At 39.1% G+C, this 72,089-nt stretch overlaps 1 protein-coding gene and 3 long non-coding RNA genes across 4 annotated transcripts; all 4 read left to right on the top strand.

Annotated features, from left to right (window-relative positions):
* Window positions 1–41,802: 41,802 nt before the first annotated feature.
* On the top strand, window positions 41,803–42,440 carry LOC122054020. The gene is made up of 3 exons (XR_006132514.1): window positions 41,803–41,981; window positions 42,180–42,245; window positions 42,422–42,440. It is a non-coding gene; the product is annotated as an uncharacterized LOC122054020 (long non-coding RNA).
* Window positions 42,441–42,560: 120 nt separating this feature from the next.
* Window positions 42,561–45,007, top strand: LOC122054019. Its single transcript, XR_006132513.1, has 3 exons — window positions 42,561–42,676; window positions 42,738–42,822; window positions 44,976–45,007. It is a non-coding gene; the product is annotated as an uncharacterized LOC122054019 (long non-coding RNA).
* A 2,835-nt stretch (window positions 45,008–47,842) lies between these two features.
* On the top strand, window positions 47,843–48,349 carry LOC122054018. Its single transcript, XR_006132512.1, has 2 exons — window positions 47,843–48,128; window positions 48,313–48,349. It is a non-coding gene; the product is annotated as an uncharacterized LOC122054018 (long non-coding RNA).
* Window positions 48,350–48,385: 36 nt separating this feature from the next.
* On the top strand, window positions 48,386–49,140 carry LOC122050654 (protein LIGHT-DEPENDENT SHORT HYPOCOTYLS 4-like). Its single transcript, XM_042611545.1, has one exon. It carries the CDS (start codon window positions 48,386–48,388, stop codon window positions 49,022–49,024), a length of 639 nt encoding a protein of 212 aa, XP_042467479.1. The 3' UTR covers window positions 49,025–49,140.
* The last annotated feature ends 22,949 nt before the right edge of the window (window positions 49,141–72,089 follow it).

Genomic DNA, 72,089 nt, shown 5'->3' with positions numbered 1-72,089 from the left:
CAGAGCACAGAGGCGCTCTAGATCGATCCGTGGATCGATCCAAAGCCTCCCCGATCGATTGGGAACATTCGAATCGATCGGGATCCGACCGTTGGCGTCGTTTATAGCTGCAGGCGTTCGATGGCTGCGGAAGAACTTCACCGATTCACTCCAGAGCTCTCGCCTACTCCTCCACAGTGCTCACAAAGCTCAGATCGCCAGTTCTTGAAGGATATTGGAAGCTCTCCAAGTCAAGAGGCGGATCAAAGGCAAGAAGAGAAGCTAGGGTTAGGGTTTTTCTGTACTCATTGTAAGCTTTGCGCTTGTATTTCGTTTCCCTTCCCTCTCTTCTTGTATTGAGTATTGTAGGGCTTCTCCGCCCTTGGTAGTTACCACAAAGGAGAGTTTTATTTAGTGGAGGGTGTGTGTGTTGGTGTGGATCCTTGGATTAGTCACCTCTTGTGAGGTGGATACCAAGTAAAACCAACCGTGTTAGCGTTGTGTGTTTGTTTCTGTATTTTCCGCTGCGCATCTTTGAAGGAACAAGCAACGCCGAGCACCGAGCGAACGCGACGAGCTATTCACCCCCCCCCCCCCTCTAGCTACTTTTGGTCCTAACAAGTGGTATCAGAGCAAGGCCGCTCTTCACCGGAATCATCGCCGGAAGGGTCAAGCATAACAAGAAAAGCTAGAGGGTGAAGAAGTTGAAGCAAATTCTTCAAGTTCAAGACTTTATCAAGCTCAACTTCAAGATGCAATTCCAAGATGGACTTGGATTTGACACAAGGGTGGCTCCACCATATTCATCTACAAGCTTCGATTCTTGGAAATCAAGAATCGAAAATTTTCTTATGATGGAGATAGAGCAATGGTTTGCTCTCATGGAAGGTTTTGAAGCTCCCACAAATTCCAAGGGCAAAGTACTCAAAAGGAGCAAGTGGAGCAAAGACCAAATCCAAAGATGTGAGGCCAATGACAAAGTGACCAAGCTTTTGGTCAATTTATTGCCAAGCAACATCTTGGAACAAATTGGAGAGTTTGAAGATGCCAAGGAGCTTTGGAGCAAATTGGCAAGAATTCATGAGATCCCCTCCACTATATCAAATCAAGAAGAATCCAAAGAGGGCGACTCATTGGATCAAGACCAAGAGGAGGACTCCGAGGTTGAGAGATACTCAACCTTCGAAGAAGAGGAAATCCAAGAAGCTTCATCCTCAAGGGAATGCACCGAAGGGAACAAGGAGGGAGCATACTCCTTGTTTCACATTCAAGATGATGAAGCCTCCACCTCTAGGATTGAGGGGGAGCAATCCTTGGTGACACCGGAGCAAGAAGAAGAAGAAGCTTCTACATCCGGGTCAAGAGAAGAAGAGGAGGAAGAAGCTTCTACCTCCACAAGTCAAGAAAAATCAAATGGAGGAGAATCAAGGTCCGATCAAGAGGAAGCTTCTACCTCCGGATCCAAAGAAAAAGATGCCACCCCTGCAAGCAAAGGTATAAATATTTCAATTAATAATAAAAATCATATAATATGTTTTGAGTGTAGGGAACATGGGCACTATAAGAGCAAGTGTCCCAACTTGGCCAAGAAGAAGGGCCAAATGGCACAAAAGGGCAAGGAGAAGCAAGCAGACACCCGGGACAAAGAAGAGCAAGGAGCACATTGTGTGCTTCTTGTGTCAACAAAAAGGGCATTACCGAAGTCAATGCCCCAAGGGGAAGAAGATGGTCAAGGCTCAAGGAGGCACTAGTCAAGGGGGAGCCTCCAAGGTAAAGAAGAAGGTAACATTCATTGAGCCTATTCCCTTGCAAAATGGTAAAAAGCATGCTAGGTCAAATTTTTATCATCTTAATGCGATTTACCATAAGAATAGGAAGCATGAGGGCTTTAAGGAAAAGCATGTGGCCCTACATGCCAAAACTACTATCCCAAAGGCTAGGAATGTAGGTAAAAACCTAGGCGATAACTCTAAGGATGTAAGATACAAGCCTAGAAACAAAAATGCTCATGGATCAAATGAAAAACCAAAAACTAAGGACTTAGTGATAGAAAATCAAGTCTTGAGATCAAGGCTTGATAAAATGGAAAAGATCCTAAAAAGGATGGAAAATATCCTATTAGGGCAAAATGAGCATAACCTAGGTTTAGGGGTACAAAAGCCATCCAATGGCCATAAAGGTTTGGGATACAAACCAAAAGCCAAGCAGGATGTGCCTAGTTATCATAGGGTTCCATATAGTTATGGAACGAACCCTAAGTCTAGAGGTCAAGTCAAGGATACAAGGGAAGATATCCCTAGAAGTATCTTTGCAACCAAAGTGACTAAGACTTCTAAGAAGTCTAAGAAAGTCACGAACAAGGTTACAAGGGAGGCTATCCCTAGAGTTGACCTAGAAAATGTGACCAAGGCCTCTAAGAAGCCCAACAAGGTCACTAGGAAGGTATCTAGGGAAGTTATCCCTAGTGAGTACCTAGAGCATCCAAGGAGCACCAATAGGTGTTGGGTTCCTAGGAGCATCTTCTCTACCCCATAGATGGGTTAGAGAGTGTCAACTCCGATTAGAAGGGTAGTTAACCCAACTTTGAGGAAATTGACACTCAAGGAGCATTTTCAAGGTTTTAGTTAACCTTTGAAAATGAAATGGACCTATTGATTACTCCTTGAAAGAGTAAAATGTGCCTAATGGTGGAAGAATTGATTTTAATCTTAAATGGCACATATTGGGAAACTCATAAGAACTATCAAGTTGGGATTTTGATATGTTCTTAGGCAATTTAAGGCAATCCGGGCCTTAAATTTAAAAGTGCTACTCTTGAGGAAAAATGGAATATGCCAACATTTGAGGACATGTTTATTTTAATTGGCATAAATTAATCAAGGGAATAAGAAATGCAAACTTAGGTTTTGGCACTCTCTTGAAGCACTTTGGGCAATCTAGGGTTTAAGTTTTAGGATTAGCTAAGATTAATGATACTTAGATAGGTAATCTAGGTATATTTTATTTATACTAAACCATGCCATGATTGTTTGCTCATAATATGCCATGACATCATATTTTATCTTATTTGGATTTTGCATTAATGACTTATCATGAAAAATACAAAAATACCATGTCATGCCATACATACATCATGTAGTTATAGAAATCTTTCTTTTGAAAGCTATTTTATTTTGATGTATGCCATAACATAATCATGCATTAAGTTTAATTCCTTGTAATTAAGGACGAATGACATTTAACGACACTTATTGACAAGTGACATCCTAGGTGGATGTCTAACATTTCTAAAATGCCTAGATAGATATGCATGATCCCTAGAATAGGGCAAAACCAAATTTTACATCTCACAAAGACCTCTAAGGTGACTTGTATGTGTTTTAGTGCATATTATATACAAGTGAGATGTTAGGATGATGAACAAAGCTCAAGATGTTGAGTTAGTGCATTCCTTTGAGTTTTAAATTCATCAAAACACATAGTTATGTGTTTTCCCATCATTGGGAAAGCTAATGTACAAGTCATGTGCATTATGCCCAAGGAACATGATGGGATATTGGTTTTGAAAATGTTTTTAAAATGTTTTTGGAAAACCTTGGTGAAGGCTATCTTTTGATAGTAATCACCATTGAATAGTTAGACACAAACTTGAAGAAAAACACTAAAGTTTTTGCAAGTTTTCAAGTTTGTGTCAATCTTTGAAAATATGATGTATTTTCATATAAAACTACTTTTCCATGATTAAGTATGCCCTAAATAATGTCTACACGAAATTTCATAATTTTTGGGTTTTTGTAGAATTTTCTAGGGGTTTCTGAAGTTGACTGAAATGGAATTTCAGCAACTATCAGAGCTCCGATCGATCCATGGATCGATTGGAGTTCCATGAATCGATCCATGGATCGATTCAAACGGCAATTCCCGCGAGCAGAAGCTCGCTGGATCGATCAGCCGATCGATCCAGGGAGTCTGAATCGATCCGTGGATCGATTCAGAAAGGTTCAATCGATTGGAACCCAACTCCAATCGATCCAAGTTGCTGATTTTGGCTGGGAAGGCCTGATTTCAGCATCTTTGAACCTCTTTGAGTCTAGGTAACCATTTCAAACCCCTTAAATACATTTGTATACATACAAAGGGTGTTTTCATGTTGAAAACAAGGATGGATTGGTTAACGAAGACTAAGTAGAAGTTTAGGTTGAGGTTGTTTCAAAATTTTGAATATTTGAACCTCAAAACTTCTAAATTTGGGTTTCCTAAAGGTTTAGGGATTCCAAGTCATTGTTGGTGCAATGACAGAAGTAACCACCATGTCTTTAGGGGGAGGGACTCTTTAAAGACATGAAAATTATTTTTCATGAACCTTGGAAGGTGGTTAACCTTCTGTTGTAAACTTGCTCAAGGTTGAGCATTTAAACTTGAAATGGGGAGAAATGGGGAGTGGATATCCTCATTATTTCAAGTGGACACTCATGTGGTAGATAATGCTCAAGGTTCGGTAGTTGTCTACATTGAGGGAGAAGTTAAGGATAAATGAAGGGTATGAGACCTTCATTATCGTGTTGATCACAACGAGTGATGTTGTGAACAACGATGAGCAACTCTTCAGGGGGAGATGGATTTGTTGAAGTGTGCCCAGAATTGGAGCATGGGTTGATGTGTGTCCAACGATGGGTTGATGTGTGCCAATAGGGAGAGAATGTATGGTTAAGCTTAGTCCTTCATTACCTATGGGAAGCTCATAGGGGGAGAATGAAAGGACTCATGAAAGGGAGTAAGTTAGGCTTTCATTACCTAGAGGGAGTTTGCCCTCTTAGGGGGAGAATGAAGAGCTTAATTTATGCTTTCATTACCCAGTGGCATGAAGAAGGAGGCTATGGGATTAGCCTAACTTACATATGAGATTGTAAGTGTTATTGTGGTATTGTCAAACATCAAAAAGGGGGAGATTGTTGGTGCAATATTCCTCAGGTCAAGGTTGACCTAGGTAACCAAGCTGAGTCTTGGTTTGGGTTTAGATGTTTGACAATAAGATATTGATTGAAGAAGAGTCAAGTAGGTCAAGGTTGACTGGATACTTGACTGGGAAGTCCTAACTGGGATGTTAGGCAAAATGAAAGTCCTGGTGAGTGAAGCCAGGCAGAAGAAAAGTCCTGGTGAGTGAAGCCAGGCAAATGGAAGTCCTAGTGAGTGAAGCTAGGCAGATGGAAATCCTGGTGAGTGAAGCCAGGTGAAAGTCCTAGTGAGTGAAGCTAGGCAGAAGAAAAGTCCTGGTGAGTGAAGCCAGGCAGAAGGAAGTCCTAGTGAGTGAAGCTAGGCAGATGGAAATCCTGGTGAGTGAAGCCAGGTGAAAGTCCTAGTGAGTGAAGCTAGGCAAATGGAAATCCTGGTGAGTGAAGCCAAGTGAAAGTCCTAGTGAGTGAAGCTAGGCAGATGGAAAACCCTGGTGAGTGAAGCCAGGTGAAAGTCCTAGTGAGTGAAGCTAGGCAGGTGGAAATCCTGGTGAGTGAAGCCAGGTGAAAGTCCTAGTGAGTAAAGCTAGGCAGATGGAAAACCCTAGTGAGTGAAGCTAGGTGAAAGTCCTGGTGAGTGAAGCCAGGCAAGGGAAAATCCAGATGGATCAAGGATGATCGGACATCCGGTCTTTGGGAAGTCCAAGTAGGTCAAAGGATTGATCGGATACTTGGCATGAAAAAAGTCCAAGTAGGTCAAAGGATTGACGGATACTTGGCACAGAGAAAAGTCAAGTGGGTCAAGGATTGACCGGACACTTGGTAAGGGAGTCCTAGCAGGTCAAGGGAGTGACTAGATGCTGGGCATGACATACCAACAGGTCAAGGTTGACCGGATGTTGGTTTGGGATATTTGGGACTTGGTTTTGGACAAAACCAAGTCGGATCGATCCGTGGATCGATCCAGGCTCTGGATCGATCGGTGGATCGATCCGACTATCCAATAAAAGCTCGGATCGATCCGTGGATCGATTCAGATGTCCCAATCGATCGGTGGATCGATTGGGACGCTGCCCAAGCGCGGGATCGATCCGTGGATCGATCCAGCGCTTTCGCATGAGAGGTCGGATCGATCCGTGGATCGATCCAAAGCCTCCCGATCGATTGGGAACATTCGAATCGATCGGGATCCGACCGTTGGCGTCGTTTATAGCTGCAGGCGTTCGATGGCTGCGGAAGAACTTCACCGATTCACTCCAGAGCTCTCGCCTACTCCTCCACAGTGCTCACAAAGCTCAGATCGCCAGTTCTTGAAGGATCTTGGAAGCTCTCCAAGTCAAGAGGCGGATCAAAGGCAAGAAGAGAAGCTAGGGTTAGGGTTTTTCTGTACTCATTGTAAGCTTTGCGCTTGTATTTCGTTTCCCTTCCCTCTCTTCTTGTATTGAGTATTGTAGGGCTTCTCCGCCCTTGGTAGTTACCACAAAGGAGAGTTTTATTTAGTGGAGGGTGTGTGTGTTGGTGTGGATCCTTGGATTAGTCACCTCTTGTGAGGTGGATACCAAGTAAAACCAACCGTGTTAGCGTTGTGTGTTTGTTTCTGTATTTTCCGCTGCGCATCTTTGAAGGAACAAGCAACGCCGAGCACCGAGCGAACGCGACGAGCTATTCCCCCCCCCCCCCCCCCTCTAGCTACTTTTGGTCCTAACAGTAGGGAGTTGATGACTGTTTGTTGTCGGGCGATCGTGTCTTGCTTGTTGTCGAGATACTAACGAAGGAGAGACAGCTCCGTTTCATGCTCTTGTTTCAAGCGTTCCTGAAGGCTGAGTTGGCGCTGCAGGCTAGCCTGGCATTCCTCTTTCCTCGCCTTCTCAGAATGCACGCAAGACTTCGTGACACGATACTGGGCTTCCATGGAGCGCAGGGCAGCTAGCTGACGAGCTCGATCCTAGGACATGCGTTCCAGTTCACGCTCTTTCTCGGCAAGTTGTAAGGTGAGCTGATCTATTCGCGTTTGGGAAGGTGGTTGATCAACTTCCTCAGAAAAAGGAGAATGCATCGCGGGGAAGAAGGTGGTGTAACGCGGGTTAGCAAGAGAAAGTGGGAAGGCGTGGCAGGAGAAGATAGAATAAAGAAACGAGCGTAAGGCTCTTTATAAAGAGGATGGATGGCCAAGTCAAAGCAACTGTGTGGACACGGTACCCCAATCGACTGGCAAAGCAATAAAGGAGGCATGGTATTCCAGGCGACGCGACACAAAGGTAGATGCGTAAGGCAAGAAGCAGAGCGCACAGAGATAGGCTGAGGTCACAGAGATATGCTGAGGTAGCGACACAGAGATAGGCTGAGGTCACAGAGATATGCTGAGATCTTAGAGATGTGTTGAGGTCTAGTCAGTCAGACTTTCGTCCTCCTTCGACTAGACTTGTGAGGGAGGCTTGTGATACGGTTAGCATTGGAGGGGCCCAAGAGGAAAGGGTGAGAAAGCTCACGGCCATATAGCGGTCAACATTCAAGAGGAAGTGGCGGTCAATAGTCAAGCTGACTAGGCAGTCAAAAGGCTAGCCTATGGAATAGGCAGGGGTTAGGCAGACTGGTTGTTCAAGCAGGCGAGGCCGTGGGAAAACAAAGGAAGTCGGCGAGCGGAACCTGGGGTACAGGTCGGGATCGGCAAAGCTGGGCAGAGGCAGCACAAGCTGCAGGCCTATGGTCGAGGGACAGGACACAAATCAAAGGTCGGAAGCGGCAGGGCTGTGCAGAGACGGCTCGGTCTGCAGGTCTGTGACTCGAAGATCCGGAAGTGCAAGCCACAAATCAAAGGTCGGAAGCGGCAGGGCTGTGCAGAGACGGCTCGGTCCGCAGGTCTGCGACTCGAAGGCCCGGAAGTGCAAGCCACAAATCAAAGGTCGGAAGCGGCAGGGCTGTGCAGAGACGGCTCGGTCCGCAGGTCTGCGACTCGAAAGCCCGGAAGTGCAAGCCACAAATCAAAGGTCGGAAGCGGCAGGGCTGTGTAGAGACGGCTCGGTATGCAGGTCTGCGACTCGAAGATCCAGAAGTGCAAGTCACCAGTCACAGGTCGGAAGCGACAGGGCTGTGTGAAGACAGCCCGATCTACGGGCTTACAGTCGGGGGTCGGCAAATACAGGGTACAGAATACAGACCGTGATCGACAGGGTTGTTCAGGGTTAGCCCGACTAACAAGTAACGCATAGAGGCGAGATCTGGTCGAGGGGTGTGAGGTAGATGCAGACCGCGATAAATAGGACGAGCTAAGCTGTGCAGGAGTAGGAGGATCACAACTGTTCGTCAAGGGTAATCATTGCATACCAGGGAGATGTGCGGAGGCGGGGGTTCCTAAGCGAGAGGATGCTCTCATAACCAATGGCAGCCTGACAGATGTCCTTCACTACGAGACAAAACCCCTGTGTAAAGGCGAAGGTTCCTAAACAAGAAGATGCCTTCACGACTAATGGCAGCACGACAGGTGTCGGGGATGTACGACAAAGCCCAGCGTCTAACGTTTTCTGACAGGTTGGCAGGTTCTGGAAGCAAGGCGGGTGCATAAAAAGGAGGAGATTCCTCGTACGCGGGTACGCACTCTCTCGTCATTTTTTCCACAACTTTTCATTTTTAGTCTCTTTGCTTCTTTTGGGGAAAAAGGACCTGACTTGAGCGTCGGAGGGCCTGATCCGGGGACTTTTTCCCTGGGTTCTGGTCTCTAACGTAAGGGAGGGAGATCGTCTGAGTGTGTGCAGGGTCCTGCAGCAGCGTCAGCCGCCCGTGGGAGCTGAATCGCCCACGACTTTCCGTCAACAACCAGGCCACCGCGACCAGCCTCCGTCCGACTCAGCCTTCGGACAGGATCAGTGGTAGACATACTTCATTGCTCCTCATTTTCTTAGAGATCATAAAAAAAATTCGTCTTTCATGTTTGAACCACTAAAATTTCTAGGTGATCGTGTGGATTGTCATTTGTATTTCAAAATTTATTTTAATGATCGATGAATATATATATATATATATATATATATATTATTGAATTGGATAAATAAAGCTTAATTAAATCAATTTTTATTTCATTAAATAAATAAGCAAAACAAAATGATCAAATTCGGCCATACAAGACATAAATATTCATATGAACTTTAATAATAAATTCGTATTTTTATTTAAACATAAATTTAAGTTTTTCAGTTTAATTTGGTTTTATGAACATGAATTGAGATTGAATTTATTTTCTTTAACATTTATATTAATTCAAATCAAACGAAATTAACTATTAATCGTGTTTGAAAGCAGGAGAGATAATGCATTGGCTAGGGGTGACGTTGAGGTGGCTTGTATGTTAATTGTGAGAAAACTCTGAGCTGGAAGAAGATGACACTAAATGATCCTAAAACTAAAAGCTGTGGACCTACGCACACCACAGACAGCGTCAAATTTGATCATATCCTAAAGCAGGAGAAATGGTGCGTTGGCTAGGGGTGGTGTCAAGGTGGCTTCTATGTTGACGGAAAGAAGACTCTAAGCTGGAAGAAAATTGTGCTAAGAGATCCTAGAGCTAAGAGCTATGGACCTGCGCACATCACAAACAGAGCCAACAGGAACATTAGAGCGAGAACCAAGGAAGGGTCCCTGACGCAGGCACTCCGACGTTCAAGTCAAAGCAGTAGCCGAGCAAAATGGAGAATACGATGAATAGTAAAAAATAGTATAAATGTGCGAGGTGTGGATGCATATGCATTTCTGTGCATATATGGTCAACGGAGAGGATCCCCCTGTTTATACCACCTCTTAAAACCTCTATATTATTGAGATGGCAGAGAATGTCTAGTGTCAGAGTATGTCAGGTGGTGGAGTATGTATGACAGCCTTCCTATAGATGGAGGAAGGCTTCCTTGCATGCATATGTCAGAGTAATGGCATATTACCTGACAGGTTGTTATGATTTTCTGATAATGATATCTCCTAGAGAGACTCCAACTAGCTTTGGGTCGACCGGTTATAGACTAGGAGCCATTCTCATGTGGGAAACTAGGCCTCGGTTGTCCGACTAGCACTAGGGCAGGGCAGATGTAAATTGAGAGTCTTGTATTTAGAGAAGTGGGAAGCTGATCCCCTAAGGTCCGACAGACATTTGGGCTAACCGGGTTTATATTAGGGATTCAAACTTCGCTCGAATAATATGTTTGGTCAAACTTTATGTCGGGGGTTCATTTTACGATCGACCGCTATACTTGAATATAAAGTTCGGTCCATCCGAGCGATGTGCCTAGCGTGTCTGATCAGCCAAAGCACTCGACAGTGACACTGGACTTATTTCGACATAGCATCTATACGATCTGAGAGTTTACCTCATCTTGATATTGATTGCCACATCAGTCAACTTTCTTGACATTGAACCCAACTTCGAGGGTCTCATCTTACTCACCGTATCACTAGTCATTAAAGTCTATTCGAAGGAGCCTGCTAGCCCAACTAACTTGACACTTGTGTCCTTTAGTGTCTTTGGCTTGGACGCCCGGTCCTATTTTTGCTGTTCGAGTTTTATGATGGGAGCATTGCCCATTCGAATAGTTCATAGTTGTGGTAAGAGTTGAGAATGTGAGAGTGCCCACTTATACTCGGCCAAGTGACATGAGAGTTTGGAACATAGGTGCGAGGGCATGATTGCTTATAACTCATCCGGATGGCGTGACGATCTAGAGCACAAGAGTGAGAGCAGACACTCATATAACTCAGCTATTCATCACGAGAGTCTAGAATATAGGTGTAAGAGCAGTCTCACTTATAACTCGGTCAGATTGTATGAGAGTCTGAAATAAGGGTGTGAGGGTAGACTTGTTTATAACTAGGCCAAAAGACATAAGAGTTTGAATATAGGTGCAAGGGAAGGCTCGCTTATAACTCGATCGAATGACACAAAAGTCTGGGGCATAGGTGTGAGGGCATGTTTACTTATAACACGACCGAAAGGCACAAGAGTCTGGGACAAGCACGAAGGCAAACTCGCTTATAACTCGATAGAGTGGCATAAGAGCCTAGAATATAGGTGCGAGGGTAAGCTCACTTATAACTTGGTCGGACGGTACAAGAGTCTAGAATATAGGTGTGAGGGCATACTCTCTTATACTTAATCTAACTACACAAGAGTCTGAGACATAGGCGCAAAGGCATGCTTGCTTATAGCTTGGCCAGGCATCATGAGAGTATGGGATATAGGTGTGAGGGTATGCTCACTTATAACTAGACTGAACAGTATGAGAGTCTGGGACTGGCAGGAAGGTAAACTCACTTATAACTCAGTCGGAGGAATGAGAGTCTAGGACATACGCATGAGGGCATACTCACTTATAACTCGGGCAAACGACATGAGAGTCTAGGATAGGTGCAAGGGCAAGCTCGCTTATAACTTGGTTGCATGACATGAGTGTCTAGGACAGGTGCGAGTGTAGACTCACTTATAACTCGGTTGGATGAACAAGAGTCTGGGACAGGTGCGAAGATAAGCTCGCTTATAACTCGGTAGAATGGTACGAAAGTCTAGGACAGGCATGAAGACATGATCTCTCATAACTTATCCGATAAGCATGAGATTTTGGGGCATAGGTGCGAGGGCATGCACTCTTATAACTTGGTTGAGTGACACGAGAGTCTAGGGAAGATGAGAGAGTAGACTCACTTATAACTCGGTCAATTGGCACAAGAGTCTGGGATAGGCACGAGGGTAGGCTCGTTTATAACTTGGGTGAGCAGCACAAGAGTCTGGGACAGGCGCGAGGGCAGGCTAGCTTATAACTTGACCGACCGGCATGAGAATCTAGAATATAGGTGTGAGGGCAGGCTCATTTATAACTCAATCTGATGGAAAGAGTCTGGGACATATGCATGAGGGCAAGATCGCTTATAACTCGATCGGTCGACACGAGAGTCTAGGATAGGTGCGAGGGTAGGCTCGCTTATAACTTAGTCGTTCAACACGATAGTCTAGAATATAAGCATGAGGGAAGGCTCACTTATAACTTGGTCAGTCGGTACGAGAGGCATGGAGGCATGGTGTATAACCTAGATGTCTTAGAAAGGAAAGGCATGGTGTATGACTCGAGTATCTTAGAGCTTAGATGCACAGTATATGACCTGAATGTCTTGGAACGTGGGCGTAAGGCATGCTTATTTATAATTCAACCGATCAGCACAAGAGTTTGGGAGGCATAGTGTATGACCCAAATGTCTTCAAGAGTGGAAGCACAGTGTATGACCTGGAAGCCTTGGAGAGTGGAGGCATGGTGTGCCTTGGAGCTTGGGGCACAGTGTATGACCTGAAAGCCTTGGAACATTTGCATGAGGGTAGGCTCGTTTATAACTCGGTCGATTGGCACGATAGTCTGGGGGTTTTGCATTTCTAGACATAGAGATATATTTCTAACTTTAAAATATAACATCTAAATTTTAGACTTATCTGTCGAACTGGATTGAGAGGATAATCTCAAGCTACCGCATAGAGATGGATGAGCCACTTAATATGACCAAAATGTTGATTGAATTTGCTGCTCAGATTTTAATTGCCAATTGGATCCTACTTGGGGATGTCGATCAGAGTTTATGTACAGATGTTGATTGGATGTCTAATCCTAGCATCTACTAGGCCCTACCTACTATGTTCTTGAAGGAAATCATTGGAAGGAATGTGAGGATGATCCTTTTTTCTCTTCTCCTTACTTAGTCATTCAATGGAGCCTCTTGGCATATTGATGGCATTTACTGATAGCATGATGAGGAGATTGATGGTAGTCACAAAAATGTTTGTGCCTTTTAGGCAATGACTGATCCACTTCCCGCACTACTCTTTCTTCATGGACTGGCGGAAGATTCAGGCGGGTGTTTATAGGGCATTTTGGAGGTGGTGGTGGTTTCTGATTGAATTGACCGATTGGAGCTAAGATAGTCACCTCCTTCTGGGTGGTCTAGGATTCCTCAATATTAATGTATTTGACAGCTTTCCCCAGTAGTTCATTAAAGTACTTTGGGGGCTTTCTGACTAGGGCTCAAAAAAATTCACCTTCGAAAAAGTTTTGAGAGAAAGCACTTATTAATATCTCGAAAGTGGCGGACGGAACATCTAGTGTCACTTGGTTGAATCGCTTGATGTATGCTCACAGGGATTCTTTAACCCGTTGCTTGATCATGAACGAACTCATGCTAGTCTTTTGATACCTCCTACTATTGGCAAAGTGGTGGAAGAAGGGTTTACAAAAATCTTTGAAGCAACAAATGAACTTAGCCGGGAGCCGCCAAAACCATCATTGTGCCGAGCTGAAAAGGGTGGTAAAGAACACTTAGCACTTAACGACATCTGTGTATTGATGAAGGATGACTGCATTTTCAAATTTAAGTAGATGATCTTCTAAGTCGGTTGCTCCTCCATATTTTCCGATCATCAAAGGGTGGAAGTAACTTAGCAGTCTATCTTCCAAAATTTCTTGAGAGAACGATACACTTATCCGCTCAGGGGAAATACTGGCCATTGGCGCTTTCTTCTTTCGAAGGTCTTGAGTTGCTACATCTCCAGAAGATGATATTTGAGGTCTTTCCTCTTATCTCATATCATCAAATGGGGTGCAGAATAGTACCCTATGATACGCAATCAAGGAGGGTGGTATAGGCGACAAGCAGATCGGTTACGCGAGTGCTTGCATGAAGCCTACCCGAGGAGGAGGAATTGGTTGGAACCCTATTGGGACTTCTATTCAGGTCCCTCATTCAATGTGAGGGCCTGACATTGACACAGCAAAGTTGTCCTATAAAGGACATCCAACTATTGCCTATTGCATATTGTTGTTGCACTAACTGTTGGTTCCTTGCGGCCGGCAAGAGAGGGGTGAATTGCCCTGCACAAATAAACTCAAACCTTTCTCGATCTTATAGCTTGATTAAAACTAACACTTGCATAAAAAGAATTAACAAACTAAATAAAAATAGAAAGAGGCACCAAGGATTACTTGGTTTTCAATTAGGGGATTGCTAATCCAAGACGTTGAAAGCTTATTCAATCTCCTTCAGGTGGAGAAGCCTCTTACAACAGTTGAAGCACTTAGTTACAAAGCTAAACAAAAAAAGAATCATTTGCAAGTGTTGTGTTTAGCTACTGGGATCATGGCTATATTTATATCCCTGATCAGGGTGCTGGAAGGATTCTAGGCGCTTGGACGTGGATAGAATTTTATCCACATCGCACGAGATCACAACAAGTGGCTTTGCGATAAACTTTCTAGTCCGGGCACCTAGAAGTGTTCCGAGTGCCCGGACGGTGTCAATACTGTCCCCCCCCCCCCCCCCACCCACCCACGGGTCGAGCCGCCTAGACTTGGTCTAGGCGCCCCAGCCAGTCAACCTTTTGTTAGTTATTCGGTTTCTCCCCGATCCAGCTTCGTTTGCTTGGGTGATTTTAGCCATCTAGAATAGCGCTCATCCGAACTAATTTTCCGACCTTCTCGAGCAATCTTCTACTCTAGCTTCTTGTCCCTCGAAACTGCCGCGCGCTTCCTTCTCATCCGCCAGTGTACTCTTCCACAGCGCCTAGTCCCTCAAACGCACTGAGCCCGTCAACTATCTCCCGTGTCGTCCTTGTCACTAGTTGCATCTTTCACTCGACCTCCTATGTTGTTAAGTTTATGCATACTTAGACACAGGACATCAAAACATAACAGAACCTAACTCTGATTTAGTTGATCACATCAAAATTATCACAAGGTACTTGCAATCTCCCCCTTTTTGATGTGAATAATTCAAGTTAAGTTAGGGTAAACTAAAAACAAATAATAGGAAAATAACAAGTATAAATTTTGTATTTAAGAAAAAATGTGCAAAAATTAAAACTGTATCCTTCCCTTAGACTTAACCTCTAAGTCTTCAGTTCAGATCCTCTGTCCCCAAATTTCTCTGTCCCTGTGTCCCCTGTCGATCGGACGGACCAGATTACATCTCAAGGCATTATGACATCTTTAAGATGTGTGCAGTATCCTCGTGATGCGCAAGACATTCTTGAGATGTAATCTGTGTTAGTTAGAGCCCTAGAGCCAATCATTTGATGATTGTATTATGGACTTGTTGTATCATATTTTTATATAAATAAAGGCATTTGTTTTGGTTATTATACTTACTTGTATTGGTGTCAAATAACTAAGTATAATAGCGTCCTAGAGTAGAGGGTTCTTACCTATATCAATCGGTTAGTTGAACCGATAGTGAGATGATATAGGGAACACTACTCTTAATCATTCCTAGTCGAGTATTAACGTTCAGGGACAATGTTAATGCGACAAGACTAGCATGTAGGTCAACTCGATAACTTGATCTCACAAGTCATGGATATAGAGATATCAAGTTGACACATGAGTATGCATTAGAGAATGTATACTGAATGACTCGCCATGAGAAAGTATCATGGATTGTTATATGAGTGTCATATACTTTCTCATGTGGCTATTAGTATGACTATTAGTCCTTGGACCTGAAGTCACCATGGTCCCTACATAAGGAGTTACGTACTTTGGTTTTGTCAAACATCACCCGTAACTTGGTGGACTATAAAGGCGATTACTGGGTATGTAATAAATTATGTGGAGGGATGTGAGTGATGTAGATGGGATCTATCCCTCCTATATGATGGGAGTGACATCAATATTCTTGATAGAGTGAGACCACGAAGTGCATGATCATTCCCAAATGAGTCAATATGAGATATTGAGCTCATTTGATTTAGTGAGTCTACTTGGAGTTCAAGATTTAGATTGGTCAGAGGATGACACGGTCTATGCCTCACATTGATCAATCTAGATGTCTAGGATAGAAGGACACTTGTCATATATTGTGAGGAGTCACAATTAGTAGTCACAATGTGATGTTGGATCTCAACATTCTTGTAACTTGGGTAGTAATGATGTGTTGCTAGATACCGCTCATTACTTGTGCTCCTAAATGGGTTTAGGGGCATTGCCAACGTTACAAGAACCTATAGGGTCACACACTAAGGACAATTAGATGGAGATTAGGTTCATATGATGAACTAAGAGGATTAGGTTCATGTATTGAACCAAATTGGATTAAGAGTAATCCAAGTTAGGCTAATTGAGTTGGACTCAAGTTGATTCATGTGTTCAATGAGTCTAATTTAGATTATGACTCATTGAATCAATTTAATTAAATGAATTAGATTCATTATATTAAGTTGGTTTGAATCAAATGGTTAGATTAGATCAACTATGAGAGAGATTTGGTTAAGTTTGATTTGACTTGAGAAGGAAGATGAAAGGTCAAGTTTGACTTGACCATTTGCCACCTCATTTGTGAGTTGACAATAGGAGGACTAATGATGATGTGCCACATCATCAAAGGAAGCACATGTGTGTGCCACATCATGGAGGTTACAAACCCCTTGTCATTTAATGTGGCCAGCCACATTAATTGTAAGGGAGTTACAATTGTGGCCGGCCACTCAAAATGAATGAGAATGAATTTTTTTATTCAAGGCATTCATTCTATCTTCTTCCTCCTTGAGCTCTTTCTTCTCTCCCTCTCATCCTACCTTGGCCGAACCCTACTAAGGTGCTAGCACACTTTAGTTTGGTTTTCTCCCGCTTTTGTTCGTGTGGATACGTGTAGAAGATTGTCTACTTTGACAATCTTGAGATCCGGCACCTTGGACGAGCGGGATTCGCGAAGGGTGCGCATCAATGGTAAAAACTCTTAACCATCTAGAACTCTAATGTAGATCTAGAGTTAGTAAACTCGTACTCGAAGGTTTTTCAAAATTTTATTCTTCGCATGGATCCGGTGACGAGGGTTTCGGGGTTTCCGCGACTCGAAAAAGCGGTTTTCACGGCCCGAATATCCCAACAGTGGTATCAGAGCCACGTGCGAAGTCTTGTACGAGTTTTTTTTGTATTTTTATAAAAATAGCAGGTCTATAATATTCTGTGAATTTCCTATTTTTATAGTTTTTATGGGTATTTTTCTCATAGAAGCGAAGCACAAGTGTTTCGACACTTGTAAGCTTCGACTACCGAGAAAATTTTTCCGAAACGGCAAGGTTTCGCCCCAAATCTTCTTGGGACAGCGGGCTAAGGCGCTGTAGGATCGCTAAGGAACACTCGTGATGGTTAGATCGCGAGTAGGGGCGCTGCCCCTGGCCCCGCAAGGGGATTCGTTCCGCGATTGCGCCCGAAAACCCGCTAAACGGAACCGCCGGGAATTTTACTCATAAAAATTATAAAAATTATAGTAAAAATTACAGAAAATTATAGAAAATACATAATTTAGAATTATGTATCATTTTGGGATAGTCATGGCCCCAAAAGACCCAATTTTATTGGAAATGTGTTGTAATTCATAATACGGTCTGCGTGTCGTCATGTGATGTGCGTGTTGTACATTTGATTCGTGACCTACGCGTCATGCCTTTCTCTATTTAATATTCTTGTTATAAATTAGTTTAGACTCGAATGTAACTTGAGTTTTAAAAATTGTAATGTACAAAATTGGAGCGGTGGAAGGTCCACTCGAGACGGAGTTACGAGGAGGGCGCGTGCAACACAAGGTGGTCAAAGGGAGGAGCTTGAGAAGTTGTTGACCTTAGGTTGACCATCTGATCTTCTCATTGGCTTGAGAAGATCATAGTAGGGCCATGACTAATCACAAATAATTTAATTTATTTCTTGAGTGTATGTGATGCATAATTAGCAATTAATTAGTGCCTAATGATTAGATTAGATCTAAATCGTGTACAAGATGCATTCTCTCGATTAGATTAGATCTCAATCGCGTCAACTCAAATGCCTACCGTGCCATGATACCTATCACTACCTCAATCACATGTGTTGTTGAATCTACCAAAGCAGAGCAACACATATTATCTTGGTAGGGTACGGAGGGACAATCTCGGTCCCGCTTATCAACGCATGGGTGAGTACAACTCAATTAGATTGAGTAACTAGTTAACTCAATTGGATCGAGTTTAACTATAGGCATTTTCTAATGGTTGGTAGATAGGTCAAAATCACATTTATATTAATTCTTGGGCATATTAGCCAAAGCTAACTCGAGTTTTAATATAAATATAGATCTTGATCCTATAAACAAGAGTTGCATAGAGATGTAATTGGTAAATTGTTACCTAGCGATCATACTAAGTCTTGGGTGATTTAGCCAAAGCTAACTCAAGGCGTAGTATGATGTGGATCTTGTTCCACATGAATTATAGAATTCAGTGGGAGCATCATTTAGTTAAAGGCCTAATTAAATGATTTAAAAGAATATGATATTTATTTTCTGTATTTTTCTGTTGTAGATAACCATGACGTCGAATACGAACTCTTTCTCCCTGCGTTCTGTCCTTGAGAAGGACAAGCTCAACGGAGTAAATTTCCTGGATTGGTACAGGAACTTGAGAATAGTTCTCACTCAGGAACGTAAACTGTACGTTCTGGAGCAGCCCATTCCGGAGGCTCCTCCTGCCACTGCCATGCGAGCTGACCGAGATGCTTACAAGAAGCATCAAGATGACGCATTAGATGTGTCCTGTCTCATGCTCGCGACCATGAACTCTGAGCTTCAGAAGCAACATGAGTTGATGGGCGCTTACGATATGATTGAACATCTTCGTCAACTGTATCAAGGACAAACGAGGCACGAGAGATTCGAGATCTCTAAGGTACTATTTCAGTGCAAGATGTCAGATGGGGTTCCCGTAGGCCCATATGTACTTAAAATGATTGGGTACATAGAAAACCTACATATGTTGGGATTCCCACTTGGCCAAGAGCTGGCCACTGACTTGATCTTGCAATCGTTGCCGGATAGCTATAGTCAATTTGTTCTAAATTACAACATGAACGAAATTGACAAGCCACTGCCCGAGCTGCTTAGCATGTTAAGAACTGCTGAGCTGAACCTTAAGAAAGTTAAGCCCAACTCTATTCTGATAGTTCAGAAACACAATGGCAAGGGCAAGCCCAAAGGCAAAGGAAAGTCCCAAGCCAAGGGAAAAGGCAAGGCACTGAAGACTAAAGGAGAGGTCGCCAAGGATGCTACCTGTTTCCACTGCGGTCAGACCAGGCATTGGAAGAGGAACTGCAAGGTGTACCTGGAAGATCTTAAGAAGAATCGAAGTGAGACTTCCACTACAGGTATATATGTTATAGAAGTCAATCTTCCTATTTCTTCATCATGGGAATTAGATATCGGATGTGCTTCTCACATTTGTACTAATGTGCAGGCGCTGAGAAATAACAGGGCATTGGCAAAGGGCGAGGTGGACCTATGCGTAGGCAATGGAGCACGGGTTGCTGCTGTTGCTGTAGGGATTTATTTTCTATCTCTGCCCTCTGGGCTTGTATTAGAATTAGATGAATATTGTTATACGCCTGCTTTTGTTGGTTAAACCTAGGAAAACGTACCGGTTCCACTGTACAAAAATTTTTGTACAAGTGTCGAACCTTTCCTTAAATAACCTATTGTGTTCTTTAGAAGTTAAATAAGGAATCGCAGACGGAACTTAACATCATTGATTCCAAATTTAACTTATCTGTTCTTAATAGTTTAGATTTGAATCGCAAGCGGAACTTAACACTATTGATTCAAATCTACCTAAGTTATTAATTCCATAAATATTAATTTCCAAAATTGGCTTCCAGGACTACATAACGAGGCACATGGCCTTCTTGGATATGGGAGCAACTACCACCGCCTAGGCAAAACCTTTTAAGGAAAGCTAATATTTATTTCCTTAAATAACTCTAGGTTAACCAAAAGGAACAATCGAATCACAAATTCGAAAAAGAAGAAAACACAAAATCGAAAAAAAAATTCGATAAACTAGATCTAATTGCCTCTTGTATTTAGAATTCTTACAAAGAGAAAAACTAGCATGATGCGGAAAATAATTGCTAATTATACCTTCTCTTTGTATGCTAATGACCTCGAGATCTTCTGCTGTATTCCTCGCCTCGCCTTGGACGTCGTGTGGGCGACGATCCTCCAAGATGAACACCACCCAAAAGAATCTTTCCTCTTCCTCTAGAATTCGGCCACCACCACCACCAAGGAGAAAAGAGCAAAGGGAGAGGAAGAAGGGAGAGGGTCGGCCACACCAAGAGATCACCCATGCAAAAGAATAAGAGTTGTGTCTCATGAAGCCCCCTCATCCCTTCTTTTATATTACTTGCCCAAGGCAAATAAGGAAAAACCTTTTACAAAAAATAAAATCATCCAAGAGTTTTTCCTTTTCCCTTTTTATTTTTCCTTTTCTTTCCTCTTGATTGAATCAATCACCAATCAATGGTTATGATCAATCCTATTTGGTTTAGGATTGAATTTGGTTTAATCCTATTGGTCGGCCCTTGCTCGGGCACCAAGCAAGGTGGTCAGCCACAATTAAAAGGAAAGGAAAAATAATTTTTTAAAAATTTTACAAGAAGAAATCCTCTTATAAAATTTACAAGCTCTCTTTCCTAAAGTAGGAGTTAAAAAAGGAAAGTTTCTAAAAATTAAAACCATGTTTTAAATTTAAAAACTCTCTTATAAAATTTCCTTTTTTAACATGGTAATAGAAAATTTAAATTTTAAAACTTCTTTTCCCTTTTTTTCTTAAACCATGAGGATGGTTAAAAAAGGAAAGTTTTAAAATCTTTTAAACTCTCTATTTAAACATGTGGCCTAATTCAAATAAGGAAAGTTTTTAAAAAATTAAAATCTCTCTTTTAAAACTTATAGTTTTCTACAAAGAGAAGATTTTAAAAATTCAAAACAACCCTCCCCTTTTGAATTATTATGGCCGACCCCTACAAATTTGGTCACCAAGCTATAGGGTCGGCCCCAATAAGAGGATGTGGCCAGCCATTGCTTAGTCACCAAGAAATGGTCCGGCCCTCTTCTTGGACACCAAGAAGAGCCTTACATTTGGATGGACTTGAGGCTATAATGAGGCTACGACAGGGACCTAGAGGAGAAATTGGTTTTGACCTTTTGATGAGCTTGAGTATCCCATGCTCGCCCCGAACACACAACTCAAGATCATCGATAACAACTCATTCCACTAGAGAGTTATTACCGCACTACCGCACCAATCCCAAATTACATTATGGGCTCCTTCTTATCATGAGTGTGTTAGTCTCCCTGTGTTTAAGATTATGAATGTCCACTAATTAAGTAAGTTACTGACAACTCACTTAATTAATATCTAGCTCCAAGAGTAGTACCACTCAACTTTATTGTCATGTTGGACTAGGTCCACCTGCAAGGTTTAACATGGCAATCCTTATGAGCTCCTCTTGGGGACATTCTCAACCTAGATAACTAGGACACAGATTCCTTCCATAATAAACAACACACACTATAAGTAATATCATTTCCCAACTTATCGGGCATATTGATTTATCGAGCTAAACCTCACCCTTTGATAAATCAAAGAAATAAATATTAAATATATGTGCTTGTTGTTATATTAGGATTAAGAGCACACACTTCCATAATAACTAAGGTTTAGTTCTTTTACTAAGTCAGTACAAAAAGAACATACTTAAATGATCCTACTCAATACACTTAAAGTGTATTAGTGTAATTTATTAGTCAAGATAAACTAATACTTAATTACACTACGACTATATTGATAGTTTGTTTCTTTCTATCTTAGTCGCGAGCAACTGTTTATAATTTATAGAGAACTGACAACATGATCTTCTGAGTGTGACACCACACTCCATGTTGTCTACTATATAAATTAATTGAACAATTACATTTAATAAATAAATACAGATATTGACCAATGTGATTCTTTTACTTAAACAAATAAATGTTTACAAAAGCTAGGCTTTTAGTATACACTCTAACAATCTCCCACTTATACTAAAAGTCTAAGCTGTCATATCTGTTGCCTTACATCTGATTCTCATCCCCTCCACATGCCGATCAAAAGCTTTCGCCGGAAGGGCCTTTGTGAAAGGATCTGCCAGGTTATCTTCTGATGCAATCTTGACGACGACAACTTCTCCTCGCTTGACGATGTCTCGTATCAGGTGGTACTTGCGCTCTATATGTTTACTTGCTTTATGGGCTCGTGGTTCCTTCGAGTTTGCAACTGCACCGCTATTATCACAATAGATTGTGATGATCTTGGGCAAACCAGGAATCACATCTAAGTCCATTAGAAAGTTCCTGAGCCATACAACTTCTTTTGCTGCCTCAGAGGCTGCAACATACTCAGGTTCCATGGTTGAGTCCGAGACGCATTTCTGCTTAACACTCCTCCATGCAATCGCTCAACCTCCTATAGTAAACACATAGCCTGATGTTGACTTACTATTGTCCCTATCTGATTGGAAGTCCGAATCCGTGTAACCCACAGGGAGCAACTCGTCTGCTTGGTAAACTAGCATATAATCTCAAGTCCTTCTCAGATACTTCAATATATGCTTTACCGCAGTCCAATGTCCTTGTCCAGGGTTACTCTGATATTTGCTGACCATGCTCATGGCAAAACAGATATCAGGTCTCGTACACAGCATTACATACATAAGACTTCCTACAGCTGAAGCATAAGGAACTGTCTTCATGTCCTCAATCTCCTTTGATGTCTTCGGAGACATCTCTTTAGATAAGGCTACTCCATGCCTAAAAGGTAAGAAACCTTTCTTGGAGTTTTGCATGCTAAAACGAGCAAGGACTGTATCTATATATGAAGCTTGGGATAGACACAACATTCTTTTCTTGCGGTCCCTTATAACTTTGATCCCAAGAATGTGTGCACATTCTCCTAAGTCCTTCATATCAAATTGTTTGGACAACCATACCCTTACGTCTGATAATACCTTGACATTGTTGCCAATTAACAAAATATCATCTACGTATAGTACAAGAAATACCACCATGTTTCTGTTACACTTCTTGTATACACAAGACTCATCCAGACACTGAATAAATCCATATGACTGGATTACTTTGTTAAATCGAATGTTCCAAGATCTTGAAGCTTGTTTCAATCCGTAAATGGACCGATTAAGCTTGCACACTAGATGCTCTTTGCCTTTTTCAATGAACCCTTCTGGTTGCTTCATATGGATGTTTTTTTCAAGACTTCCATTAAGGAAAGCTGTCTTGACATCCATTTTCCAAATCTCATAATTCATATGAGCAGCAATGGATAAGTGTATCCGGTTAGACTTAAGCATGGCTACCGGCGAAAAAGTCTCCTCATAGTCGATTCCCTCTTTCTGAGCATACCCTTTCGCAACAAGCCTTGCTTTGAAGGTTTCTACCTTCCCATCTGTCCCACTTTTTCTTTTGTAGATCCACTTGCATCCAACGACTTTTACACCATCAGGTGGTTCTACAAGCTCCCAGACCTTATTAAAGTACATAGACTCTATTTCAGAATTCATTGTCTTTTGCCAAGATACTGCATCTATATCTTGGAGTGCTTCATCATATGTCCGGGGATCAGGTTCATGTTTACCCGGGATCAAGTCCGAAGACTCTCCCAAAAACATGAATCTCTCAGGTTGCCTTACAACCCTCCCACTACGACGAGGCACCGTCTGTTGTTGTGTATCATGTGCAACACGTGTTGCAGTCTCTTGTGGTACTTCATCTTGTACTATTGGTACTGAACTAGACGTGTCCTCTCTAATTTCTTCTAGAACTATTTCACTCATGGGCTTATGGTTTATTACATAATCTTCTTCTAAAAACGAGCATTGGTGCTAACAAAGATCTTCTGATTTTTAGGATTATAAAACAAACCACCTTTCGTTCCCTTAGGATATCCAACAAACAGACAAACTTCTGTACGTGATTCAAACTTGTTAGTATCTCCCTTCAGCACATGTGTTGGACTTCCCCATATCCGGATATGATTCAGACTAGGCTTACGCCCATTCCATAATTCTATGGGAGTAGAAGGAACTGTTTTAGAAGGTACCATATTCAGAATGTACACTGTTGTTTCTAAAGCATATCCCCAAAACGAATTCGGTAATTCTGAATAACTCATCATTGATCTAACCATTTCCATAAGAGTCCTATTCCTTCGTTCTGCCACACCATTCTGCTAGGGTGTACCAGGTGCAGACAATTGGGATTGAATCCCGACTTCTGATAATTAATTCCTAAACTCTCCAAAGAGGTATTCGCCACTACAGTCAGACCGTAGTGTCTTGATACTTTTACCAAGACGTTTCTCCACATCAGCCCTATATTCTTTGAATTTGTCAAAGCATTCAGACTTGCGGCACATCAGGTAAATGTATCCGTATCTTGAATAATCGTCTATAAAGGAGACGAAGTATTCATAACCACCTCTTGCCTGGATAGACATAGGACCACATAAATCAGAATGGACCAATTCTAATGCATCTTTGGCTCTATACCCCTTGGCCTTGAAAGGTCTCTTGGTCATTTTACCTTCCAAGCAGGATTCACATGTTGGAAAATTTTCCAACTCTAATGAACCCAATAGTCCATCGGCTACAAGCCTTTGAATCCTACTTAAGTTAATATGTCCAAGCCTTAGATGCCAAAGATATGTTTGGTTCATTTTCGAATGTTCTTTTCTCTTATTAGAGTTAGAAGATGTGTTATTAATTTCCATATTTTGCTTTGTGGGAGAAATTGGATTTAAAGTGTATAAATTGCCAACCAATGCACCAGAACAGATAATCACCTTATTTCTCTTTATAACGACATTGTTACTAAAGGAAACTGAATATCCATCCATATACAGTTTAGAAACTGAAATTAAATTCTTTCTAAAACTGGGTACATAAAGACAATTTCTTAAAATCAAATTTCTATTCCCATCAAAAGATAAGTAGACGTCTCCCACTGCAACAACCGCCACCTTAGTAGCATTGCCCATGTAGACAGTTATCTCTCCATCAAATAGTCGTCGGGTTTCCTGGAACCCCTGCAAAGAATTGCAGACATGATCAGTGGCTCCCGTATCTACACACCAGGTGCTGGTAGATAACACCGTTAAACATATTTCAACTACTAGAGTATGAGATATACCTTTATTGTTCTGGTTCCTACGAGGACAGTCCGCTTTCCATTGTCCAGACTGCTTGCAGATGAAGCACTTGCCCTTCGGCTTCTTCATTCCAGCTTTCTGTCCTGTACTCTGAGGTTTATTCACCTTCTTTGCTGAAAAGACTTGTTTCTTCTTCTTCTTGCCTTTCGACTTAGAAGTAGAACTATTTTCAGCATAGTGAATCTGAGAACTGTGACGAAATATTCCTTCTGCTGCCTGTAGTTCTGTCAGAAGTTCCGTCAACGTATACTCTCTTTTGTTCATGTTATAGTTCAGGCGGAACTGCTCAAAACTTCTGGGTAGCGTTTGGAGAATTATATCGACCTGGGTTTCCCCATCGATTTCTCCTCCAAGGACTTGTATTTCATTCAGATAAGCCATCGTTTTGAGGATATGATCCCTTATAGGTGTCCCCTCATACATGGTGGCTGTCATTAACTTCCTCATTGCCTCTTGCCTAGCAGTCCGACTCTGGTGCCCAAAGAGTTCTTTGAGATTGTTCATTATATCATAAGCTGTTGGTAAATCTTGATGCTGATGTTGTAATACATTTGACATTGATGCCAAAATGTAACACCGCGTCATTTCATCAGCTTTTACCCATTTCTTATGATACTCAATCTCCTCTGGGGTAGAGTCACCGTCAGGTGCATCAGGGCAAGCCTTAGTCAGTACAAACTTATAGCTTTCAGCAGTAAGAACTATGTCCAGGTTTCTTTTCCAATCAATATAGTTGGGACCAGTAAGTTTGTTCTCTTTCAGTATAATGGCTAGTGGGTTGAAAGTCATCCTAAGAATCACAAAAGTAAACTTTGGTCAAGACTCTAAATTTAGAATAATATTGATTCCTCAAACAATACTATTTTTAATTAACCAACACCTCAAATCACCGTGAATATTGCATGCCACATTAGTGTGGACGTATACAAATTCATGATTTGTAAGAGGGTGTGACCCATTAATTTTATTATCTTGTCATCCTAACTTTATGACAAATAAAATTAATAGTTGGTTTCACTTTGGTCACACAAGACAATAACAGTGACTCCATTGGGGAGGATACTATTGAATGCGTCTAAGTGTATACCATTACTTGATACTAAGCCCATTAAATAGGATTGTGCCCCTTCAGTTGGAGAAGATCACACACTTCTAAATAATTTCCTTTAACCATCCATAAAAGGAAGTTTGATCTAGTGATCCGCAACAAACCCATCCGTTGTGGAGGGAGGCACTCAGAGCCAACACACAAGCTTGTTGCATCACTTACAAACCAGTAATGGAGACCATGGGATTTATTAAAATCCCTCTCCCACTTAGTTATTTAGAAATGAGGATTTTAACCTATGCTAGCATTCATCACATGCATATAAACATCACAGTAAATAAAAGCAATAAATTTGGAAATTAATTTTCCAACTATTATGACATTTTCCATCACTGTCTTCAGTATGATCCAACCCTAGTTGCTGCCATCTTTAGCCACCACTATCGGGTCGAGTTGTCGCATCCTTCTTGCTTCTTATTCCGCTGCGCCTCTGGTGCTCCTAAAGTACCTCGCCTCGCAAGAATCTGATCCGCGACAAAAATAAAATTTTACATATATCGATCCTATATTCCACGAGGGAATGTACATGTATTCTAGATCGAAAATAAAATTCTAAAAATAATACAGCTCCTGCTATATTTTATACATACAATCATGCACACAAATAATGCCCTTGACATGTCCAAGGGTCCAATCACACACAATATCACTAAGCCATAATAGTTGGAGCCTGCAACCAAAGAGTTAGCACATCCTACTATTTTCATGCCTAAATTATGTATGACATGTGCATAACCTATATGAATTCTAAAAATACACAAAGGCAAACCCTAGCTCTGATACCAATTGTTGGTTAAACCTAGGAAAACGTACCAGTTCCTCTGTACAAAAATTTTTGTACAAGTGTCGAACCTTTCTTTAAATAACCTATTGTGTTCTTTAGAAGTTAAATAAGGAATCGCAGACGGAACTTAACATCATTGATTCCAAATTTAACTTATCTGTTCTTAATGGTTTAGATTTGAATCGCAAGCCGAACTTAACACTATTGATTCAAATCTACCTAGGTTATTAATTCCATAAATATTAATTTCCAAAATTGGTTTCCAGGACTGCATGGCAAGGTACATGGCCTTCTTGGATATGGGAGCAACCACCACCGCCTAGGAAAAGCCTTTTAAGGAAAGCTAATATTTATTTCTTTAAATAACTCTAGGTTAACCAAAAGGAACAATCGAATCACAAATTCGAAAAAGAAAAAAACACAAAATCGAAAAATAAATTCGATAAACTAGATCTAATTACCTCTTGTATTTAGAATTCTTACAAAGAGAAAAACTAGCATGATGCGGAAAATAATTGCTAATTATACCTTCTCTTTGTATGCTAATGGCCTCGAGATCTTCTGCCGTATTCCTCGCCTCGCCTTGGACGTCGTGTGGGCGACGATCCTCCAAGATGAACACCACCCAAAAGAATCCTTCCTCTTCCTCTAGAATTCGGCCACCACCACCACCAAGGAGAAGAGAGCAAAGGGAGAGGAAGAAGGGAGAGGGTCGACCACACCAAGAGATCACCCATGCAAAAGAATAAGAGTTGTGTCTCATGAAGCCCCCTCACCCCTTCTTTTACATTACTTGCCCAAGGCAAATAAGAAAAAACCTTTTACAAAAAATAAAATCATCCAAGAGTTTTTCCTTTTTCCTTTTTATTTTTCCTTTTCTTTCCTCTTGATTGAATCAATCACCAATCAATGGTTATGATCAATCCTATTTGGTTTAGGATTGAATTTGGTTTAATCCTATTGGTCGGCCATTGCTTGGGCACCAATCAAGGTGGCCGGCCATAATTAAAAGGAAGGGAAAAATAATTTTTTAAAAATTTTACAAGAAGAAATCCTCTTATAAAATTTACAAGCTCTCTTTCCTAAAGTAGGAGTTAAAAAAGGAAAGTTTCTAAAAATTAAAACCATGTTTTAAATTTAAAAACTCTCTTATAAAATTTCCTTTTTTAACATGGTAATAGAAAATTTAAATTTTAAAACTTCTTTTCCCTTTTTTTCTTAAACCATGAGGATGGTTAAAAAAAAAAGTTTTAAAATCTTTTAAACTCTCTATTTAAACATGTGGCCTAATTCAAATAAGGAAAGTTTTTAAAAAATTAAAATCTCTCTTTTAAAACTTATAGTTTTCTACAAAGAGAAGATTTTAAAAATTCAAAACAACCCTCCCCTTTTGAATTATTGTGGCCGACCCCTATAAGTTTGGTCACCAAGCTATAGGGCCGGCCCCTATAAGAGGATGTGGCCGGCCATTGATTGGTCACCAAGCAATGGTCCGGCCCCCTTCTTGGACACCAAGAAGAGCCTTACATTTGGATGGACTTGAGGCTATAATGAGGCTACGACAGGGACCTAGAGGAGAAATTGGTTTTGGCCTTCTGATGAGCTTGAGTATCTCGTGCTCACCCCGAACACACAACTCAAGATCATCGATAACAACTCATTCCACTAGAGAGTTATTACTGCACTACCACACTAATCCCAAATTATATTATGGGCTCCTTCTTATCATGAGTGTGTTAGTCTCCCTATGTTTAAGATTATGAATGTCCACTAATTAAGTAAGTTACTGACAACTCACTTAATTAATATCTAGCTCCAAGAATAGTACCACTCAACTTTATTGTCATGTTGGACTAGGTCCACCTACAGGGTTTAACATGGCAATCCTTATGAGCTCCTCTTGGGGACATTCTCAATCTAGATAAGTAGGACACAGATTCCTTCTATAATCAACAACACATACTATAAATAATATCATTTCCCAACTTATCGGGCATATTGATTTATCGAGCTAAACCTCACCCTTTGATAAATCAAAGAAATAAATATTAAATATATGTACTTGTTATTATATTAGGATTAAGAGCACACACTTCCATAATAACTAAGGTTTAGTTCTTTTACTAAGTCAGTACAAAAAGAACATACCTAAATGATCCTACTCAATACACTTAAAGTGTATTAGTGTAATTTATTAGTCAAGATAAACTAATACTTAATTACACTACGACTATACTCATAGTTTGTTCCTTTCTATCTTAGTCGCGAGCAACTGTTTATAATTTATAGAGAACCGACAACATGATCTTCTGAGTGTGACACCACGCTCCATGTTGTCTACTATATAAATTAATTGAACAATTACATTTAATAAATAAATGCAGATATTGACCAATGTGATTCTTTTACTTTAACAAATAAATGTTTACAAAAGCTAGGCTTTTAGTATACACTCTAACAGCTTTAACTAAGAACATAATTTCAGTTTCTTGTTTGGACAAGAAAGGTTTCTCTTTTATAATAAAGGATAAATGTTGTTCTATTTATTTAAAAGATATGTTCTATTGTAGTGCACCTCTGATGAACGGCTACATACATTCTAGACCTTGAAAGCCCTATCTATAACATAAATACCAAAAGGTTCAAGTCAAATGACATGAACCAAACCTATCTCTGGCACTGTCGCTTAGGTCATATAAATGACAAGCGCTTATCCCAGCTCCATATGGATGGTTTGCTGGACTCATTTGATTTTGAATCTTATGAGACGTGCGAGTCATGCCTACTAGGCAAGATGACCAACACTCCCTTTAGTGGGCACAGCGAAAGAGTGACTGATTTGTTAGGACTTATACATAGTGATGTATGTGGCCCTTTCAATGTCGCTGCTAGAGGTGGTTATAGGTACTTCATCACATTTACTGATGACTTCAGTAGATATGGTTATGTGTACTTGATGACACATAAGTCTAAATCCTTTGAAAAGTTCAAAGAATTAAAGAATGAAGTACAGAACCAGCTTGGCAAGAGTATTAAGATACTTCGATTAGATCGAGGTCGAGAATACCTTAGCCATGAGTTTCGTGACTATCTAGCTGAGTGTGGGATTCTATCCCAACTCACTCCTCCTGGAACACCACAGTGGAATGGTGTATCTGAAAGGAGAAATCGTACCCTATTAGATATGGTACGATCTATGATGAGTCACACAGATCTTCTGACATTCCTTTGGGGCTATGCTCTAGACACGATAGCTTTTATACTCAACTGAGTTCCATCCAAGGTCGTGATAAAGACACCATATAGGATATAAACTGGGAGAGATGCCCAGGTGTCTTTTATGAGGATTTGATGTTTTGAGGCTTACATTCGACGTCAAGTCTCAAACAAGTTAGGACCCAAATCTGAAAAGTGCTACTTTATTGGATATCCCAAGGAAACTAAGGGATATTACTTCTACATTCCTAGTCAGCACAAGGTAGTTCTGGCAAAGACTAGGGTCTTTCTAGAAAGGGACTTTGCTTCTAGAAAGACTAGTGGGAGTACGTTCGATCTTGAAGAAGTTCAAGATGCGGACCATAGCACTGAAGCCTCGATGGAAGTTGAACTGGAACCACAAAGTGTTGTGGATGATGTTGTTCCACAAGGAGTTGAGGAACAAGAACCAGTTTAAGTAGACATACCTCTTCGCAGGTCTGATAGGATACGTCGTCGGCCTGAGAGATACTCATTTCTCTTATCTAACCATGATGGCATTGTGCTCATAGAGGATGAGCCTACCACCTATCAGGAAGCTGTGATGAGACCAGATTCTGAGAAATGGCTAGAGGGCATGAGATCCGAAATGGAATCCATGTACACCAACCAAGTATGGACTTTGGTTGATCCACCTGAAGGGGTAAAACCCATTGGGTGTAAGTGGGTCTTTAAGAGAAAGACTGATATGGATGGACTTATCTATAAGGGTCGCTTGGTATCTAAAGGTTTCAAGCAAATTCATGGTATTGACTATGATGAAACCTTTTCTCCAGTAGCGATGTTTAAGTCCATTCGGATCATGCTTGCTAGTGCAGCATACCATGACTATGAGATATGGCAGATGGATGTCAAAACCATGTTTTTGACTGGAAACCTGCTCGAGGATGTGTACATGACACAACCTGAGGGTTTTGTAGATCTACAGCATACTAGCAGAGTATGCAAGCTGCATAGGTCCATTTATGGACTAAAGCAAGCTTCTCGAAGCTAGAATCTTCGATTCGATGATGCAATCAAACAGTTTGGTTTCATCAAGAATGAAGATGAACCTTGTGTCTACAAGAAGGTTGTAGGGGATATAGTTATCTTCCTCATATTGTATGTGGATGGCATACTACTCATTGGGAAAGACATCCCTTTGCTACAGTCTGTCAAGACTTGGCTAGGGACTTGTTTCTCAATGAAGGACTTAGGTGAGGCATCCCGCATTCTAGGCATACAGATCTATAGAGATAGATCTAAGAGATTGCTTGACCTAAGTCAGATATATACATTGACAAGGTACTCCTTCGGTTTGCCATGCAGAACTCCAAGAAGGGATTTCTGCCGATGTCACATGGCGTGAGTCTTTCGAAGACTCAAGGTCCCTCTTCTAGAGAGGAGAGAGACCGCATGGATCAGATCCCATATGCCTCAGCCATAGGATCTATCATGTACGCCATGCTATGTACTCGTCCTGACGTCTCGTATGCTTTGAGCATGACGAGCAAATACCAGCTAGATCCAGGTGAAAGTCACTGGATAGCGGTCAAGAATATTCTTAAGTACTTAAGAAGAACTAAAGAATATTTCTTGATATATGGAGCTGATGATGAGCTAGCTGTAAAGGGTTACAGTGATGTTAGCTTCCAGACCGACCAGGACGATTATCGATCGCAGTCAGGGTTCGTGTTTTGTATAAATGGTGGTGCTGTGAGCTGGAAGAGTTCGAAGCAGGACACAATAGTTGATTCTACAATAGAGGCCGAGTATATTGCTACATTAGAAGCAGCAAAGGAGGCAGCTTGGATCCGCAAGTTCATCATTGAACTTGGGGTGGTTCCTAGCATTGCTGACCCTATTGAGCTCTATTGTGACAACAATGGAGCTATAGCACAGGCGAAGGAACCTCGCTCACACCAGCGGACCAAACACATACTACGGCGCTTCCATCTCATTCGAGAGATTATCGAGAGAGGAGATGTGAAGATTTGCAGAGTACCCACAGAGGCTAACATCGCAGATCCCTTGACCAAGGTTTTGGCACAGAGAAAGCATGATGGTCACACTATGTCATTGGGGCTTAGAGCCTACACTGATTGGCACTAGTGCTAGTGGGAGATTGTTAGTTAGAGCCCTAGAGCCAATCATTTGATGATTGTATTATGGACTGTTGTATCATATTCTTATATAAATAAAAGTATTTATTTTGGTTATTATATTTACTTGTATTGGTGTCAAATAACTATGTATAATAGCGTCCTTGAGTAGAGGGTTCTTACCTATATCAATCGGTTAGTTGAACCGATAATGAGATGATATAGGAAACACTACTCTTAATCATTCCTAGTTGAGTATTAACATTCAGGGACAATGTTAATGCGACGAGACTAGCATGTAGGTCAACTCGATAACTTGATCTCACAAGTCATGGATATAGAGATATCAAGTTGACACATGAGTATGCATTGGAGAATGTATACTGAATGACCCACCATGAGAAAGTATCATGGATCGTTATATGAGTGTCATATACTTTCTCATGTGGCTATTAGTATGACTATTAGTCCTTGGACCTGAAGTCACCATGGTTCCTACATAAGGAGTTACGTACTTTGGTTTCGTCAAATGTCACCCGTAATTGGGTGGACTATAAAGGTAATTACTGGGTATGTAACAAATTATGCGGAGGGATGTGAGTGATGTAGATGGGATCCTATATGACGGGAGTGACATCGATATTCTTGATAAAGTGACAAAACGAAGTGCATGGTCATTCCCAAATGAATCAATATGAGATATTGAGCTCATTTGATTTAGTAAGTCTACTTGGAGTTCAAGATTTAGATTGGTCAGAGGATGACATGGTCTGTGCCTCACATTGATCAATCTAGATGTCTAGGATAGAAGGACACTTGTCATATATTGTGAGGAGTCATAATTAGTAGTCACAAGGTGATGTTGGATCTCAACATTCTTGTAACTTGGGTAGTAATGATGTGTTGCTAGATATCGCTCATTACTTATGCTCCTAAATGGGTTTAGGGGCATTGCCAACGTTACAAGAACCTATAGGTCACACACTAAGGATAATTAGATGGAGATTAGGTTCATATGATGAACCAAGAGGATTAGGTTCATGTATTGAACCAAATTGGATTAAGAGTAATCCAAGTTAGGCTAATTAAGTTGGACTCAAGTTGATTCATGTGTTCAATGAGTCTAATTTAGATTATGACTCATTGAATCAATTTAATTAAATGAATCAGATTCATTATATTAAGTTGGTTTGAATCAAATGGTTAGATTAGATCAACTATGAGAGAGATTTGGTCAAGTTTGACTTGACTTGAGAAGGAAGATGAAAGGTCAAGTTTGACTTGACCATTTGCCACCTCATTTGTGAGTTGGCAATAGGAGGACTAATGATGATGTGCCACATCATCAAAGTAAGCACATTTGTGTGCCACATCATGGAGGTTACAAACCCCTTTCCATTTAATGTGGCCGGCCACATTAATTGTAAGGGAGTTACAATTATGGCCGGCCACTCAAAATGAATGAGAATGAATTTTTTTATTCAAGGCATTCATTTTATCTTCTTCCTCCTTGAGCTCTTTCTTCTCTCCCTCTCATCCTACCTTGGTCGAACCCTACTAAGGTGCTAGCACACTTTAGTTTGGTTTTCTCCCTCTTTTGTTCATGTGGATACGTGTAGAGGATTGTCTACTTTGACAATCTTGAGATTCGGCACCTTGGACGAGCGGGATTCGCGAAGGGCGCGCATCAATGGTAAAAACTCTTAACCATCTAGAACTCTAATGTAGATCTAGAGTTAGTAAACTCATACTCGAAGGTTTTTCGAAATTTTATTCTTCGCATGAATCCGGTGACGGGGGTTTCGGGGTTTCCGCGAACCGAAAAAGTGATTTTCGCGGCCCGAAAAGTCCAACAATCTAGTCCGTCCGATCGGCAAGGGGACACAGGGACAGAGAAATTTGGGGACAGAGGATCCGAACTCCTAAGTCTCCTCCTTTAATCACATTAAAAATAGGGGTAAGCTCTGAATAGAACTCGAAATAAATTTAAATAAGGGATAATACTACAGTGACTATCACAAAAAAAAACATTCTAAAAATCTAGATTTTTACAAATTATAAACCAATTTAATAAAAAAATTTGAGAAATATTTCTCTTTATAGAAAAATTCTAAAAATTATTATAGGGGTAAAATAAACATAATTAAAGCTATATAAATTTCATGAAATTATGAAATTGTTTTTCACATAAATAAAATATTTTCTAAAAAAGTTGGTTTTGTAAAAAAATATTTAAAAATAGTTTTTAAGCTAAAAAAAATCATGAAAATTTTTCTGAAAATATAATAGAGCATGCATATTTTAAAAAACATTTTTTTAAAAAAAATTAATATTAAAATTTTACATTTGGACAAATAATTCATATAAAATTCTCCAATGGTCAAAAAAAAATTAAAAAAAAAAATCCTTAGATAGAGAAAATGATAGGGTTTCACAAAAAAAAATAAGTTTTGCAAAGATAATCCTATGACATAGTGTTTAAATGAAAAATATAAATTTTGTTAAAAAATTTCATAGAAATATAATACAATTGTCAAAAAATTTGAAATTTTTTCTATAGATGAGTATTGAATTCCTCTTTTTTAAAAAAATTAGGATCAAATTTATTTAAACATAAATTATACAAAAAAAATTATTTTGTTAATTCTAAATAAAAAATATTAAAACAATTCAAATGTAAGACATCCATAAAAATTCAATCCAAGCATGATTTTGGAACCTAAAATAGGTCCTTTTCTATTGGATTAGTCAAAAATTTTCTAAGGATATATTTTATTGATAATTTTATAATTTGGTCTTTATGAAATCTAAGATGTCAATTAAGTCCTAAATTATTTCTAATATTTGAAAGAATAAAAGTTGAACATGCATAATTTTTAAAATTTTGTATTTGTTCTTTTAAATTTTCATTTTCTATTTTTAATTTGTTGAAATCTTCCAATCAATAAGATATTGCTAGGGTTCCTTTTAAATCATTATTTTCTTTTAATTATTTTTTATTCTCAATTTCTAATTTACAGGAAGTTTTAAACAGGATTTTTATAAATTTAAATAACTTATCAGGCGGTAGAGATTGCACCTAACTTACGTTGTCGATCTCATCATTTGAGACTCCCCTTGTAGAGCTACTCTCTTATGACATTGCTCCCCCTTCATTGATGCTCTCAATGCTCATTGCAGAAGAACTTGCTTCATCTTCTTCTTCTTGGTGACTTGCCATCAGCGCAAGTCTGGCGTAGGCTTCGATTTCTGATTCTGATAAAGTTTCATCCCACATCGCCTTTAGGTTCTTGTGTCTTTTCTATGTTGGTCTCTTGTCTTTGCTTTTGTCCTTATCCTTATCCTTGTTCTTTAGTTTTGGGCAATTATCTTTCACGTGTCTTTCTCCATTGTAGTGATAGCATCTTACTCTTCTTTTCCTTCTTTTTCCCTACACTTGATTAAACTTATTAGTTTTAAATAACTTTTTATATTTCCTTACCATGAACATCGTTTCGTCATCATCAAGGGATGTTTTAGACTCTTATTCGTCAATTTTTACCTTAAGGGTAATGTTCTGCGTTGTCTTCGTTCTCAGACCTGTATTTCTAGATTCATGAATCTTAAATGTTGAAAATAACTCTTCTAAATCACTTACCTCTAAGTCTCTAGAGATGAAATATGCATCTACTGGGGTTGACCATTCCGAAGTCCTAGGAAATGTGTCAAGCGCTTACCTTACTGAATTTTGGTTGGTTACCTTTTCTTTGAGATTTGTGAGTCCGGTGATGAGCTCCTTGATTCTTGAGTGGAAGTGTGCAATGGTTTCACCTTCTTCTAATCGGAGGTTGCAGATCTGGTTCCGAAGCATGTCTCATCTTACGAGTTTGTCTTCAAACGTACCTTCATGTAGCTCTAGGAACTTCTCCTAAAGTTCCTTTGCTGATTCGTAGGTGTCGATTCTATTGACTTCTTGCGAAGGTAGTACACTCAGTAGATAGAATTTGGTTCGTCCATTTGCTACGAAGTCTGTTGCTCCTTCTTGGTCGATTGACATTTTTCTTTGTCCTTTGGTGCTACAAAATCATATTTCAATATTAGTAATAACTCAAAATCTGTTTTGAAGAATACCTCGATCTTTCTTTTCTACATCGCGAACTCCCCCTCGAACTTAGGTGGGTAGATGCTTGGTCCGGCCATCTCTTGTGCTTCAGTCGGTGGTTAGTCCTTCTGAAAAGTCCTTACTCTGATACCACTTGTTGGTTCTTTACGGTCGCAAGAGGGGGGGGGTGAATTACCCTGCACAAATAAACTCAAACATTTCTCGATCTTTACATCTTGATTAAAACTAACACTTGCATAAAAAGAATTAAAAAACTAAATAAAAAAAAGAGGCACCAAGGATTATTAGTTTGCAATCAGGGGATTATTAATCTAAGACGTTGAAAGCTCACTTTTCAATCTCCTTCAGGTGGAAAAGCCTCTTATAGCAGTTGAAGTACTCAGTTACAAAGCTAAACAAGAAAAGAATCATTTGCAAGTGTTGTATTTACCTACTGGGATCAGGGCTGTATTTATAGCCCTGGTCCCCTCATCAGGGGACCTGGAAGGGTTCCAAGTACCTGAACATGGATAGAAATTTATCCAAATCGTACCGGATAACAACGGGTGGCTTTGCGATAAACTTTCTGGTTTGGGTGCCCAGACGGTGTCGATACAACCCCCCCCCCCTGGGGTGAGGCACCCTGGGGGCGCCTAGACTTGGTCGAGGCACCCCGAGCAGTCAACCTTTTGTTGGTTGTCCAATTTTTCTTTGATTTAGCTTCGTTCGCTTGGATGATTTTGGCCATCCGGAATAGGGCTCATCCGAACTCATTTTTCTACCTTCTCGAGCAACCTTCCGCTCTAGCTTCTCGTCCCTTGGAATCGTCGCACGCTTCCTTCTCATTCGTCAGTGTACTCTTCCGCAACGCCTCGTCCCTCGAATGCACTGAGCTCATCGACTCTCTCCCGTGTCATCCTTCTCGCTAGCTGCGTCTTTCGCTTAACCTCCTGTGCTCCTATGTTCCTGCATACTTAGACACAAGGTGTCAAAATATAACATGACATATCTCTAACTTGGTTGATCACATCAAAATTATCACAGGGTACTTATACTAACTTCTATGCTCGGACAGCTATTAGTAGCTCCAAGTCTTCTTGTGACAAGGTAGTGAGTCCTCCAGCCTCTTCCATCTTCACGTTTCAGATTCAGGTGAAGTTCCCACCAACGAAAACAAATTTGATCATGTATGAAAGCGAGGGAGATGACGCACTGGCTAAGGGTGGCATCGAGGTGGCTTGTATGTTGACTGGGAGAAGACTCTGAGCTGGAAGAAGATAGTGCTAAGCAATCCTGGAGCTAAGAGCTGCGGACATGTTCACACCATAGACGGTGTCAAATTTAATCCTGTTTAAAAGCAAGGGAGATGGTGCATGGCTAGGGGTGGCGTCAAGGTGGCTTGTATGTTGATTGGTAGAAGACTCTGAGCTGGAAGAAGATGACACTAAGTAATCCTGGAGCTAAGAGATACCAACCTATGCACACCATAGATAGAGCCAATAGGAATGTTAAAGTGAGAACCAAGAAGGGGTCCATAAAGTAGGCACTCCGACGCTCAAGTCAAAATAGGCGCCAAGCGAAATGGAGAAGACGATGAATAGTAGAACAATAATGTAAATATGTGAGTGTGAGGATGTGTATGCATTCCTGCGCATACCTGACCAATGGAGAGAATCCACTTTTTATATCACCTCTCATAACCTCTGCATTAATGAGACGGCAAAGAATGTCTGTTGTCAGATGGTAGAGTTTATACAACAACCTTCTTATAAGCGGAGGAAGACATCATTGCATGCATATGTCAAAGTAATGGTATATTCCCTTATAGGTTGTTACGATTCTCTAATAATAATGTCTCCTAGAGAGAGTACGACCAGTTCTAGGTCGACTGGCTATAGATTCAGAGCCATGCTCATGTGGGGAATTGAGCCTCAGCTATCCGACCTATGCTGGGGCCAGATGGATGTAAGCTAAGGGTCATGCTCACGAGTGGGGGAGCTAAGCCTCGTATATCCAACTAGCGCTGGGGCCGAGCGGATGTAAACTAAGAGTCTTACATTTGGAGAACTGGGGAGCTAAGCCCCTAATGTCTGACCGGCCTTTAGGCCGACCGGGTTTATGTTAGTGATTCATAATCCGCTCGGACAATATGTCCCAACGGATTTTATGTTGGGGGTTCATTTTTGTGCTCGGCACCTATACTTGAATATAGAGTTTGGTCCAACTGAGTGATGTGCTAGCATGTCCGATTGGCCTTTTAGTCCAATCAGTCAGAGTACTCGGTGGTGATATTGGATTTATTTCAGCATGACATCGATACGACCCGAGAGTTGACCCCGTCTTGACTTTGAACGACATATCAGTCGACTTTCTTGACATTGAACCCAATTTCCACTACAACAAAAACTGCAAACAACAACACCCCTACGACAACGGTTTTAAGAGAAAGTGTTGCGTATTTGCTCAAAGACAATGATTTTTGCCAAAACCGTTGTCTTTGAACTCCCCATTAAATATAAAAGACAACGGTTTTGGCAAAATTGTTGTCATTGAGCAATATTTTTTTAAAACGACAACACTTTTTACAACGGTTTTATAAACCGTTGTCTTTATCCGCCTTTTTAGCATCTACGACAACAGTTTTGAAAAAACCGTTGTAATTGAATTTGGTCATTTTCCCCCCTCGCTGTTTTCCTTTCCCTCGCTGTTTTCTTTTCGGCGCCGTGTTTTTCCTTCACGCTCCCAAACCTAAGGCAATTTTCTTTCCCTATCCTCATACAATCCCTTCACGCCATCCCGTCGACCACTGGATCTTCCTCCACAATGGTGTGCTCTCCTCTCTCTCTCATTCTCACCCTCACTCTTGATTTATCTACCTTTGCCTCCTAAAGGTTTGAGATAAGCCATGTCCTTGGTGCGCTCCTTGCATCTTCCCCTCTTCTGGCACAAGCCTGGACCAGCTGCCTGCGTGCCAATGCAGGTAGCGCCAACTTCATCATTGATAGGAGCGACGATGCGGTCTTCATCACCTTCTCCGAGACGCAAGCCGTCGCTTCGTCGTCTGGCCTTGGTAGAGGGTTCTTCGAACCTGTTTCCCTATATAGCAACACACACGACATCTTCGCACCGCTGGGAAGAGGCGAGGAGGATGATGACGGGAAGCCGCAGCCCATGCTCCTCCAGGCCAGTGCCCTCCGCTTGTTTATGAGCTTGTACCACAACTCCGAGTTCCAGGTCTGCGCTCGATCTTTTTTTCCTTCAATTAGGGTTTCCTCTGCTTCAGATTCAATCGAATTAGGGTCATTTTTTAAAAAATAATTCACCAAATCGTCTTAATCGTATCATTAATTGAATATGGCGATCATTTTCCACGAGATTTGTTCCTCTAGTTTTTCTTAATGACTTCTTAGATCAGAGAAGAACATGAAAACATACGTCTGTTTCGCATGTAAGCAAGCTTCTTCTGCAGGGTCTATAGCAGACTGCAAAGGCATCAGGATTTTAGCCATGGCATCCTTGTTTATTGTTGTTTCTGTTCATGTCTATAGAACTACAGCAGAGTCGGAGATGCATATTTCTACATTATATGCTCCAAGAAGACTACCCATTTTCTAACAAAGAGAGTCAACAAGTTTCAGTCAAAATAGGCTAATTTTTCCATGCCTGGAGAAGGCAGCAGAATCTTTGATGTCCAAGTAAGTTTGATCTACTTTCCATCATAAAATTAGCATGTGACCTCTTCTATACTCCTTTTGTTGTTTAGTTAGTATAAAGATAAGAAGTTCTGATTTTAAATCATTAATTAGTATTAGGATGGCGCCTAAGCCGCTGGACTACAAGTTGCTGAATGAGAATGTGAAGAAAGTTGCATATGCTATCAAAGGGGAGCTTTACCTGCGGGCTTCGGAGTTGCAGAAGGAGGGGAAGAAGGTTATGATGCTTTCTCATACACAATTTTTGTTGATTGTGCCACAACATGATTTGAGTTAAATAGAATAAATTTTATTGAAAGAGACTCTTATTTCGATTCCTGAAAAGATCTGACTTCGATTGTTTTTTTTTCCATTCTTGTTATCTGGTTGAAGATATCTTCTTGGGTTATTTAGCACTGTATATGTTTGCTTTATTGCTTGTATCAAGATATGAAGTGCACATATGCCTTTGATTCTTTTTATTGTTAGCTTGTTGGGATGCCACTTGTGAGATAAAATTTGAGGTTATAATACTGCACTCCCCTTGCAATTTATTCTTAAGAAACAAGATACAAGTTGGACTTACTTTCCATGAGATTGTTTTTTTTTTGTTGTTTGCAGATTATTTTCACAAATGTCGGGAACCCTCATGCTCTCGGATAGAAGCCATTAACATTTCCCCGTGAGGTTTCCATTTTCTCTTTATTCTTTCTTAAAAACTACTTGTATCAAAGTGTTGATCATTCTTCTCTATTGCTTGACTTAAGGAACTCAGTGAGAAAAAATCATCTTCACAAGTCAAAAATTCCTTGTACATGCAGCAATTTCTCCTTCTCTGTGCTCCCTGAGATAAAGAGACATTTTCCATTAGATTTCTCTTTTTAATTGTGTAATTTTTTACTTATACTATTCTCCAGGTGGTAGAATTGTGCCAAGCTCCATTTCTATTGGATGACCCTAATGTCGGGCTTTTATTCCCAGCAGATGTCATTGCAAGAGCTAAACATTATCTTTCATTGAATTCAGGTGGTTTAGGTATTCACATATTCCTACAATTTTCAACTCGCAGTCTGCTTAAACCTTTTCCTTTTTAATGCAGTCTGTTTCTCAAGCTAAACTACTTTGCAACTTGTTTCCTCTTGTTAACGGTGATCTGGAAAAGAAATGTATTCTGTACTTGTTTGTGCATTTGTAACCCAAGCAATTTTTATGTTGGCCTTTTCATAACATTTGTGTCATATTCCAGTTTTTAGTTGTATCTTTATATGTAACAAACCCAAAACATCATCTGCAGGCCTTGTTATTTTTTTCATGTTGATGAGCAAATATTGTTTTAGTCATTCTGATAAGAATCTCAACTTTCTTTCGAGCAATCAGGTGCATATAGTGATTCTCGAGGACTTCCTGGAATTAGGAAAGAATTTGCAGAGTTCTTTGAAAAATCTATGCATGAGTTGGACTTTTTTATTTCTTCTTCTAACTCTTGACATTTTATATGGTCGATAAGTCATTTGCAAGGGATGTTCAATCGAACTATCAGATTATTAGAAGCAGGTATCGAGCCAGTGTAAGTCCATTTGCATGTCTAAATATCATTTTGTTTATCATTCAGCCACCATATTTTATTATCATCTTTTTTATGCCAGATATGTATTTGACGGTCAACCTCCAGAGCTGAAGAAACAAGAACTTGCCAAAAGACTAATCTTTACAGTTTTGTCATTGTCCCCCTCCTTTTTTTTTTGTTGCAAGATAATGATAATCTTTAAGCTTATTTGATTCTTTAGATATTTAAAGAGGAAAGATGCAACTAACGATCTGAACACAACAATTGAGGTCATTGCTTGTGCATAACAAGTACCTTTATTGGGACTCTTTAGTGTGCTAGAATTTCTTTTGCTGTCTTGGTTACATTTGTTGTTTGCAGACTGGTGATTTGGAGGGAATTGAAAAGTACAGCAAAAGGACTGTCAAGGTAATATTTGATATTGCTATTTTATTGGAAATTACCATGAGGATCTTATTGATTATGATGCAATCAACATAAAGTTAGCATGCTGATTATCTGTTTTCTTCATATGTAACATAGAGTTTCTTTAAATATATTTTGAACTTTCAAATTACTTTCTTGAAGAATTTGATTCCAGTAGATGACTGTAGAGTTTTTTCACAGGTAACCAAGCAACATAATGAAGATTGTAAACGTCTCTTAAGACTAATGGGTGTGCCTACTATTGAGGTAAACTAGTCCACTTTCACTTATTGAATTCTTTATCCTTGCTACAAGAATTTCAACTAGCAATGACACAATTTTACTTTCTCTTGCAAACATTTCCTAAAGCTGCATGTAATTGCTTAATATACAAGTATTGTATCTCTAGTTTTAGAAGCTAAACTCATCTTTCTGATCTAAAGGCACCCTGTGAAGCAGAAGATCAATCCGCAGCTCTTTGCAAAAGTGACAAGGTAAAATGATGCAATGTAACACATTCTATTTTATTTTTTTTAACTTTAATATCCTAAACGTATTTGTTTGTTATCAATCTCTAGGTGTTTGTGGTTGCCTCAGAAAACATGGATACTTTAACTTTTGGGGTACCAAGGTTTCTCCATCATTTAATGGATCCTAGTTCCAAAAAAATCTCTGTGATGGAATTTGACGTTTCAAAGGTATATTTATTCTGTTATTGTTAATTGAATTACTGTATTTATTCTCATCCTTATTTTTCAGGTTCTTGAAGAGCTAAGACTCACTATGGATCAGTTCATTGATTTGTGTATTCTCTCTGGATGTGATTATTGTGATAACATTAAAGGTAAACTTTCTTATGAGATATTGTACATTCAACAAGTTTAACATACAAGGCTAGTACTCTACTGCTTACTGTTTACGAAATTTGATAACTAATGTTCATTCAAATCTCTAGTATGATAATGCTTGTGTGGTTGAATATGGTGTCAGTGCTACAACTGTTCCATGTCTATGTTACTTGGACTTGATATAGTTCAACATGAGTATGATCGCAATCTCTAACATGGCTATTTTTACAAATTGTACATGTGTTCAATAGGATTAGTGATTGTTCACTCTTAGTGTCACTGTTTGAGTGTCATTATCCAAGTATCTATATCCAACGCAGATTTGGGCAGTTATGTCATGCTTTGGAAATTTCCATTTTTTTTTAAATGTTTGGTTGAAGGAAAAAAAACTCTGTTTCTACATTTGATGTTCCATGAAATAAATTATACACATACTGTTGGAACCCCAAGGTTGTTTTGGTGTGATCAACAAGTTAAGTTAGGTCCTGTGTGTTTCTAACCTTGTGTCTAAGTGTGCAGGAGCTTAGGAACACAGGTAGTCGAGCGGAAGACGCAGCTAGCGAGAAGGACGACAGTCCGAGGGACGAGGTGCTGCGGAAGAGTACCCCAGTGGACGAGAAGGAAGCGTGCGGTGGTTCCGAGGGACGAAAGCCGGAGCGGAAGATTGCTCGGGGAGCAAGAGACGCAGCTAGCGAGAAGGACGGCACGCGGTGCGTCTGAGGGACGAAGACTGTGGATGAGTACGCCGGCGGACGAGAAGGAAACACGCGGCGTTTCCGAGGGACGAGAAGCCGGAGGGAAGCCCGCTCGAGAAGACCAGAAGTTGGGTTCGGGTGAGCCCTTTTTCGGATGGCAGAGATCACCCAAGTGAGCGGATCCAGAGGAGAAGAACCGGACCGAGACGGGACAAAACCAGAGAAGAGGTCCCGGACGAAATAGTCAACGGCTGTTGACTTTGGGCTCCGGGGCGCCCGGAACAGTCCGGGGCGCCCGGAGCAGCCCGGGGCGCCCGGAACCCTTCCGGGCGCCCGGACCCAGTATTTTCACTAGATCAAGTCAAAACTCGATCTGAACGTTGGGAGATAAAATTTATCCCCCCCAGGGCGCCCGGAACCCTTCTAGGCGCCCCGACCAAGGCTATAAATATAGCCTTGGTTCAAAAGCTTTTCATCAATTCAGAACTCACGCATTTCTTTCAAACACTTGTACGCTTTCTGTAGTTAGCTTCTGTTGTGCGCTTCAACTTTGTAAGAGGCTTCTCCGCCTGAAGGAGAAATTCTAGTGCGATCATCTTTCTTGGATTAACAACCTCCCCGGTTGTAACCAAGTCAAAACCTGGTGCCTCGTTTTCTGTTCTGATCTTAGTTTATTGCTTTGATTATTTTACAAGTGTCAGTTTAAGAGTTCGAGAAGGGTTGGTTTGTATTTTGATTTTTGCAGGGCTATTCAACCTCCCTTTCTAGCCGGCCTAACGGTCCTACACATACCTTTGCCCAATACCTCATTCTAACATTTGAGGTTACATGACGCTTATTTAGTTGTTTCTGCATTATGCAAGGACTGACGGTTAAATTATATTTTGTGAATACCAGAGTTCTTTTCCTTTCAGACACAGCCTTGATATTCCTCTTCCAATGTGTTACTCATGAATGCAACTGATTGAGAGAGGATTTATTATTATTATTATTAGAACCATATTTTGATAAGGCTCCTTGAGTCACATGGAGTACCTTAGTTGGAAGAGTTTCTCCATTTCTTCTAGCAGTGGCTAACAGTTCCGCAACATGTACAAATAGACACTCAAAGATTATGTTCAAGGGTAGTCATAAGTTTGAGTCAATGTAAAACTTGATGAAGTTGCAAAAAATCCTCTTTAAACCAGTCATTAGTTGAAAACGTAAGAGAAGGAGGAAAATTTGCAATTGTCTATTTTTTTCCCTAACTGGATAAAAGTAGTTTTTTAGTTGCTCTTATTCTTTGGTAGTCATATTTATACTAATTTTGACTATAACCACCTCAAACATGCAACTTCGAGTATAAAATGGTATGTTTCCTTGTATTGCTCATTTTCCAAGAATTCATGTTGTCATGTAGACTATAATCTGGAATTATGGAATTTTATAAGTTTTGTTGAATTTTTCTTTTACAGGTCGGGCAATTCGTGAGGCTTGAGTTTTTTTGATGCAAGAAGTGAACTTTGTTAGCATGTAGCTTGCCTTGCTAATTTGTAAATTAAAAGCGTGCCATATGGAGAACAACAAATGGAAAACATGTGATTTAATGTATATGGAGAACAGTAATGGAAAACATGTGTATTTTGATGAGTAACAACTCATTTTGTATATTTTTGTATATGTGTGGCTACAAGATGAATTATATATGGATGTTTATTTTGGATTTAATGTAGTAAATATTTAGTTTTGTATTGGTGGTTTGCTTATAGTAAAATAAGATTGGTTGTTTGGTATTAATGAACATTAAAGACAACAGTTAAAAATGTTGTAAAAACTATATAAACCACAACGATTTTTTTTGAAAAAAGTGATAAAAGACAACGGTTTTATCCGTTGTAAAATATATTAAAACTGTTGTAAAAAAAAGCAAAACGAGTAAATATTATCTACCACAACAGTTTATATCTGTTGTAAAAAGAGTCTACTACAACGGTTTATTTCTGTTGTTGAAATTAGCTACCACAACGGTTTTAAACCGTTGTTGTATCCTTCGTAGCTAAATTTTGAGCATATATACAACAATGAATAAAAACCGTTGTCAAATGTCTACAAAGACAACGGATTCAAAATCGTTGTCGTAGGGCAATACATTCTACAACACCCTCAGTTACAATGGTTTTTTGACCCTACGACAACGGATAATATCCGTTGTCGTTTGCAGTTTTTGTTGTAGTGTTCAGAGGTCCCACCTTACTCGCCATATTAACTATAGTTAGGGTTGTAAACGAGTCAAGCCACTCGTGAGCTATTTGGATCTTGGCTCGAAAAAAAAGTTTGTTCGAGTGAGTTCTATTACGTTAACGAGTCGAGTTCAAGCCTGATTTTGAGCTGGAAAACATTATCGAGCCGAGCTTGCGCTTAACAGTATTTGGTTCATGAGCTCATGAATATATTCATTTAGAGGCTCACGAATGTGTCCGTTAAGAAGATTACGAACATGTTCATTAAGAAGCTCATTTATCTTTTATAGATAAACAAGCTCAAACTAAGCTCGTTTAATTTTTAAACCAGCTTTGAAAGCTCAAGCTGAAATCGAGCTATTTAATTTTATTACGAGTCAAGCTCGAGTTTAAGAACTAAAGTTTGAATCGAACTCAAGCCAAAGCTCAAGCTTAGGGATAAGGAGCCGAGCCTGAAATTGAGTCTCTTACTGTTCGACTCAGTTCGGCTCATTTACCGCCCTAACTATAGTTATATAAATAATGGAATTAATATCAAACTCAGGATCACTAATTTAATAAATTTATTCAAAAATTTATAAATTTAATTAGAAAATACAAAGGTAAAAAATATTTTGAGATAGTCCGATATAAACAGATGTAAAGAAGATACAAAATTGAAATTAAATAATTAAAGATTTTCAAACTTTCTTGGATGTATGTACTACTATGGCAGGTTAAATATTATGATAAATTATCTCCTTATCTTAAAATTTAATTTTTTAAATATGCAATCCATGAATCAACTTTAATATTATTATAAAAATTTAAACTTTTTGACTTTCAGTCAAAAATTATGTGAGCAAGTTACTCAAACCCAGGGCTAACTTTCTTTACTAGTCAAACTGTCTACCCAAGTTTCAGATTTATTTAAATACATATTATTTTTCAGTAACAACCGGCTGCTATATGGGCAGGGTATGTCCTAATTTTCTATCCTCTCTCGTCCACTATCAAAAACTTGTAATTGTAAGAAGGGTAATAAATTTAATTTAAAAGATGTCTCAAACTTAATACTATCTCAATTTAAGTTATGTAAATCTGAGAATCATTTCAAATTAGAATCATTACATTTTTGAAAGTTTTCTTATTATAAATATGCCCTCAAATTTAGATATCACATCCGAGTTTTAGATTTTTTTAAATCTTTACCATCTTAAGAAAATTTAATACAAACTTATTAATAAGTATATGTCTGTCATTCTCACTCACTAATATCACCAAAGAGTTCATAAAAGACTCCCCTAATTCAAATTATATCAAGATTTTAAAATTCTAGATATTGTAGGTCCATAAATAAATTTTAATTAAAACTCAATGATGATCTTAGACATCTCAAAAATACTTTAAATTAAATTCATTGTACTCATTGCATCTACTTGAATATACACATGCTCTCAAATATGGAACCGACAACTTAAGTCACAAGAATTGTGAGTTTTTAAAATATTTACAATTGTAAGATTGGCAATCCTCACTAGAATATTTAATCCTTTCATACTCATTCACCAACATTATAAAAGAGTTCTTAAAACTTTTTTTATTTATATCATATCAAACTTTTGAAATTCTTGACATTGTAGGTCTATCGATAAGTTTTTGACTAAAACTATTAATGACGGTAGATATCTCATAAATACTTCAAATTAAATTTGTTGTATTTCTTGTACTTCCGGAGCGTAATTATACTCTTAGCTTTGGATTTATATTGAGAGTTGTAAAATTTTAAAATCTTTACAATTTTAAGATAATTTGATAAAAATTCATTAGATACCTAATGGTTAAGTGTTTAAGGAAGATCAAACGGAGTGACGAAGGGTATAATAGAAAATACATATATATTTTAATAAATATATATTTTGAAAATATAATTTAAATATTAGAGAAAGTTGGGTAGGCTATATAATAAAATACTATTATATTAATCTAAGGACTAAATCAAAGGATCAAATCTAGTTTTTTACAACTACAAAACAAGGGAGAAGAGAGGAATCAAAAACTTTTTTTTGATTGCATACCTATTTGTTTGAAATAAATAGTTAGCTTTTTTCCATGTCACATCACCTTTCATCTCTCTGTCAAACTTGTCTCCATTGACACAAAAGCCCTAGCTGTGCTCACAGGCCACTCTCTCCCTCTTTCTCTCTCTGTTTTTTTTTTTTTTTGCCCTCTCAATTCATCCGTCATTGGTGAACAATACAAAAAGGCCAGATCCCTGAACCAGAAGATGGTGATAATATGAAGGAATTCCCTCTTCGCACACCATCACCATCTCCTTCAACCTTAAGTACCCCAAGCACGCTTTCCCAAACTCTCACTTGTTTTCCTCCGGCGACGAAGCAAACTGCAGTAAGTTCCCCAATCAATCTCTCTCTCTATTTCTCTGTCTCTATAGCTTACTTATCGCATTCCATTCGGTTGTATAGCTTTAGCAATAGTTGATGAGGTTGCAGGGATAATTTTGAGATCCATTTATCAGATCATGATCATGATCATATAATTATTTACTGTCCGTTCTGATATTGATCTACAGGTTGATCGATTAAGCTTGGACGATTGGGAAGCATGGATAGATATTGAGAGGCAAGTACAAGATCTGCGTTGATATGGGTTCTCCGACCCAGATAGCCGTCAACAATAGCGGCGGTGGCGGCGGCGGCGGCGGAGGAGGAGGTGGTGGCGGTGGCCCTGTGAACTTGGTGACAGTGGTCGCGGCCTCTTCCTCCTCCTTGGTCTCGGTGGCAGCTGTCGGCGCGTCGTCGTCGTCGTCTTCCCCTCCCTCGCTGAGCCGCTACGAGTCGCAGAAGCGGCGGGACTGGAACACGTTCGGGCAGTACCTGCGGAACCACCGGCCGCCGCTGTCGCTTTCGCACTGCAGCAGCGCGCACGTACTTGAGTTCCTGCGGTACCTGGACCAGTTCGGGAAGACGAAGATCCACACCCACGTGTGCCCCTTCTTCGGCCACCCCAACCCGCCGGCACCCTGCCCCTGCCCGCTCCGCCAAGCCTGGGGCAGCCTCGACGCCCTCATCGGCCGCCTCCGCGCCGCCTACGAGGAGAACGGCGGCAAGCCGGAGACCAACCCCTTCGCCGCCCGCGCCGTCCGCCTCTACCTCCGCGAAGTCCGCGAGCTCCAGTCCCGTGCCCGCGGAATCAGCTACGAGAAGAAGAAACGCAAGAAACAACAGCAGCAGCAGCAGCATCAAGACCCTCCGCCGCCGCCCCCTGCGCCGGCAGCTGCCTGATCGATCGCCAATCTACGCTAAGACGACTCCCCTGAATTCATCCTATTAATTAAATATTCAAGTAGCTTGTGTGTGACCTTGAATCACTTAATTATCATTAGTTTATGTTCTCTTTCCTCCCTTGTTTCCTTCCTTCAGCTCGTAATCCATTAAACACATGATGAGCAAGCATGCATGAAACTAAAGGCCTTCAACCTAAAGCTCGAAGCCATAATGGCTCTTCCTTATCTTTACTCTACGTGCTTTTCTCTTCAGTTTAGCATCATATCATCGATCAGTAAGCAGTTGGAAGGCTTGGCTTTCAATTATATGAGTCGATAAGTACATGTGCACAGCTACAATGATGCTGCAGCGACCGAGACATCCAGGACGAGATCAACATACGAATGGTACACATTAATAATAATGAAAGAGGTGCGTTCACTGTTGTAATTTTGACTGACCTATGTCTCACTGCTATCCACGGGTGTCCCTGGAATTTATGGTACAACTTCACATATCAACTTCAATGCATCACAGGCTAGAGGAAACTTTGCCTCTTAAGGCATCTAAAGTGGCCTGTGTGCTACGGTGACCTTGCAGTGAGTGAGTTGTACCGTGCACTGCCATGCCATTTTCTTCACTACTCTGATCTTCTGTGTATACTTTTGGAACTGGGGAGGAGTCCTCAGTCAGTGGTGCAATTCTGCAGCAACTTTTCTTCAGTTACTTTGCCATTCTAATACATGCGATCTACTCATCAGTTCTCTCAGAGAATATAGTGATTCCTTTCATTTTAAAGTAAGCTGACACCTGCAATCTTCATTCTTGCCATGCTGATTCATTTACATGTATGAAAAAGGTAATAAGTAGCTTATTATCATCACAAATAACTTGAAAGCATTTTGGAAAAAGTGGAGTGTGTATATTTAGATGGAAGAGTACAAAAGGCACAAAAGCTAGTGAAATATATCTAATAGCTAGGATCATATCATTAATATATATATATATATATATATATATCTATATATATATTTGCCCACCACCTAAATTATGAGTTAATAGTGTTTTGCTATGATTGGTTGGCATCATGGCTTTATGTACTGTTTTTTGGGAAATGGCAGTCCTTTTATTCCTGGCTTGCCACTTTAACAATCCTTATTATCATTAATTTAACATGTATAGTAGATGCTTTTTGTGACGATCATTAGTTGAGAAGCCATTTTAAATACCACACTATTAATGGTTCTATATATATATATATATATATATAGTTTATTTAAAGAGTTGGTTGCTTTGTAACTTCTTGATGTTTAGGGAAGGCTTGCGATATTTGTGGTAGTTTGTTAACTATCCATGTTGTTGATGAGAATTGAGCCTCTCTTATACTTAGCATTTAATATATTTTTCCACTTAAGCTTTCTTGTTCATTTGGAAAATCTTAAAGAGTTTGTAGATTTCATCTATTTATTTAACTTTACAGATAAAAAGGTTCCTGTTAATTTCATAATTAAGCTATTAGACAATATGTCACAACATATTTTATCTCAATGCACCAAAATAACATAGAAAACTTGAAAGGAGGAGAATTTGCAGTTTATTTTTAAATTTGTGTTCATTTCTTTGATTTAAAATTGTGTTCTTTAATAATCATGCATTTTAAAGATGGTTAGTTTCAAATATTTAAATAGTCTTGCCTGAGTTTTTATTTCTCTATCTTTAAAGTATCTTCCTGCTCTATATATATACACACACCTACAAATGATGCGCTCCACATGGTACGTGACTGTGGTGCAAAATATTTTTTTAAAAATATTTTTGGGTTTGGGGTTTATTCATTTAGGATTTCTTTAGTATTTAGGGATTGAATTATATTATTAAGTAAAAAAAAAAATTTGAGGTGCTCCCGGGTGTGCGGCGTAAGGTGTGCAGCATAACCTTTTATACTGCACACTCCGCGAGTATATAAATTTTTTTTTTTTGCTTAATATTATAACTCAATGCATAAACTCTCAAAGTAAAATCTGATTATGTAACCGAGAGTTAAAAAAATAAATAAAAAATAAAAAAGTCTAATGATACATTGGGCGTGCACAACGCTGATGCCCAACGTGTCATTGTTGTATATATACACCAAAAAAAATCTATTTAATTTTTTTTTTCTAATACTATATATAATCTCTAAATTTTAAAGGAAAAAGCTTATTGACATAATCAAGTATATATATATATATATATATAATATCATTTCGGTAGCTATGAGAGACGCTCATAGCTGCCACCCATAGCTGCCGCCCATACTATAAAAACAAATATATATATACTAAACAAAATCTTAAGGCATAAGTACAAAAACTATAATAATAAATGTACAATCTCTAAAATATTCATCTTGGTAAAACACTTGGTAGTGACATGGCCAAAAACATAAATAACATGACATTGAAATCAACTAGCTCTCTATAGGGATGATAATGAATCGGATTCGGGTTAGATTTTATATCCTTTGTCTCTATACCTATCGGATATCGAATATTCATCCTTATACATATATCTATTAAAGAATCAGATATTTTTATACTAATAATTTTTTTTTCATTCAACTATCATCATTTAACAAAAATATATTAGAATTAACATCATATTAAAAATATATATAATTAAAAAAATATATTAAACATCTATATAACCTACTTCTAACATCAACAAAAATAGTTAGTGAGTTTGGGAAAAAATTCTTTAACTTATATTTATATTATTTAATTAAGTATTCGGGTCGGATATTGAATATTAGATATTGATAGTCTCTCCATATTCTCCTCTATTCGGATCGGATATCAAATTCTCCATTGAATTTAGAGAAAATTATCATCCCTAGCTGTGTAATGTAAATATCTTAGCAAATCATTTGAAGTCAACAATAATATAAAAAAGAAGAGATAAGGCTTTAAAGGTATCAAAACCAAGTGATACATAAAAACAAGGTAAACTAAGATTCTTTGTAAGATTCAATATACCAAGACCAAATCTATAAGAACATTGAGTTAATCTTGACACATTTAGCAAATTCATCCAACGAGTTAGCCGTATAATCAAACTATAATATCTTGCAACCTCTCCTGAACTAAGCTTAAACCAATAATTCGCTACTATCAATGGTGATAATGGCCACATATGTGCACCTTCTTAATTACTAAATTCAGTACTACAATCATAACACTTAACTAGATTGATCAAAACATGCATATGATGACCCAACACGGCACACCTATTCATTCATCTAGGCAAACATACTATCACCGGCCTACCTACGCTAAGACTCACAAGATTATCAATTTTTTTATAATCCAGATAATTCAACTAATATAATCACTCTATAGCTCACCACATAACATTCTTATTGCAACACCATTCCATTACAAGGTTTCACCTTTGTCAACAACTTTTTGCTCATAAATTGCACTGCTAAAAGGTATTGGTTTTTTTTTGGAAACTTATGGTTATAAAAAAATTAACTAAAAAAGACTGATATAATTATATTGTCAAATTTGCTAATATATATTTTAAATTTCAAAACAAAGAGTTGTTTCTAGTCCATGCTTTTAGTGAGAAATATCCATTTTTTGTTAAATATAATAGAATACTTGAGATTGTCATAGTTGCATTAACATTTTCTTTTGCAAGTGAAAGTAAGGAAAAATTCCACATTATAATCATAATTTGTTTTCTCCCTTAAAGTAAATGTCAATATAAATCAACATTTCTTGTGCCCATGCATGTATTGATGTCTAAGCCTTAAAATGTTTTTTCTTAGTGAAAATAGTCTCTATTTATGAACTTGCATTTAAATCCTTCTCCATCGCATCAATGGAGAAATCTTCAATCAACTGAAGTCTAATTTGAGCATGTTTTGAATTATAATGCACCACCTGTTTTTGTTGTGCAATATCATATTACTTGATTAATCAATTTAGTTGTCAAAAATAGAAATGAACAAAAAGAGATAATATAAGCCAATTTTTAAAATAAAAGATGCTTTATTTGAAAAATATAAATAACTATTATATTATTCAGGACACTGTTAGCTAGCTAGCCCAGCTAACAAATAGGGTGAGTAAAAAATAATATATGTAAAGTGAACACAATCAAACGGGCCTATCCCAAAAAAATGAGAGTTTGGGTTTTTTTTTTTTTTTTTTGCATTTTGTATTTGGGATGAGTTTTTAGTTTTTATATAAAATCCAAAAAGATCTCAACTGGAACCGATATAATATCATATATTTCATATTAATTAAATTAAATTAAATTAAATTTTATTTAGTTAATTAATAGTGACATATTTTATATGTTTTATGTTATTAAATATCAATTGTCTACATGATTAATTAATACTCTAGTCATTTCATGAGATCAATTCGATTATGCTTGATTTACTGTTTTTTTTTATTCATGCTTAGATTTAGATAGATAAGGACTTAGACTTGATCGATACTTGATTAATTAGATCAAGGATTTTAAAAAGAAAATTAAATATTTAATTTCTTTAAAAGACTTTGTCTAGAAGTGATTGTTGCTTCAATAACCAAGAAGGCCTAGTGCCTTGCCATAACTTGAAAGTTAATTATTGAAATGAATGTTTAATTGACTAAATGTTAAATCTTAGTCTAACTCAAATGTCAATCAATCCTTAGAATTTTATCTAAATTGAAGATAAAATTAACCGTCTCACAAAATAAATAAAGTTCTCAGATTGATAATCCAAAAAAGATGTGAGATGGATTTAGACTTAAAATTAGTTAATCAAATGTAACTAAACTTAAATTTAATCAAACCTAGTTAAACTTAAATTCAATCAAACTTAACCAAATATAAACCAATCTTCAAAACTTAATTACAAATATTAATTAATTTTCAAATCATAATTAAATTTTAATAAAGTTTAAAATTCAAATTTAATTATTCAAATTAATATTTTCAGAATTCAAATTTAATTATTCAAACTAAATTTTTCAAAATTTAAATTTAATTAAACTTGAATATTTTGAAGTTCAAAATTATTTTTTAAATACTTTTTTTAATTCAAAAATGATGTTCTCAAACTTAAAATCAACTTTATAATTAATATTAACTCTATCTCATATAAACTCATAAGCTTAACATGTGTGATAACTTAGAAAGGGTGAGAAGGAAAATTAGGAAAATAAATGATTATTTTAAAGATGTTTTTAATCCTATTTTTTTCTCTCATGCTGGGACTCCAAGATCCTCAACTTAAATAATTTACTTTAAGTTTTTTGGGATTAATCAGTTTAACTATTTTTGGAAAACAACCTTAAATATTTTTTTAAAAAAAGCAAGCTTAAATATTTTTGAAAAAGAAAGTTTAAATATTTTTATATCCAATATATATATGTGTGTATGTGTGTGTGTGAAAGTATTTTTAACTAAGTTTTTTTAATCTTTTTAAACACTAAGCACTTAACTAGTAATCTTTTCAAAAAGCTAAGTACTTAACTAAATTTTTTTTAAGGATTTTTTTAAAAAGCTAAGTACTTGACAAAGTATTTTTTTTCAAAGCAAAGTGTTTAGCTAAGTTTTTTAAAGAAACTCTTTCAAAGCTAAACAATTTTTTTTTTTTTTTTAAAAAAAGAAAGTTAAGTGACCCATTCAGGGGAAGCCTAAGGGAAAAGAGATTAAAAGTTATCTTATCAAATTTAAAGTTTTTTAATAGCTTTTTCTCTCTCTACGTAGTATATATGTCAAAAGGGGACAGAAAGGTTAAACTTAAGTTAACTTAAGTCAAAACATAATCTTTTGTTAAGGGGGAGCATTTTTTTTAAAGTTATTAGATTGTTTTACTTTTGCTCATGCTCAAATTCCTTATATTACATTAATTTTTTTGTTATGCTCTAACTTTGAACCAAGTTATCATAATAAAAAAGGGAAAGATTGTTGGTGCAGGGAACACTAGATGATCGAACCTGTATTTTGATTATGACAAAGGGTTTAAAGTTAAGTTGTCTTGTGATCTAAAAAGTGTGACTGAGCTTGCAAGAAAGTCTTAACTGATCTTAGGCAAAGGAACATCCTAGCAGTTGTTAGGCAACGAAGTCCTAGTCCGGGATTAAACGAAGTCTTGGTAGGTCGAGGACTTTGGGTGAAATTCTAGAGTCGAGGACTGATAACCATGATTTAGCTATATTATTTTAATTCATAATGCATGCTTTTGATGATTTATTCATAGCCTAATCTCACATTTACATTACATTTCATAAATTACATGTGATCTTGGACTTAATTGCAATTTAGCTAATTATCATGGTATTTGATGCTAATCTTTGATTATTATTTTGTAGGCATCAAAAGGGTCATGGACCCGATCAAATCAGACTGTATTTGAGCTCAAATCAAGGGCTTAATGAGGCGATCATACCTGGGAGTATTATGGATCGTTCGTTGAAGATCAGAAAGATCTGAGCCATCCGTTGAGAATCTGGTCCATCCGACCTAATGAAGAGCAGATCTCGTCCATTGATGAATATCCAGAAGTTTTAATCCAGATCTGAACTCATCCAGCCGTTGATCAAGCCTCGAATTGTTCTGGACCGTCCAATTTAATCTGAGGAGGATTTAAAAGCTTCGTGAGAAGCTACAGTGCGATCGAGCTCGGCGTTCGCGATTTCTTCCACTGTAGCAGCTTCTCCTCCGCCGCAACGCCGCAGCCTCCCATTCCTCGATCCAGATCCGTGAGCTAGATTTCTTCGACGACGACGATCATCAGCTGCCGGCGTTCATCTTCCGGTGATCAGAGAGTGTTGAGAGAGGTTTCTCGGACGCGACTCAGGTTCTGCTCACTGCCGCGATTCCGATTGTGGAGGTCTCCCAATCGGCGATCTTCGCATCCACCAGAGCTTAGAGGGAGGTCTCCTGAGAGCTACTGGACCTTTTCCGATTTTCATTACGCAGCAAAGCTGGGTCGATTTGGCCGATCGATCTGATTTGCGACTCAACAGAACTTGAGCTCTGTTTCTTCGGCTGGTGAGGTTATCCAAATGATGAGCGGAAGGAGGTTTCCAAGATGCTAGGATCGTTCCCTGGTAATAGCTGGAAGCTCAGAGATTGTTGTTGAATGCTTATAGGGGTTCCGAGAGCATTTCTGTTGGTTTTACAGCAGATTAGAGAAGTTTGCTACGGGATTTGAATTAAGGAATGTTTAGGGTTTTGTTTTCTTTATCCTTGTCTTTTAGATTTATTTTGAACTTGCTCAGATCATCAGATCTGATTTATCTTCCTTATCATTGCTTCTTGTTTCAATTTATTGCAATTCCTTTCTGAATTTCTTGCTGCAAAACCCAATCCTGATGTTCTTACTTGCAATTCTGAATTCGTTGAACTTTTGCAATCTGAATGTTATTAAGCTAACCAATTAGTGTGTAATTTAGTTTTAGTTTGGAATTAGAGGTTTGAATTAATATAAGTTTTCTAGTTTCGGTAATTTAGTTAGCTAATCTTTATTTTCTGCATTCAATTTGTGAAACTGAGATGGAGCTTATTGTTGAATGATTAACTTGATATTCGGATTATTTACCTCAGTTATATGTTGCTGATCATATGTGAGATTGGATAATTCGTTAGTGGAAGAATTCGATTCATTGATACTAAAGTGATCCTAATGTGTTGAGATGAAGTGGAAAATGTTTGGATAAGAAACACATTTCTTTGAGTCATTTTAAATTGTTCTAGTGTACTTTTGGGGTTTAGTTGTATTCAAGTTAAATTAGATTTTTGATTGGAACCAAATCTAGAATGCACACACATATTAGTTATCCTTGGAAAAATACGACTTGGGACTCCTTACTACACGCATTTTCTTTAGCTTAAATGGGTTCCAATTTTTATTAATTTGGAGCGCCTTGTGACATGCAAAAAGGCTGACACCAAATTTTGGCACCGTTGCCGGGGAAGCAACTAACTAGTAGTGTGTATAATTTTAGATTGTGTATTGATTGATTTTATTTGTTAGCATGTTGATTGATTTGATTGCTTATTTCTCTTTTGTATTTTCATGTTGGGTTGTTCTTGAATTATTAATTGCTTTTACTGTTCATGTTTTCATGAGATTGAAACTTTATGCTCTAGAATCTTCTAACATTGATTTGTAGTGTTGTTTTGAAAGAACAAGAGATTTCTTTAGCATGGATCCATATTTTCAGAATTTTGGAGGTGGAATGGAGAGTTATCAGTGTTTTCAACCTGAGTATCAATATTACCCAAACATGGATCAACAAAATAGGTATGAGTCATTTTCAAATGGTTTTAATTCTAATTGGGTGGATAATTCATGTTTCAGGTATGAAAGTGCACAAGGACCATTCATTGAGCCATATCTAGCTTACCAGAGTTCATATGGGTTCCAAGAAGTTTCAACAAATTTTATGCCAAATTCTTTTCAACAAAACGATCTTCAGATGGATGAGTCAACATGGAAACTCAAGGAGATGATGCAACAAATGATCGAACATCAAGAGCAACAATTTTTAAGGATACAGAACATACAGATTCAATTAGATCAGATTACATCATCTATTAATCAGCCGCAAGCACAAAACTCTAATGGAGAGATGGGAAGTAGCAATTCTGTCAGGCCTGACCCTACTTCCATTAATTCACATGATTTTTCTAGTAATTTTTGTGATGATTATGTGATTATGCAAATTTCTGATCCTAACGATTTTATTGTTGAAGATGTTGTTAGTGAATCAGGTTCTGAACATGTTTTTGAAGATGATTTAAGTGTAGGGGAATGCTTACTGGAAGCATTACCTCAAGAATCACCAAGAGTTGAAGATGTAAGTGTAGGGACTTGTGCTATAGAGCCAAGCACCCAAGAATCACTACATGAGGATGAACATTCACTAGAGCAAGAGCTTGAGCCATATCATGATGAAAAGGGGATAACAATCACCACTCCAGGTACCTTTCAACACAACGAGGTGAGTATTTCTTGTGATTTTTCAGAAAATTCAATAGAGTTACCATTAGTTGATTTTATTAGTTGTGATTCATTTCTTGACAAATTTTCTATCCACACTAATATTCTCCTATTTTCTTTTTACCCCACATGCGTGTGGAAGGGGTTTCTTTTTATTGATGTTGTAGGAGAATACAAGCTTCCGGAGTGGATGCTTGAACTGAATCGCCTCAGACCTCCGGAAAGAATTTGGAAAAGAAAAATGAAGAATAAAAAGAATTCGAGTGTAACAACGATTACTCCATTTCCGGTGTGGATCTTGTTGCTTAATCTTCTTCGACCACCGGAATTTAAGGGGAGTTGGTTCTAATTTTGCTTTATCTTGCATTTTAACTCATGCTTTGTTAATAAATTCTTTTTATGCATTTCTTTAGTTACATACTTTGCATTCTGCATTTTACTTTTATACTTTGCTTTCATAATTTGCATTTTGTTACTACATAGCATTTTTATTTTGAATAAAAGTCTCCATGGGAATTTTCTAAGTAATATCTTTAAGATGGTAAAAGCTTCTTAAATTTGACCATCAATTTTAGGTCATTTAACATGATTGGATGCTTTACTTACATGATATTGGTTAAATTGGTGGTGAAACTCTCCACCTTCTGTTTCTGCTAATCCTTGCTTGATTTTCTGAATTTCAGGATCTTGTTCCTGAGTTGTCTGGATGTCACCAAGCAAGGTCGACTCTAAGGTCATAGTAGAGAGCTTCCCAACTATGAGTTCGAGACCAAAATCTGTGATCTCTTTCTGTAGGGGTGGTGACATGGTTGCTAGAGATAATAAGGTAGCACTGGACTTCCTGCTAAGTGCATCTGCTACCCTATTGGCTTTCCCTGGGTGGTAGAGGATGTCTATGTCATAGTCTTTGACCAGTTCTAGCCATCTGCGCTGTCGCATATTCAGATCCTTCTGAGTGAAGAAATACTTCAGACTCTAATGATCTGTATACACCCTGCACTGAGCTCCATACAAGTAATGTCTCCAAATCTTGAGAGCAAACACTACTGCTGCAAGCTCAAGGTCATGGGCAGGATAATTCCTCTCATAATCCTTGAGTTGTCTGGAGGCATAGGTGATCACCTTGCCATCTTGCATCAGCACTGCTCCTAGTCCCAACTTCGAGGCATCACTATATATGTCAAAGCTATCTGCGTTCTCTGGCAGAGTCAGAATAGGTGCACTGGTCAATCTCCTTTTCAGCTCGCTGAAGCTGTTCTCGCAGTCCTCTGTCCACTGAAATTTTCTGTTCTTCCTGGTAAGAGCTGTCAGTGGGGAGGCTATCCTGGAGAAGTCCTCTACGAATTTCCTGTAGTAACCTGCTAATCCCAGAAAGCTTCTGATCTCACTGGTGTTCTTGGGTCTTTTCCAGTTGCTCACAGCTTCTATCTTACTGGGGTCTACCATGATACCATCCTTTGAGATGATGTGACCCAGGAAGGACACCTGATCTAGCCAAAATTCACATTTGGTGAACTTGGCGTACAGCTGATTTTGCTGAAGGGTCTGCAATACTGTTTTCATGTGCTCTACGTGTTCTTCCTAAGTTCTGGAATAGATAAGGATGTCATCGATGAACACGATAACGAACCTATCTAAATATTCTCTGAATACCCTGTTCATAAGGTCCATGAAAGTAGCTGGAGCATTTGTCACACCAAAGGGCATGACTACGAACTCGTAATGTCCGTATCTAGTCCTGAATGCTGTCTTGGGTATGTCCCCTTCTTTAACCTTCACCTGATGATAACCTGATCTGAGGTCTATTTTAGAGAACACTGCTGCTCCCTTTAGCTGATCAAACAGGTCATCTATTCTGGGAAGAGGATACCTGTTCTTGATTGTGACTTGGTTCATGCTCTGTAGTCTATACACAGCCGCATTCCCGTCTTTCTTCTTCACGAACAATACAGTGCTCCCATGGTGAGTGACTAGGACGGATGAAGTCCTTGTCAAGCAGCTCCTGTAGTTGCTCATGAAGTTCCTTCAGTTCTGCTGGAGCCATGCGGTAAGGTGCTTTGGAGATAGGATTTGTACCGGGAATGAGCTCTATCTCAAATTCGATCTCCCTGTCTGGTGCTAGGCCTGGTAACTCTTCAGGGAAGACTGCTGGGTAGTCACATACGACTCGGACCTCTGCTAGCTGTTGGTCCTTGTCCTAACTGGTGCTGACTATGTGTGCTAAGAACCCCGTACATCCTGAATCCATCAACCTCTGTGCCTTCATAGCTGAGAGAAACTTCTTGGCCTTTCTCCTGGGTTCTCCGACGAATTCGAACTGTGCTTCCGCTTCAGGTTGGAATATGACTTTCTGTTTACGGCACTCGATGGAGGCACCGTATTTGATCAAGAAGTCCATCCCGAAGATGACGTCGTAGTCGGTCATATTAATCACTATCAGATCGCAAAAGAGCTCTCTGTCTGCTATAGTGACCGGCACTGCTCTGAGCCAGTGCGTAGACGCCATGATTTCTCCTGAGGGTAACGTCGTAAGGAGCTGGCTACTGAGTACCTCTGGAGGTTCTACTAACTTCTCAGCAAATGCCCTGGATATGTATGAATGGGTTGCCCCAGTATCGAATAAGACAGTTGTATTTTGCTGTAAAATCCTAATCTGACCTGTAACAACTGTCGAGGCATTTGCTGCGTCCTCTCTGGTGAGTGAGTAGATCCTCGCATTGGTCGTAGCTGGAGGGGCTTCTAATCTGCCCTGGCTGATATGTGGACCATCTAAAGCGGCCTGCATCTGATGTAACTGAGCTGGCTGGCCTCCATACTGAATCGGCTGTGGCTGGTCTTGTTTGGACACTGCTTGGTCATATGCCCTTCCTGTCCGCATTCAAAGCATCCTCGTGTGCCCTTACGACAAACTCCCGGATGGAATTTCCCACAAGTAGCACACTTTGGATAACTGGGTTGCTTGCTGGTTGGCCCTCCTTTTGGGTAACTCCCTGGTTTGCGCTTGTTGCTGGAGTTCCCTTTCCAGTTAGAGCCATGGGAGCTGTGGCCCTGCTGTTTCTGAGTGTCTGAGCCTCCTTGACCTTTATCTTCTGAGAGGACTTGCTTCTGCTGCTTGATGCTATTCTGGTAATGCTCAGTGATTAGAGCACTGCTCACTAATTCTTCTGTGGTTTGTGGCCTATGAACGCCACCAGCCACGTTCATTACTATTTCCGGCCTCAGCATCTTGAGCATCAACCGGATTCGTTCCCTTTCTGTGCTGACTAATTCAGGGCATAGACGAGCCAACCTGTTGAATTTCTTCACATCTTCCTCAACTGATAGGTTGCCCTGATGAAACTCAGTGAACTCGTCGTAGTGACGGTTGGTGACCCGCACGTGAAAGAACTCCTCAAAGAATTCCTTCTCGAAGTCAGCCCATGTCATCTGGTTCACTGGGCGCTTCGCTCTGATTCTCTCCCACCACATACGTGCATCTCCTGTCAGACAGAAGGAGACGCACTTCACCTTCTCATGTTTTGGCCAGTCCAGAAGCTCCATCGTACTTTCCAGTGTTTTGAACCATGCCTGAGCATCCCATGGTTCATTGCTGCCTGAGAAATTCTCTGGCTTGACTCTCTGCGTTCCTGCTGCTGGGGCTACTGGTGTCGTAGGCTGGACTGGTGGAACCTCTAAGACCACTGGTGTCACTAAGTTAGGCTCAGGGGTGACAGTGGGAGTGTTCTGCTGACTAGCCTTTAAGGTGGATATTTCCTGTTGATGTTCAGCTAGCTGCTGCTGTAACTGAGCCACTAGTGCTGTAAGGTCTGGGGGAGGCACTGAACTGCCTGCCTCATGCTGGGGCTTAGTGGCTGGTGCCCTTCTAGCTGGGCGTCCTCGTGCCATTTCTAAAGACATGCAGGACATACATGACTAACACAAGCATAATAGAGAAACTATTGTTATCATGTTAACTACTATTATAAACAAGCATGCTTTAGTTATCCATAACAGAAAAGCAATAAACATACAAAGTGAGAGGTATTCTTACTTGGAAGCTGCAGGTTCAATGCTGATGTGTGTGTAGGAAGTATGGAACACTGCTCTGATACCACCCACCGCCTCCTAACTAGACTGTGAGGCCGATCGTTACGTAATGCTGTTCTAAATTACTATTGCGGAAAACTGGATTGATTAAAATTTTACTAAACTAATTAAAACTCGAACTTAATATTCTAGGTGTACCTAGAGTCGTACACATGCTAGGGGAGATATTCTATGCCTTCGGATGTCCTGCTAGCAATCAGGCATTTCAATCGATCCATGGATCGATTGCGCTGGATCGATCCGTGATCGATCCAACTTGATACTGGCACGGAGGCTCGATCGGTCGGCTAACCGATCCGTGTCAGACGTCAGAGCGGTGGATCGGTCTCCGACCGATCCGAGTACACCGATCGGTCGGTAGACCGATCCAGAGCTCGATCGATCGGTTGGCCGACCGATCGGTGAACCTCTCAGACTCACTGCTCGCCTCGGATCGGTCGGCTAACCGATCCATAAACTCTCTGTTGCGGCTGGATCGATCAGCTGACCGATCCGTGCCACTCGATCGGTCTGCAGACCGATCCGGGTTCCGATCTCACCAAACTCGATTTCAAAGATCTGGCGTACAAAACATGACACAACAATTCTAAAATCAATTGGAATATATTCTAGCAACTATTAACCAGCATTCTAACATAATTACTAACAAACTAAATAAATCTCCCATGGTTTAAACATTCTAAGGTCTAAAAATGCATGAAAGAAGAAATACTAAGAATTCAACTATTTAAGCTTGCTAAAACCCCTGAGGATCTTTTATTCCAGTTCCTGCCACACACACCATCTTTGCATTGAACTCCAGCTTCCTCTGCTAATCCATTTTCCCTTTACCTTTATCTGCAGTATAAGGAAAGTAGAATCTGTAATCTTAAAGCTTACTAAGAAACCAACTACCTCACTAAAACATGCAACGATGCAAACATGCTTTTAAAGAATGCTATTTGAAAACATGTACTGGCATGGCATACTATGGTTGCAAGCATAAACTGAAATAACTGAACATGTAAGCTGAAGCATGGCATAGCAGGCTAATCACATAGAACAATAATAGAGAACTAAGCTAACTGAAGCTAACCTGAAGTTGAAATCAAACTCAACTAACATAACTGATTTTATGAGTTTTGAAAACTAATAGCATAGTAGCTCAAAATAATAATCATGTGTTGTTGGGCCCGGCAACTGTACTTACTGTGCGCGCATCCCTAACTAAACTCGGGTTTGCAAGTCCCGAATTTAGTAGGGTTTACTAGGTTATCTGAACCTAGGGACGACTGTAGGAGTCCAACCCAATGGATATCTAATCCGGTATAGTGCCAACTGAAAAGTAAAATACTGAATATAGCTAAACTGTTCTAATTTGTTGTTTCTAGGTTATCTGAACCTAGAGCTAGGTTGTCTGAACCCAGAGGCGACTGTTGGAGCCCACCCATTGGACCGTAGTCCCATATAAGCTAGAATAAACTGATTTACTGATTTAGATGCTTCTAATGCATTCAATTGAGCTGTTAAAATGCCTAGTTTGCATTTTACTTAACTAGCTATTTTATCGAACACTTAGTGTGCCCCAACTCTCCTCTCTATTAGGGAGACCACTTCTAGGCACCCGACAACGTCTAGAAACCCCCACTGAAGAGGGATTACGTGTCCGGTCCATCTAGAACTGCTCACTAAATCCCTAAACCTACGAGAAGGGTCAATTTCACGCTATGCGTTGATAAAAATCTGCATATAGCTAAACTAATGCGTAGAAAACCCAAACGGAGCTACTTATACTGCAGGTGAGGGGTTTCTTACCTCGTACGCTAATTTCCTTACAATTCTATTCGCTAGAATTCCGGTGGAGACGACTTCTCGACGATCTTCTCGCGTCTAAGCGTTCCCCTCGCGAAGGAGAGCGTCCTCGTGTCGGAGTTATCGCCGGAAGATGTCCTTGGGGCCCTAAGGAGAGAACCCTAGGTCTTCCTTGTGGTTGGTGCCGAGAGAAGGAGAGAAGAAGGGTGTTCGGCGTGAGGGTTTGGAGGGGAGGAGTTTGCCGAACCAAATTCTAAAATAAACCAAACCCAACCTAACTCTTCTATTTATATTAAGTGGATAATTGAACCCAACTCTAATATAAATATAATTGATTCCTCTTTCTTTCAGCACGGCCCTGCTGGGTTCACCGGTTACTAAGGCTAACTAAAAGTTATCGGATCCGAGAGGTTCCGGGTTCGATTCCCGCCTAAACTATTTTGCGGTTCTAATTATTTTTGCTACTTCCGCTACTCGGAAAATTCCAGAAAAATATCTAAAAATTCCAGAAAAATCATAGAATATTTATAATGCAGTTTCAAGAATTTTCGGGCATTACATTAATGCAATAAGACTAGCATGTAGGTCAACTCGATGACTTGATCTCACAAGTCATGGATATAGAGATATCAAGTTGACACATGGGTATGCATTAGAGAATGTATACTGAATGACTCGCCATGAGAAAGTATCATGGATCGTTATATGAGTGTCATATACTTTCTCATGTGGCTATTAGTATGACTACTAGTCCTTGGACCTGAAGTCACCATGGATCCCTACATAATGAGTTATGTACTTTGATTTCGTCAAACGTCACCCGTAACTGGGTGGACTATAAAGGCGATTACTGGGTATGTAACGAATTATGCAGAGGGATGTGAGTGATATAGATGGGATCTATCCCTCCTATATGACGGGAGAGACATCGGTATTCTTGATACAGTGAGACCACGAAGTGCATGGCCATGCCCAAATGAGTCAATATGAGATATTGAGCTCATTTGTTTTAGTGAGTCTACTTGGAGTTCAAGATTTAGATTGATCAGAGGATGACACGGTCTATGCCTCACATTGATCAATCTAGATGTCTAGGATAGAAGGACACTTGTCATATATTGTGAGGAGTCACAATTAGTAGTCACAAGGTGATGTTGGATCTCACCATTCTTGTAACTTGGGTAGCAATGATGTATTGCTAGATGTCGCTCATTGCATATGTTTCTAAAGGAGTTTAGAAACATTGCCAACGTTACAAGAACATATTGGGTCACATACAAAGAACAAGAGGATGGAGATTAAGTTCATATGATGAACCAATTGGATTAGGTTCATATGATGCACCAAAGATTGGATTCGGATTAATTCAAATTAGACTTATTGAGTTAGACTCAATTAGATTCAATTGTTGAATGAGTCTAATTTAAATTTGATTCATTGAGTCAATTTATATTAATGAATTGAGATTTATTAGATTAAAAGTGACTTGAACCAAAGGTTGGTTTTAACTCAACAAGGAAGAGAAGTGGTCAATTTTGACTTGACCAAATGGAATTTGAAACATCAAGTTTGACTTGATGTATTGCCACATCATGAAGGTTGACTCATCCTACATGGCATGACTAACCTTGCCACATCATCTCCACCTCATCATGGTGTGCCACCTCATGGAGGTTACACATCCATTCCATTTAATGTGGTCGGCCACATTAAATGAGGGAAGTTACAAGATGTGGTCGGCCACACTAATGTGTGGAGAGGTTTTCATTTTGTGGCATTGATGTGGGATTACTCATTCCATCATTTTCCTTGATCCTTCTTCCTCCTTCTCTACTGTTGCCATGGGTTTCAAGCAAGGAAGAAGAAAGGTGAGTGAATCTAATCCAAGAAGAAAGGTTAGTGAAAGTCACATAGAGTTTTTAGAGGAGTGTGTTCTCTTCTTTTCCTTTCTTCATCTTCCAATCCTATCCGAGAGCATCAAGAAGTGCTAGCACACTTGTGGTGTTCTCTTCTCTATCCTTGAGTGTTAGAGAACACTTCTTGTTCGTGTGGATACTTCTAGAGGATTGTCTACATTGACAATCTTGAGATCCGGCGTACCTTGGACTTGCGGGATTGCGAAGGGCTTCGCTTCAAAGGTATAACCTTTTTCCCTTGTAGATCTAAGTGTAGATCTAGGTAAACTCGTACTCGTAGTTTTTCGAAAAAAAATTTTCTTTGCACGGATCCGTTGGCTAGGGAGTTTCGAGGTTTCCGCGAAGCGGAAAAGCGATTTTCGCGGCCCGAAAAATCCAACAGTTCTCCCGGTGAGTCTTCTTCTTTTCATCTTCCGATTACTCTACTGGAGGGAGTTTCCCCATTAGGGTTTAGAGGAGGAGGGATCGGAGAGAGCTCCAATTGACAGCGGCAGTCCATTCACTTCATCAGCAGCACTTGAGGGTGTTTCCCGGGCGCTACTAATCCCATCTCGATCTGCATATCTCTACCATCTTCAGCATTTCATCCCTACGCCGAAGGGAGTTTCCAAGGCGCACGATTTCATTCTGCTCATCACAGCACTTGATGGAGTTTCACTGGTGTTGTTGGTTCCATTATTCTGTTTATCTCAGCACTTGATGGAGTTTCACTGGTGTTGTTAGTTCCATTCCTTTCATCAATAGTCGTTCCAGAAGATACAGAGATCAGCCATCATTGATTGCCAAAGTTGAGCATTCTACCGAAAATGTTGTTGTCTGCTGGTGAAGGAGTTTCTGATCCAGGCTTCCGTGTGATGGCGGGAGTAGTTGTGCGGTGAATGATCATAACAGAAGAGAAGAAGTGGTTGGGTAATTAGGATTTATCTTTGTTTGTTTGTTTGAATTGTTAAGTTGTAATTCACTTTTATGTTGATTCTTACAGTCATGTTCTTATGTTCTTTAGATTGTTATATTACATTTTGTTTAGTTGCATTTACTTAGATGTTGTCTTTATTTTCCTACATTTACTCATTGTGTTCTTCTGTTAGATCTATTGATGATTAAACGTGAGTTGTAGAGTGACAATGCAATGCATGTTTGTCATTGATAGTTAACTAGGAGCTAGTTTCATGTTTCACATTTATTTCTATTCATGGTGAAGTCTACATTGTAGAGTGACACTGCATTGTGGGTTTATCATTGTTGCTGGTTAGTTAGGATTTCCTTTATTGCATTAGGTTTAGAAAATTCTAAAACAAAACCCCTATTTGGTTCGATTTGGTCTGAGAGCAAACGTCCTATCACTGTTTCCACGTGAGAGACGACCCGGTCTTCTGCTATACTACCTTAGTGTAGGTTAAGGGGTTCGGTTGAGTATAAATGAATTAATTTGATTTGTGGGTGTGACAGATCCACTATCAAATTTTGGCGTCGTTGTCGGGGAACTAGTGATGTTCATTTGTTTTTAGACTGTACATGGTTTTATCTTTATCTTGTTCTTGCTTTTATGCTTTGTTATTTTATTTTTCTTTCGATGTAATTGTTAGTATCTCTCTTTTTGCTCTTAAACTTTGCAAGTTGAAGGAAAAGAGTAAAGGGAAAATACTAACAGTTACACCATCAATAAAGTCCTATATGGGCTAATCTAATCGTTTAAACCACCGTTTTAGTTTTTCAATCTTTTGCATTTCATTCTTTTCGATTTTATTCTCTCTTATTCATCTAGTTCTAAGGATAAATAATTAGTTTTTTTGTTCTTGTACCATATAAGAGTTTTGTGTTTTTTCTTTCCCATTTACGATGAGTTTTTGAAAATCAAACTTGGCTTGTAGTGATAGTATCAAAAATTATATCAGTATACTTTATCTAAGTGATTGTTTGAACAGTTTTATAGCATGCATCTTGACAATTAATATAATTTTGAAGATCACTATCAAGGAAGAATATTCAAAGGAAAGTAAAGGCAAAGGAGAAGAAACCATATACTCCATTCCCTCCTCGGCCACCAAGCAAGGTGAAGTTATTGTTGCAATCTATTAACATTAAATCTCATATTAGACCTTCACACTTATAGATCATTAGTCCTTTTATTTTCCTTTACTAGTTTGAGAAAAAAGAATTTACTTTTTATTGTATTGCAATATCTGCAGTGCTGCCTCTTCATCGACATCTAAGTAGAAAATCTCATTCATTTCCTCCATTCATTTCCTTCCTCATTTTCTTAATTAAAAATGTTTATAGTCTACCTTTGATGTAATCACCCACGCATATTCTATACTTGCAGTTAATGTATTTGTTCTTTGGTCTTATTTCTAAAGTCCATTTCTTCCTCTTAGGAACATCATGTGTTGACAAGTAATGACCCTATTAATATTTCAGTTTCTGTACATGGTGATCTAGAAAAGCTTACACTTCTTACTTCTCCAAATCTAGAATTAAATCGTAAGTTAGATTAAATTACAGTTACTTTATCATTTCTTAGTTTTTTTTCTTAACTTACATTTGCAATATTTGCATCTCGATTCATTCGATTATGTTCACTTTGTATTCAACATGAAGCTAAAAGGTGTTTTGTACATATTAAAGACTCTTTGGTGATTTTTTTAATTTCAATCTACTGCTCTTTTTAGCATCTTTATCCTGCTATAATGTTATTCTTTAAGATTATGTTGCATTGATTTTTAAAAGTTGCATGACATCTCTCTACTCTGCCTTCAAAACTAACGATTTATGTTGTTTCAGGTAATTACTGCAGTCATTCCTACTATAGTTGGTGAAAACCTTAACGTGTTCATGACTTTAAAATAGTATATTCCAGATTTTCTTAAGGTGAGGACACAAATTTAATGAGGAATATACTTTATAAGATGTTAATAGATCTTATGCATCAGTTTGATGATATAATAGATCTTGAGATTCCAAGAGGAAGAAATAGACTTGTTTTTTTAAATGGTGAAACTTAAATTAAAGATTAGAAAGTCAACTGATGTAACATGCCACTCCACTTCTTTTTTTATGATTTAGCTCATGATCAATGTAAACTTAAAGTATTAATCCAAAGCCTATCATAACTTTCTGGATTCATTTTTATTTAAGGCATTCTTTCCTTTAATGGTCCTCTTTAGAATTTAATGTATGACTTACTCCTTAACATCATATGGAATGTGTGGGAACATTTGCATTAGATTGTACCTTTTAGAATTAATGCTGCTTGATCACTGGGAAAAATAATGTTTGCATGGTTTATAATAGAAGTTTTGTATGCAGTGACATAGAATGAAAATTCTGCTTAATAAGAAATTTAACAGCCACCATATTGTTTCAAGAGGTTACCATTTATGTTACATAGATAACGCTTTTTGCACTTCTGTTAGATGACTATATAAAATGGTTTTTATGGTTATGTAACATTTATGCAGTGCAATTAGAATCACGCATATAGTTTAGTTTCTAATTTGTAATATATATCTTTATTTGAATAGGTGTCCTCAAGAGTATTGGGAAGAATGCCGACAAGCTAAAACAATGGAGAGACTTTAACAAATTAAGGAGCACTAGGAGCTGCAATCCCTCCTCTTCACCGACATCTAAGTAGAAAATCTCGTGTTATATTGTTCTACCTTTGTTTTAATAGTGTTATCATTTTGTTGGTTGCTTATGAAATTTTGTTGGTTGCTTATGAAATTTCTTCAGAATGTTATAGATATTATTTTTAAATGTTAGAAAATTATATATTAAATTTTATTTTGAAATTTAGTATTTTGAATGATTTATAATATTGGAAAATTGTGTATTAATTTTTTTTTATTTAAAAAAGACAACGGTTTTTCACCGTTGTCGTAGATAGTTTAAAACTGTTGTTGAAGACCCTGTTATTAAAGGTAGACGCTCAAAGACAACGGTGAAAAACTGTTATCTTTGAAGGAAAAGACAACAGTTTTTCACCGTTGTAAAAATGTTGTCTTTGCCTTCAAAGACAACGGTTAAAAACTGTTGTCTTTGGGCACCCCTTTTAACAACACGGCATTTAACAACAGTTCTAAAGAGGCTACGACAACAGTGAAAAACCGTTGTTGTTAGGATTTTTTCTTGTAGTGGATGCTAGGGTCATGTCTACATGCCACGGCCGTGTAAGGAATTCTGAGGAGAAGAGGAGTCAGGCCATGTCTCAGACACGACCGTGTGACAACTCCAGAGGAGGAAAGAGTTTCGGCCGTGTTCCACGCACAGCCATGTAAGATCCAGAAGAAAAATCTGCACAGCTCGTGCCATTTGGCGTGGTCGTGCAAGGCTTCCCGAGGAGAAGAAGGTTGTGGTCGTGCCAATTGACATGGCCATGTGAGCTAAACCGACAAGGAAAAGGATTCGGCTGTGTATCAGACACGGCCGTGCAATTTCATCCGCAGAGGAGATAGCTATGGCCGTGCCATTTGGCATGGCCGTGCGAGGCTTCCCAAAGAGAGGAAGATGAGGGTCGTGCAGATCCACACAGCCCGTGTGGAGTAAATACCTATGTCGTGTCTGCTATACACGGCCATGCCTAGGCCGTGTCGGCCACACACCCCCACCTTCTCAAAGCACCCTTTTCTCCCAAACTCCCTTCTTCTTCAACCTTTCTCCTAAACCTTCTCAGATCTAGATCTCAAACTCTTCTCTCTCCTCAAGCTTCATCAAGATCTAGACTTTTCTTTTCTCCTATATCTGAGGTCTACAAAGATCTTGTTCTTCAAGATCTAATCCTTCAAGATCTAACTTCTCCAACCAAGAACAGTACCTCCCTCACTTAATCTTGACAATATGTCCAATATTTTGAAGAGACTTCACAAGGGGAGTGGAGGATCAAGCGGAGGAAAGGAACTAACAAAGGAAAAAGGAAAAGAACCAACAAAAGGCAAGGGGAAAAGGACCGCACGTGACAAAGGTAACGACAATGAATTCAATATCGTTTTTAGAAATGAAGAGCATAAATCTAGATATGAAATTCTTGTCAATAGAAAGATTGTGTGTACAAGATATATAGACCCTACTGTTTTAGACATGCTAGGGATTAGAGAAGATGTAGATTGGATGATTGGGTTTTTAGATTGGAGTGACATTATGTACACACATCTACCTACGTATCCTCGTATTATTCTGGAGTTTTTGAGTTCATTAGACGTCCACTTTGCCAATGAAGATGATTATGTTGGCAAAATTACTTTTAGACTTATGAATAAAGAATTTTAATGGGTGTTTAGTGATTTCAATAATTGTTATGGATTGTCTAGCGGTAACTCTCGCAGGTTTGATTCTAGGTTTAATTGGAATCAATTTTGGAGTTCGATCACTGGACAAGAACAACCTTATGAGCCCTCTAGAGCTAAGGCTTCTCACATGTAAAACCCCGTTTTTAGATGCCTACATCGAGTTATGAGTAAAACTATTTTTAGTAGAGGGGAATGTGATGGAGTCATCAAGAAAGTAAAGCTTTACGCTTTATGGGCTATGTTACATAAAGTTGATTTCGATTCCGATTTTCATTTTTTGCAAACCTTGGTGAGAGCTGGGAGGGCATCCTCGGGGTTAATTGTTTTTGGTGGTTTGATTACTCAAATAGCTATTAATTTGGAACTTGATTTAGATGGGTTGGAAGTTATTCATGGCAATGACATAATAGACATTGATGCATGTCTTGCTATGAAAATAATTTGTCGGGATGAGAATGGTTTTACATTTCTGAGGACGAATGATTTTCCTTTACCTCTTCCTTGTCTTGAACGAACTTCTATTCGCAACCCTGCTAATTGGGTAATTACTGATCTAGACCCCGAGAATATCCCTTCTATATCCGGAGATACAGAGCAACACCTTGAGCCCTCATCATCTGGACACCCGCAGCCCTCCGGACATCCGGAGCCTGCTAGGCATTCTTTTGCCTATGGTACGGGTTCCTATATATTCATTTTTTCATATTTCCGTGCATCTCTGGACTCATTTCACGAGAAGCAAAATGCCCAACGAAGAATGTTGGAAAGTCGCTTTTCTTTATCTGATGACCAGTGTAGAGAAGTACAAAATCACTTTTAGTTTACGAGGAACATTCAAGGTCAAATGGATGAATTTGTTTAGGACTATGATATTGATCAAGCTAGAATGAGGGATTTTATGTAGGGCATGAGTATTACTAGCCAACAAATAGATGCTATTTAAGAATATCATAGATTCCTAGGTGAAATCCCTGGTTTTCCTAGTTTTCCTATTGGAGAACGACGTAAACCTCCTT

The sequence above is a fragment of the Zingiber officinale genome, chromosome 3A (genome assembly GCF_018446385.1).
Source record: "Zingiber officinale cultivar Zhangliang chromosome 3A, Zo_v1.1, whole genome shotgun sequence".
Classification (NCBI taxonomy): Eukaryota; Viridiplantae; Streptophyta; class Magnoliopsida; order Zingiberales; family Zingiberaceae; genus Zingiber; species Zingiber officinale.
Note: the sequence above shows the minus strand (reverse complement) of the source record. Positions and strands in the feature narration are given on the sequence as shown.

Excerpts from the sequence above, each read along its gene's own strand:
- LOC122050654 (XM_042611545.1), top strand. The coding sequence starts at position 48,386 with ATGGGTTCTCCGACCCAGATAGCCGTCAACAATAGCGGCGGTGGCGGC.